At 40.0% G+C, this 72,089-nt stretch overlaps 3 protein-coding genes across 5 annotated transcripts; 1 reads left to right on the top strand and 2 right to left on the bottom strand.

Annotated features, from left to right (window-relative positions):
* The first annotated feature begins 37,817 nt into the window (after window positions 1–37,817).
* On the top strand, window positions 37,818–39,728 carry LOC111888653 (bZIP transcription factor 12). Of its 3 annotated transcripts, XM_023884784.3 has the most exons (5): window positions 37,818–38,765; window positions 38,849–38,920; window positions 39,010–39,039; window positions 39,234–39,295; window positions 39,405–39,728. In XM_023884784.3, exons 1-4 carry the CDS (start codon window positions 38,169–38,171, stop codon window positions 39,276–39,278), a joined length of 744 nt encoding a protein of 247 aa, XP_023740552.1. In that variant the 5' UTR covers window positions 37,818–38,168; the 3' UTR covers window positions 39,279–39,295; window positions 39,405–39,728. The 3 variants fall into 3 exon arrangements, with proteins under 3 accessions (XP_023740552.1, XP_023740551.1, XP_023740550.1); XM_023884783.3 differs by lacking the exon at window positions 39,234–39,295 and having other exon boundaries at window positions 39,414–39,728; XM_023884782.3 differs by lacking the exon at window positions 39,234–39,295 and having other exon boundaries at window positions 37,819–38,765.
* A 3,547-nt stretch (window positions 39,729–43,275) lies between these two features.
* Window positions 43,276–44,391, bottom strand: LOC111888648 (protein ROH1). The gene has a single exon (XM_023884776.1). The coding sequence runs from the start codon at window positions 44,389–44,391 to the stop codon at window positions 43,276–43,278; it is 1,116 nt and encodes a 371-aa protein (XP_023740544.1).
* Window positions 44,392–47,021: 2,630 nt separating this feature from the next.
* LOC111888646 (uncharacterized) lies at window positions 47,022–47,576 on the bottom strand. Its single transcript, XM_023884775.1, has one exon. It carries the CDS (start codon window positions 47,574–47,576, stop codon window positions 47,022–47,024), a length of 555 nt encoding a protein of 184 aa, XP_023740543.1.
* Window positions 47,577–72,089: the final 24,513 nt, after the last annotated feature.

Below are 72,089 nucleotides of genomic sequence, written 5' to 3' on the forward strand. Positions count from 1 at the left end.
CTTCCCATTGAATAAAAAGACTTGCTTTCACTGTGGAACACCTTGACACGTTGCCATAAATTGTCCAAATCGCGCATAAGTTCCCCACTATGCACAAGGGTGGCAGAACGCGCCAATAGGGAGATTTTTCAAAAGAAACCCCTCAAGGTCATGTTCAGATAATGGCGACTGGAACGCGTAAAAGGCCAAGAATCAAAATCCCAAGGGTAAGAAGGGAATGTCAGTCCAAAAGAAAAGTTCAAGAGATGCTCCTATGAAGCCAAGACCGGTTAGGTCAAAGTCATCTCGGCGATCGGCTTCAAGTTCTGAAACAAGTGTCGGGGCACCAATCGGATCGAAAAAGAAATGGGTTAAACCCAACTACAGATGGATTCCAAAGGTTTACTCTCCCAAATCTCATAATGCTTATAATATTTCTACATTTTCTGTTTGTGATAAGCAGGATATGTCATGGGAGAGAGTTCCTTGCCTTGATGACAAAGGTCAACCCAGTTTCAAAATGGACTGGGTTCTAAAGACCAACTGATCTCGCTTTGTGCTGGAGCAGCTATGGAGGTATATCATCAGACTTTGGTTTGTTGGTAGTGGTTGTTCTAGGCTAATGATAGGATGCATCTCTCAACGATACAACACTCACAACTTTGTTTGAGAGTATGTGTCCTTTACGAGAAAGGAAGGAAGGAGAGGATCACACATGGGGTTTGTGCTTAACGATGTGAAGAATTTTCGGATCTATTCTGAGAGTTATACATGTTGTTCTTAGACCTTCTGGATACAAAGTCAATCAGTGAATTACAGTTTGAGTTTTCTACGCGATACTCCTGAGTTTTTCTTATATTGATTCGTTTTAAGGATAATGTTTTATCTTCTTACAGTTTTTCGTTAGTAGGTATTGTTTGCGAAGTGATATCAAGAAAGTGATAACGGGCAGTCTAAAAGATGTGTAAGGGACTGAATCTAAATTATCTAGACTCTCTGGTTAATGTGCTAGTAGGCACGAAGGATTTAACAGTATGTGTAACGCCCGTAGATCCGAGCTAGTCAATTTAGAGATAATAGGGGTCAAAAATGACTTTTCAAAAAAATATTATTCAAAATAAGTAATCTTAACCAAGATTTAGATTACATCTCAAGGGTTCCGTATAAAGAACACCGAAATCCGAGTTATAACGAAGAAGTTATGGTCCGTCGAAGTTTTACAGCAAAACCGACACGACACCGGGAGACGTAAATAGTGAATTTACGATGCATGAATTTTTTGACTTAGAAATCTAAACAAAAGTTGTAGTATACTTTAAACCGAGAACATACAAAAAAAAAGAACGCCCAAACCTGACTTCGTATGAGGAAGTTATGAATTTTCTAAGATTTGGCTTAGCAGTGCACAACCCGAAACTCGAATTTTAGATCGAGCAGTTTTTGGCCTACGTGACCTAAATGAGAATTGAAGATCTTATTAATAGGAACTCAACGGTAAAAAGATAGACAAAAACAGAGTTCGTATGTAGAAGTTATGAATTTTACGCGGACATTTAAAAGTATAATCTCCTCGTACTATTAAATTTAAGACCGGTCGAGAATTAGCCGACGGAGTCAAAATGAAAGTTGTAGATCTTATTTTTACCTACGCGTGGATATAAAGAACGTAAAAAACGGAGCTCGTATGTGAAATTTACAGATTTTAGAAGTCGGAAGTGTGTTGTGCGAAAATGGGTGACGTGACACAATCTTGGCTATTGCTTTCTCCCCAAGTCTTGCTACCAGATGGTGACATGTGGCACCAAGTTCAGCCATATTTCACCCTATAAATAGAACCTCTCCCACCCTCAGTTTCTTCACACCTTTCCGATTCTTTCTTCTCTTTACTCTCTCTCTCTCTAGAACCTCTCTCTAGCCCTAACCCCCCCCCCCCCCCCGAAAAGCCTAGGGAACCTCCCTAGCACGAGGCGGAAGCCCCAGAGTTCTCGATGGCTCCAAGAAGAAGAGTTTTTCGGCTCGGGAACGCTGCTCCAAGCAAAGCCCGGTTTTCTATAAAACTCGCTTTAAGTGAGCTACGCCTATGCTATTTTTAATATAGTTTTTATTTAATTATAGTAACGTTATTAGGAACTTATAATAAGTACGTGGGCTATTATTAGTGGTTATATAAGTATTGTTTTATGCTTATATAATAGTAATAATATCTAGACTATTAATTAGTATCAGCGAATAATAGACTAAACTCTAGTGGTAATAATACTAGGTTTCGTCGAAGGAAATTATTTTTAAGAAGCGAAGCTCTATCTGAGTTCGGAATCACCACCTTTTCAAGTGAGTGCATGGTCCCTTTCATCTTACACATAGATATGAAGTATTTAATATAAATTACGTGCAATGTGTGCATATTGTCTGAATACTTGTTGTCTATGCTGGGTGAAATATTTTTATACACGTTTTAAATGATTTAAACTATATATGTATTTTATATCTACAAAATGTGTTGGGTAAAACATGGGTAGATGTAATAGTTGATGTGTGACCAAATACAATAATGAGAGGCCTCGATATAGATGTTATTGATGATCCAGTCATCTGGCAGAGTATAGATGACTACCACGGACTATTATAGACAGTATAGTGGAACATTAGCAGGCTCGCAACCTGTAGGTGTTTATTTGAACTGTATACTCACCAGCAATACTCCATCTCCCACATGGTTGCCTTATTTGACATGATTTGTTGAAGAACCCCCGAAGCATGTTATGTCACCCCGATGAAAGTCCTTAGACTAGGTCCCTTATGTTAGATGTTTTAGGGACGTAAAGTGAGGATAACGGGAACGGGTAATCGGGTTTGTTTGGTTTGATAAAGTTAATAAACTTATTTATTGTGGGTTGAAAACCCTACATACTCACCAAGTTTCCCAACCTGACCCACTTATTTTATTTATATCATAGGTGTTGATATGAAGTCACATTACACTGAGAGATTAAGGAGATATAAATCACTAGTGATAATGAATGTAAGTTCTGTTTATGATTATGATTCTGTATCGATGATGACATCCCAAATGTTTTAAAATGAATAAAAATACTTTTCTTCAGAGATGCTTTGATAACGTATTTATCATGTTTTACTGGGAACAAATTTCACAACATTTTTATTAAAAGAGGTACTCTGACTTTTATAAAGCACAAACAAAATCGGTCTTTTATGGCCGTGAAAATGGGGATGTCACAGTGTGGATTTAGATAGGATTGTTTGGACTGATCATATGACGCTCGGGTAGATTGATCAGTAAGATAAACACGGGAACCCACAGGATACACTAAATTAATATTCATCTAGAACAGTGGTTCAAACTTTCCTTGATGTAAGGAATTATGTCCTTAATTCTGGTTCTGATAGGGCAACCGGGGAGTTCTGATAAAGTAGGTCTGTAGGAAATTATTTTCTTGCTTTCTATTTGTCAGTCATATGTTGTTTCCTCTACGTGATTGAAAAATATCTGACCTGGAATGCAACATATGCAACTCTATTTCTATGCACCTCTTTATCTATGCAATTCTTTCTATCTGTTAGCCATATGTTGTCTCCTCTATGTGATTAAAATGATCCGACCTGGAACACATCATATGTAAAATTCTACCTCTCAATCCGTCTATCCTAGTTAGCCATATGTTGTCCCCTCTGCGTGATTGAAAGAGATCCGATCTGGGACACAACATATGCACCTATTTCTAAATTTGACTTCCTCCTTAATAATTGTCTATTCACCTAAAGTAAGGAGTTCTTTGGAAGTTCTTGATAATCAGCGTATATCGGGAAGTGGGGAACACGTTCTAGTGCAACTAAAATTGAACCATTTATAGGTTGTAAGTAGATCTCGCTGCTTAATTTAAGTGGACAACAAATCCCATGGTCGTCGTCAGCTAAATGGTATATTTGGAAAAGTTTGTCAATATCCTTCGTGTTTAAGTGGACCACAATACCGGCAATAGACCAGATCTATTCATGAAGACGAAGGTATTGATAAACAAGTTAAGACTGTCTCACAACTTTGATCCCAAATATTTTTGTTTTTGTTAAATTTGTTCATAGTTTTCCTCTATGCACAAATCAGGGGGGGGGGGATTAAAAAAATTGCAAAAATCAAACAAAAAAAATCAGAAAATTAAAAAAATCAAACAAAAATCAGAAAATTAAAAATCCAAAAATCGTTTTATATTTTGTTTTATTTCTTGTTTAGAAAAATCAAATATACAAAAATATTTTTGTTTCTATTTTATTTTTTCAGAAAATATAAAAAATCCAAAAATATTGTGCGCTAAGTTTTCTTTTAGTTTTGTTTTGTCTTGAAAAATGAATTCAGATGTAGATGAGACTCATCGAAGAATTCTCATTCGAATGAGCAAGAAATGAAGACTATTCTTTCAACATTCAATCCTTCAACCCCAGAAGCAAGGTGAAGCTGACTTGAAGATTATGTGACAGATTGCATTGAATCCTCCTCAATCAATTTGCTGCTATCTATGTACCCGTTGAAGTGATCCAGAAGATTCGTTCTCTTTGTTCTCTCTGAAGATTCTCAAGATGAAAGCGCTATTTTTCAAGAATTAGTACAAGAAACCTCCTCACCCAATGTGCGTTTAATGTCAAGATTTGAAGAAATTCCCAATTGCTCAAGATGAAGTCATTCATTGAAGATTCATCAAGTTCATCTTGAAGTTGTGAAAAATTTGAAGATTAATGCTGAAGCCAAGATCCTAATGAAGATTAACAAGAAAAGCTAGTTACTTTTTAGGGGGAGTTTGTTGGGTCAATTAGAAAAGAAAGCTATAAACCAAGGGGGAGATTGTTGGGTCAAAAATATGGTTTATACTTTACTTTTCTAGGAAAATGTATTTTTATGTCTAGGACCGTAAACAACATGGTATTTATGGCTATATATGTGTTTACGGTTATGTGTACGGCCGTACACGGGTTTACGACCGTAAACCCGTGAATGGCCAATTGTCTCATATATAGAGTGAGGAGTGCTTAAGAGTAGTAGGCTAGAGAGTAAGAGCATATGGTAGAGAGAGAAAGTTGAGAGAAGTGAGGAGCTTAAGTGTGTGAAATCCAAGGTGTTTTAGAGAGAGAAGAACTAGTGTGTGTATAGTATGTGTATGGAGCATCATTCTATTCAAATCATACAAGATTCAACATCTTCTTCTTCTCCTTCTTCTTCATTAGATCTGACATCATCCTTTTGATTGGGATTCCGCACCATCAAACAGATCTGATTGATACACAAGTAGATTTGGGACTTACAACCTCTCTAATGGACGTTATCCTAAAGCCCAATAATTTACTTAGTCCATAACCCTGTTCCCAGTTGGTCCATGAAGGCCCATAACCACCTAGTCCAAGCCATGGCCCAAACCGAGGCCCATAATGTGAAGTCCATTTCTATATGGGGCCACAAGGCCCATTAGACCCAACTATCCCAATATTGACCCAAAGGTACATTTAGGCCCAACTACTAGCAAATCCAGGCCCAAAACCATTAGGGTCCAAAAGTTCGAAGCCCCTAGGGCCCAAGTCTTCCTGAGAGCATATGCCCAACGTACCTCTTCTGTACGCTTAGCATACTGGGAAAAGGGTTGTACGCGCAACATACATCATTGTACGCCCGACGTACAAACAACTTATGCACAAAATCCATTGAGTGCTTAATACTTGAAGACTTTACGTCCCAAGCTCATATCTGAGCACATTAAGACGTCCTAGGGCATAAAGTTGGCAACTTTATGCCCTTGCATGCTATATGGGACTTAAAAACTTCATTCTTCACATTAGGACTTCATTTAAGCTTCAAAATCATGCATGGAGTCTAGATACTCTTCAAGCTAGCACCTTTATGCATCTAACATGCTCACAAGGCTCAAATCTAACCATTTCAGCCTCTGAAGTTGCTCAAATCTCAAGAGAAGGTCCAAAACCAACTACAAGGGACAAAATAGAAAACCCTAGCTAGATCTAATGAATAAGATATCAATATCAAAGCTTTATACCTCCAGAAGCTCTTCAATGTGAACTAGATGCAGATTCTTGAAGCCCAATGCCATTCCAAGCTTGCTTAGCACTTCCTTCTTCTTGAATGAACTCTAAAATGGCCACAATACATTCCTTAAGATCAAAAACACTCTCACAAGGTGTCTTTGGTGAAAAGGGATGAAATGAGGCTCTAGAGGCAGATTAGGGTTTAGTCCTAAAGACTTAAGGATGTTTAAATAGGTGTCAAGTCTGAATTTTAGGGTTTTGAGTCTAACCCTCATACGCTCGTACGCCCAGTGTATGAGGCCGCACATCCCGATCCAGTCCTCGCTTATAGGCTACGCGTTCCTCCAGTTGCACCTTGTATAGTTCTTTCTCTTCGGTATGCCCTGTGTACCACCTTGGTACTCCCCGTGTACTAGGGATTTTCCCAAAACCCTAATTCTTCCGAAGGCTATAACTTACTCGGTACAACTTTGATTCCAACCATTCATAAATATCCATAGAAAGCTATCGATACACTCAAAATTATTATCAATTTTTGCCTGCCATAAAATGTCCCGAACCAAAATCCACTCCCCATAAACCTCAGCTGACAAATGTAACACCCCAATTTCATAAGCAAGAGTTCAGGGGCTTAAAGTGTAAATTAAGGAAACTACTCGACGAGTAGGTGCAATTACTCATCGAGTCGGAGCGGGTTCTGGTCGCGAGTTAAGTGACCAACTCGCTGAGTCGGCGGCTAGACTTGACGAGTTGGTGTTGGGAAGAGAAAACCCTAATCTTAGGGTTTGCACCCTATTTAAAGGACCTTAAGTCCTCACCTCAGCCTCCTTGTTACCCCTAGAGAGTCAGAAAACCCTAAAATCGTGTGTGAGCCTTTAGAGTGAGCTTGGAAGCTTTGGAAGGAGATTCTAGCAAGGGAGGCTTGTAGATCAAGTGTATAGCATCAAGGGACTCGTATAGATCCATAATCTACTTCACTTTGGGCACCTTTTTGAGGTAACAAGTTGTTACCTGGATCCCTTCCTTTCTAGATCAACTTATGGATGGATTTGGGGCCATTTTAGTATGATTAAGATCCATTCCGGGTTATGGGTCTAGATCTGGGGTTGCAACTTCAGATCTAGACTTGCCTTAGTCCAAGAAATCATAAAGCATCAGCCTTTGGGTTGGTTGTGAAGCATTCTTGCCTTAAACCTTATCCCAAGCTTGTTTTGGGCCAATAACACCTTGTACTCACGTAAAGTTGGTAGATTTACTTGAGAGTCTTACCCTAGGAGGATGGATCTACAGTTTGGAGCCTCTGCATGGCTCAAAAAGTGACTGTATGGATGAAGGACTGAAGAGACTCGACGAGTCTCATGGGTTGACTCGGCGAGTCATATGATTATGGGCATGGACTCGATGAGCTGGATGAACAACTCTGCGAGTCTGTTGAAGATTGTAGTGGACTCGGCGAGTCATAGTGCAGAACCCCCCAACCTCTTCTAGTTAAGACTCAGATCAGTGAGTTGAGTGGTGACTCAGTGAGTTGGACATGATAGTAATCGGAGATTGATGGACTCGACGAGTCATGGGGTGACTCGACGATTCAGGTCGTGATATGAGAGTTTTCTGAAGCTAAGAGCTCGGCGAGTCAATGGGTTGACTCGGCGAGTAGGGTCAATCAGAAAGGTTGACTTTGGGCCAGGACTTTGACTTTGAACCGTTTGACCTTCAAGGTTAATATGGTAATGTGGATATTTATGTCAATGGATCATTGATGGCTATAGGTGTTGGAGTCTGGGGCAGTGCTTCGGGATTGTGCTTTCGTGGTTCGGTTCGGCAGTTGCAAGGTGAGTTATCGTCACTATACTCAAGGGTCTAAGGCACCAAGGCTTCCCCTTTCATTTGTATTTGAGATAGTTACACTATGATCTGATTGCTCTGTATCCTAGTTAAAAGGATGGTTGTTATGCTGGTATGATTGGTTAGATCAGTATTTGGTAGAGTGGAAGTGGTTATGCTTCGTGACCTATAGTTAGGTCTGACTGTTTGTATGCTGGTAGGAGATTACCTGTTATATGTGCACATGATTGTTTGCTAGTTGTGGGGTATTCCATCCTAAGGATGATAGGACCCTATTATGTCAGTTTAGACGGTTATATGGTTATCTTATATTGGTGCACATGTCTGATTGATAGTATGTGGGCAATCCAGCCAGATGGTTGTGGCCAGGAGTATTCCATCCCGGTAGGATGATTGGACTCATAGTAGGTGGGCATTCCAACCCGATGGTTGAGGGCCTGGGGTATTGCATCCTAATGGATGATTGGACCCATAGTAGTTAGAATAGATGTAGGAGTGTGGGCATTCCAACCCGACGGTTGTGGGTCAGGAGTATTCCATCCCGGTAGGATGAGTGAACTCATAGTATGTTGGCATTCCAACCTGATGGTTAAGGGCCTGGGGTATTCCATCCAGAAGGATGATTGGACCCATAGTAGCTATTGTAGGTATAGGGACGTGGGCATTCCAACCTGATGGTTGTGGGCCGGGAGTATTCCATCTGGTAGGATGATTGGACTCGTAGAATGTTGGCCTTCCAACCCAATGGTTGAGGGCCAGGGGCATTCCAACCCGATGGTTGAGGGTCATTGGTATTCCAACCTGATGGTTGATTGGACCTATAGTATGTTGTTTTGTTACTATACGTGTATGGTTGTATGTGTATGGGTATTTTGGGGGTAACTCACTAAGCGTTTGGACTTACAGTTTCAGTGCATTGTTTCAGGTACATCGGGAGATCGTGGCAAGGTGAAGGCGTGATCATACCACTCCTCATATTTCATAATTATTTGATTTGGTTCTGGGGATACTCTGATGTTTAAACTGTTTTGAAAACAAGTTGTAATAACTTAATGGTTTTTGAATGGATTAAAATGTTTTAAATTGGCGCAAATTTTATGGGTGTTACAACAAATTAGCGAAATACCCTTTGATCCAAAATCTCAAACTGAATACCCGAGCAATCCAAGGCACATTATCCAACTCCAACTAGGTCCGAAACCCGACCCCTCAGTTATCCGTAGCTTAATAACGCTTAATCCTTGATCACCAATTCAAAACGGGAACAATTCGAAACAGGATGTTACAGTGAAATAGGAGGCTCGTTATCAATTGGTTCAGAAATCGGAGAATCTTCAACATTTGATTTTGGTGGAACTTCAACAGAATTTGGTTCTTGAATAGGAGTCTCAACATATATATTTGTTATTGATCAGTAAAATTGGTGGTGGTAAAGGTTGAGTAGTTGGTGTTTGAGTTTTGAATGATGGTTCAAAGATGATGTTCGGAATAGAGATGGATGTAGTTGGAATCGGAACAGAAACATATAAAATAGGAATAGTAGTGGATGAAATAGGAACATTAACGGTTTTGAAAATTTAATTTTCATTCGGAGTTAGAGATTAAAAAGGTGGGATAACTTGAGAAGAAGGTGGAGTTGATACCTTTGTTGGAACAGAAGTGGGAATCGACTCCGAAACAACCTTTGAAACTTACAAAGTGGTTGTTGTGTCTTCTTCATTGTTAAAGCTATCTCCCCGAACAATACTTAGTTTTCTTTCCTCTAAATCTTCATCAACTATAGTAGGTTTCGATTTCTTTGATTTCTCTTTTCGTTGTTGTAGGGGTCGAAATGTAGTTAGTGAGAAGTCGAAATACTTTGGAGTCTGTAGGGTTCAAAATCAGAATGATTTTGACTCTATATGTATTTACAAGGCACATATCGAATTAGAACTAGAATGTTTAGTCCTTGTACGTTTTGTTGTGTTTGTAACTATCACACCCCCAAACCAGAATGGCGGAAACATTCGGGGGTGGGTGACTTCATGTAGTATCATAACAGTTGAATATTGTAAAGAAAGTAGACACAACCATCATATATATATATATAACAAAAACTTACATTGTTGCGCGAAATACATGTTTCAAAAGAATATTACAAATATGATGATTTAAAATGTTTTGATAATAGATGCCTTAGCGTTCATTCTCCAAAAGCTGATGGTTACCTGTATTACTGATTCCCTGAGAAATACAAGTAGTTTTGAAAAAGTGTCAACAATTAAGTTGGCGAGTTCATAAGCGTTTTTGTACTGAAATTTGTATGTCCTTTAGTAAAAATAACTGAACGTGTTTTCCAGAAAATCCAATATTTTCTGCCCATAGTTTGAAAAAGTTCCAAAGGCTGGAGTGCAATAATATCTTTCGTGCTCAAATGGTGAAAATGTATTTATACTCAAATAATGTATTTACTGAATGCATTCAAGAGTCTCATAAATCAAACTTATTTTAATACTTTCGTGTGAGTTTTATAACCATGCTATTGACCCAGACTGCCTGTAACAATGTTCTTTAGGCGTTGTAGTGTTATGACATTTGGCACCCCAGACCTGCCGGTCTAACTGTAGCTTAACAGTTTAGGTGCGGGATTGTCAGTCCCATATAGATCTATACACAAGTATCACACTCTCCCTCCAAGAGATCATGGTTTATAATACAGGGCTTGAAATGCGTACTTGAGAGTACGTTGAAGCTGAATGTCTCACAACACTTAGTATTAAAAGATTTATGAAAAGAAAAGTCTATGTTTCATGTAGATGAAAGTATTTCATTTTCACAATGTTTACATAAAGATGTAATGAATAACTTGTAAACTATACCCATTATAGTTTTTCCGAAAGTGTGTACCATTTTGTGATAAAAACTCGATGTAATACTAACTTTGTATGTAAATTATAACGTTGTTATCGAAGTTATTTAACATTTATAAAAATGTAAGTGGTGTATTTAGATCTGTATAAAACGATAAGTTTTTCTCGTATTGTACTTGTATTTCCCCCCTAAAACATGAAAAGACGTGAAAAGAAAGTAGGGGTATGAATTCACCTGGAAAGTCTGACTATTCGAAGAAAACGAGCTTTTTCTCGGGCGGCACTTCGACTGGAAAGTGGCGAGATTCTCGGGAATCTCGGGGATTTGGACCTTCGTCGGGGCTGAGGTATGAAACCGGGGTGTTGGGGTCGTCTCGGGATGCTAAACGAGAAGTAAAAGTGAGATAGAAGAGAGAAATGGGTGAGGAAAGTAGGAGGTCTCGCATTGTATTTATAGGTGGGGAAAACTGCCCTTGTACGCTAGGCGTACACCGAAGTACGTTGGGCGTACCCTCGTACGTGGGGCGTACGTCAGCGATGGCGTCACACTCCTCGGTTGTGACAACCTGAAATTTTATTCCGTCACTGTAACCCATTGCCGCTAATAAAATAATTTTTATTAGTATTTTTTGTTAACATTTGGGTTAGACAAATCAATAAATGTTTTATTTTATTTTATTAGTGGCGTGATGAAATAAATAAAAACACGTGAATTACCCTCCCGTTTAGTTGGAAAAAGTTTTTAATTACGACCATTTAATCGGGTAAAAATTTTAAACTCCGTTTAACGTCGGTATGGGGTGGATCCCCACCTGGCCAGCAACTCAAGCCCTATATAAGGGTTGAGTGGCCTCCATTTGAGGCTTTCCCCACTCCTAAAGCTCTCTCTCTCTCTACTTTCTCTCTCTAGAAGTTGGGTTTGTTCAAGAATCACCTCTTTCAAGCTCCAAAATCGTAAGTAATACTCCCTAGCTTGTTGTTTAGCTTTGAATTCATACAAACCCGGGATTTAATCACTCAAAAACCTTAAAAACTCGAGTTTACGGTTTGGGACTACCTCCCAAAATCATAAACACCCTTCAGGGGGTTTTTTTGAAGCCCAAAATCCCTCCCAAAACTCTTCTAATACTCGTCCTTGACTTAGAAACATACATGCATGAAGTTAGAAACCAAAAATCGGGCCTTTAGGACGGTAAACATGAGTTTACATTCCATGAATATTCATGAACCGTAAACACCAAAACCGTAAACACCATAAATGGTGTTTTGGTGTCCCTAACTCCTTCCTTAGCATGTTTATTAGGCTAGAAACTTATATGATTGAGCTTAGGACCACGAAACACGAAGGGAATGTTGTGCTAAAGGGTTTACGGCCGTAAACCCTAGTCTTTACGACTGTAAACTCCCAAGGAGTGGTCCAAGGACCTCAAACTCCAAGGGAGTGCCCCTTTTTAACCCTAAACACCCCTCAAGCCTTGGAATTTACCTTGGAACCTTTCCTAGTGGTACAAAAGACTTGAAAGCTCACAGATATACTCCTCCCATGAATTTATGGCTGTAAACTCATGGGGGAATTGGTCCCTCAACCGTAAACTCACCTAAGGTGAGTGTTTGAGGAGTAAACTCCATATTGAGGCCTTACACTATTTCCTTGCAACCCAATAGCCTTCTAGCACATAAAACAAAGTGTTTTCATGCATTAGGGTGTAATTACTTACTTATTTAGTGATTAGATAACTAATTAGACACCATTATGTGTCACTACATGTTTCATAGGACCCGTGTGAGTGTTCATATTCTCATTTGGCATCTAGCATTCTACCCGACAACTTCATCCACTCAACTCACTGCAGGTGAGTTCATACCCCTTAATTAACCTTTTCAAATGTTTTTACATGTTTTAGGGGGGATACAAGTAAATGCAACAAGTTTTAGAATCAAATCATATGTGATTCATAACTTACAACCAAAAAGGGATTTTCTATACTATTAGCTATTTGTTAATAAAACTGTTTTAAATAATTATCAAACGCATTTTCTAGGTTAAATTGTTGTTAAACTATTTTCAAACTGTGTTTAAATCTACCTTTCTTTTAAACTATATCTACGCCAATATATTTATATAAGTAAGACTTGAAGGACTTAGGACCGATAGCTCACCTTATTTCCTGTTCTTGTTTGATTGTGGTCATAGGGTATATTGTTATCCGTCCGACTGTCGTTGATTTCTTAGTTATATATCATATATATTTGTGTTAGATATGAAAGTTTTCATCTTATTCAATACCTTTGTAAATCAAAGGCATGCAATCCCACATTCTATTTAACTATAATAGGTATAGTTAAGACTACTGCTCGTTACCTCTATTACTATAATACTCACTACCATTACTACAATGTTATGCACGTTAAAGAGAACACTCTATATACTACACTAAAAGCTTACTACACTATAATGCAAGAGAATACACTAATCCGGAATATAACACGCTATCTCTCTATACGGAACTCTACTGCGCAAATACCATGTAACCAGAGCTTCCCGAAAGGAAAGCGACACTACATGTATAGATCTATACGGGACGGACGCTATTACATCCTGACTGTTAACTACAGTCCGAGCCAACTAGGCCCAGGGGTGGCACGACATCACTACACTACGTATGATCGGGAAGGTCATCGGGCTCTCTCTCTCTATTATCACTCAGTTTGGTTACATGAGTGGTTACATCCATAACCAAATTAGCTCACTAAGAATTAAAGTCCAAATTAACTTCCTGAAGTAAATAAATACATATTACTAATTGAAGTTTGCAACACTACTACAGCCAGCTGGTAACACTTTTCCTCATCTACGCTACTTGAATGAAATTTATTACCTCATTTTTATAACTAAAAGTTTTAATGAAAATACTTTTACACACTTGAAGGAAATTAACTTACAAATGTACAATTCTGGAAAATATAGGATTTTCTAGGGATTTCTACAACTCCCAAATATTAATTTCAGCTTTTATATTACATGATTGTAAACACTTTTATACAGGCAACGACACTAAAATCTTATGAACTCACCAGCTTTATGCTGAAACCCGTTTTCAAAATAACTTGTATCCTCAGGTCAAAGACAGACAAGTATTGGTGCGGCTTTTGAGAAGATGGAGCGTATACAAGACTCATCTTTTATTTTTGTTATACTTTTGGTGTCTATTAACTGTACAGAACACGTTTATATTTAAAATCATTATATTAATGCAATGGTTGTTGTCGCATGTTTTTACTATTATGCAATTGTTATGATACTGTACATGACGTCCTCCACCCCAGAACGTATTCCGTCGTTCTCGGTTTTGGGGTGTAACACCGGTCTTCGGATGGGATGGCCGTAGAGTGGTAGGGGAGACGTGTCCGATCCGAGTCCATGCATCTCCTACGCTGGGCGTACTCCTTCAGATAAGCTTTGTAATGCATGCCATAAACTTCAAAAATGCGTAGCTTTCGCATACGAGCTCCGTTTTTGTCGTTCTTTATATCCACGCATAGGTGAGAACATACTCTACAACTTTCATTTAGACTTCGTCGGCTAATTTTGACTTTAATTTTAATATTTTATTTTAAATAGGCCGGGATAGGATAATTTTGTTAAAAATCCATAACTTCTTTACCCGATGTTCGTTTTCGTCTTTCTTTTTACCATTGTATTACTATTGTAGAGACCTTCAACTCTCGTTTAGGTTGCTTCAGCTAAAAAATCGCTCGATCTTTATTCCAAGTTTTTAGCTGTCTACCGTTGTTCCGAAACTTAGAAAAATCGTAACTTCTTCATACGAAGTCAGATTTGGGCGTTCTTTTTATACATGCTCATGGTTTAACGTAATCTACGACTTTCATTTAGGTGCCTAAGGCTAAAAAGTATTTTATTGAAGTTTCACTTTTTACGCTTATGAGTGTTTTACTGATGTGTCGTGGATTTTCGATTGGTCATAATTTCTTTGTTATAACTCGGATTTGAGTGTTCTTTATATTTTTGGAAACCTTGACACGATATCTAACACTTTATGCATACCAATTTAGATTTTAGAAGACATCATTTTTATGCTGATTTCATTGATTCTAAATAGTTCATTATATTTGACTTTTTGAATGTTACATTGGTTTGAAAAATATCGGTTTGTCACATCATCCCCCTGTTAGAGGGAATTTCGTCTCGAAATTTAATCTCAGATAGATTTCTAGGGAAAATATGCGGGTACTTTTGTTTCATCTGATCCTCGCGTTCCCAGATGTATTCTGGTCCTCGCTTGGCGTTCCAACGGACCTTCACAATGGGTATGCGACTTTGTTTAGTTCTTTTAATTTCCCGATCCATGATCTCTACTGGCTCTTCTACAAATTGGAGATTCTCGTTGATTTCAATTTCGTCCAGAGGGATAACGAGGGTCTCATCGGACAAGCACTTCTTTAGGTTCGATACGTGAAAGGTAGGGTGTACGTTGTTGAGTTCCTGCGGTAATCGAAGTTTGTAAGCCACCGAGCCGATCCTGGCAAGGATCTCGAATTGTCCGATATACCTTGGGTTTAGTTTCCCATGCTTTCCAAAACGTATTAATCCCTTCCATGGCGAGACTTTTAATAGTACCCGGTCCCCAACCTGGAATTCCAAGGGTTTCCATCTTTTATCCGCATAACTCTTTTGTCTGTCTCTTGAAGCCTTCAGTCGCTCCCGGATTTGAACAATCTTCTCCGTAGTTTCCCTTGTGATTTATGGCCCAGTGAGTGTGATGTCCGTTGCCTGTCCTCTTGCTTGATGTGTGTCACCCACTTCAGCCCAGCACAGAGGTGATCTGCACTTTCGGCTGTAGAAGGCTTCGAATGGGGCAACCTTGATGCTAGTGTGATAGCTATTGTTGTACGAAAACTCGATCAATGGTAAATGGGTGTCCCACACCTTACCAAAATCTATCACACAAGCTCTCAGCATATCTTCTAAGGTTTGTATGGTTCTCTCACTCTGGTCGTCGGTTTGTGGGTGATAAGCGGTACTCATGTCTAACCTCGTTCCTAGAGACCTTTGTAGCGACTGCGAGAACCTCAAGGTGAATCTACTATCTTGGTCCAAGATAATGGATATTGGCACACCATGCAGCCGTACAATCTCCTTGATGTATGTTCTAGTTAGCTTCTCCAGTTTATCCGTTTCTTTGATTGGTAGGAAGTGTGCGGATTTGGTTAACCTGTCGACGATCACCCAGATGGTGTCGAGTCCGCTTGTTGTCTTGGGTAACTTGGTTATGAAGTCCATGGTTATCCGCTCCCACTTCCATTCGGGTATTTCCAGTTGTTGCAACAATCCCGAGGGCTTTTGGTACTCCACCTTGACTGTGGCGCAAGTCAGACATTTGCCTATATAGGTAGCAATTTCGGCTTTCTTGTTCGGCCACCAATACAGTTTCTTGAGGTCCAAATATTCTTATCTGAACTGGGATGTATGGAGTATCGTGTCTTATGGGCTTCGTCCATGATGACTTCTCTGAATCCTCCACACTTCGGCGTCCAGATCCGATTCATGAAGTAACGAACTCCGTCATCCTTGACTTCAAGATTTTTATCCATTCCTCTTAAGGCTTCCCCTGCCACATTTTCGAAATTCAAGGCTTCTATTTGAGCTTCCTAGATTTGCGTGGACATGTGTGAATGGATTGTCATAGTTAAATATTTCACTCGGCGGCCCGAGTATTCCTCCCGGCTGAGTGCATCAGCTACCACATTAGCTTTTTCGGGATGATAATGAATTTCGCATTCGTAATCGTTTAGTAGTTCTACCCACCATATTTGTCTCATGTTGAGTTCTTTTCTGGTTGAGGATATGCTGGAGACTTTTATGATCGGCGAAGATTGTACATTTCGTGTAAGTCCCCAAAATGCCTGTGTATTAATCAGATCCGTTTGATGGTGCGGAATCCCAATCAAACGGATGATGTCAGATCAAATAGAAGAGAAGGAGAAGAAGAAGATGATGAATCTTGTATGTATTGATATGAATGAAGATCCGGATACAAGATTCACACACACTAACATACACTCTCTTTTTTCTCTCTCTAGAACACCTTCAAATGCACACACTTAAGCTCCTCTAGTGTTCATCAATCTTATTCCTCACACGCCTCACCCCTGTATATATACACATGAGAAACATGGGCTGAATGGGTTTACTGTCCTAAATAGGTTTACGGTCGTAAACACCCATTGGATCGTAAACAGAGTTTACGGTCGTAAACCTATTTACGGCCGTAAACACCTCCTGACCGCAAACACAAATATGATATTACATTCAAATACAATTTCCTAGAAAAGAAAAGTATAAACCATATTTTGACCCAACAATCTCCCCCTTGGTTTATAGCTTTCTTTTCTTAATTGACCCAACAAGCTCCCCCTAAAAAGTAGCTGGCTTTTCTTGTTAATCTTCATTGGGAGCTTGGCTTCAGCATTAATCTTCAAATTCTTCACAGCTTCAAGATGAACTTGATGAATCTTCAATGAATGACTTCATCTTGAGCAGTTGGGCTTTTCTTCAGAATTTGACATTGAACGCACATTGGGTGAGGAGGCTTGATGAACTGATTCTTGAAGGATAGTGCTTTCAGCTTGAGAATATTCAGAGAGAACATCAGAGAGAACTAATCTTTTGGATCACTTCAGCAGGTTCAAGATAGCAGCAAATTGATTGAGGAGGCTTCAATGCAATCTGTCACATAATCTTCAATTGCTTGACCTTGCTACTAAGGTTGAAACACTGAATATCGAAAGAATAATCTTCATTTCTTGCTCATTCGAATGAGAATTCTTCGATGCTCACGGATGAAGCCTTGGCTCAGAAATCTTCGACACAAACTCCATGAGTTTCATCTTCACTTGCATTCACTTTTCAAGCAAAAGAAAAACTAAAAGAAAATTTAGCACACAATATTTTTGGATTTTTTTTTTTATATTTTTTATTTTTTTTTGGTTTTCAAAATTTTTAATTCTCCCCTAATATTTAAATTAGAAGAAAACTATGAACCAATTAAACAAAAATAAAATTGATATTTAACTTTAAGAGTGATTTGGGATCAAAGTTTTTAGACAGCCTTTATCCGTTTATCACTACCTCTCCCTTCATGAATAGATCTGGTCAATCGCCGGTATTGTGGTCCACTTAAACACGAGAGATTGTGACAAAATTAGGACATACTATAAGTGACAAGACAATGTGATCCTAAGTTCCTAGATAATATTCCTTAGGGACCATTTAGCTGACGACGACCAAAGATATTGTTGTCCACCTAAATTGAGCAGCAAGATCTACAGACAACCTAGTGATTGTTCAATTTTAAATGTACTAGAACGTGTTTCCCGCTTCCTGACATACCCCAATAATCAGGAACTTCCAAAGTACTCCTTACTTTAGGTGAGCAGACAATTATTATAAGAGAAGTCAGATTTAGAATGCATATGCTATACACCCAGGTCGGATCTCTTCTAATCTCGCAGAGGGTGAAACATATAACTAACCAGATTTAGAGGGATTGAGAAGTAGAATGGTGCATCTACTTTGTACCAGGTCGGATTGTAAGTCATGCAAAGGAGACAGTATATGGCTAACAGATATAAAGAATTGCATAGATAGAAGATGCATAGAAATAGAGTTGCATATGTTGTAGTCCAGGTCGGATGTATTTCAATCACGCAGAGGAGGCAACATATGACTAACAAAAAGAAAGCAACAAAATAATTTCCTACAGACCTACTTTATCGGAATTCCCCAGTCGCCCAATCAATACCGGAATTAAGGACAAAGTTCATACATCGAGGAAGAGTTAAACCACGGTTCTAGATACAGATTATTTTAGTGTGACCGGTGGATTATCATGTATATCTCCCTGATCAACCTATCTGAGCGTCATATTGTCAGGCTAAATGGATCCATCTAGGTCAAAATTTTCAAGTCTCTAGATTCCTTAAGTTCATTAATGCCTAGTCAAGTCCATTTTAATCTTTCGTGCCTACCAGCGCATCGAACACAAAACCTAGACAATTCAGATTCAGTCCCCTACACAGATTCAGATTGCCTGTTATCACATGATTATATCACTTCCCAAAACATCTCCTGCAAGCACATTCCATTAACAACATATTTTTGATTTTCTGATTTTCTAATGTTTTTGGATTTTTTTAAACTTTTCTAATTTTTGTTTTGTTTTTATTTCTCCCCCTAATTTGTGCATAGGAGAGAAACGAAAGTAAATGCGCAAATTTAAACTATCCTAAAACAAAAATTAGTCTTTGAAGCGAATCAGAGTAAGATAACCTCAGGAGAATAGAGAAGAAAACGCAAACCGTAATTCACCGATTGAATTTGCATCCAGAAGGTCTGAGAACAGCACGCATAATCACAAAACAGATCCGAAAATTCTTCATGTCATTAAGCACTAACCCCGTTTGTGATCTCTTCCTTTCTTCCTTTCCCGCAAAGGACACATTCTCCCAAACAATGTTCTGAGTGTTGTACAGTTGAGAGATGTCTCCTATCATGTGCCAGGAACAGCCACTACCAACAAACTGAAGTCTGATGATATTCCTCCATAGTTGCTCCGATACAGAGCGGGATTAGTTGGTCTTTGGAACCCAGTCCATTTTGAAACTGGGTTGATCTTTTTCATCCTTGAACGGTACTCTCTCCCATGACATATCCTGTTTATCACAAACAGAAGAAGAAGAAATATTAGAATCGTTAGAGGATTTGGGAGAGTGAGCCTTTGGAACCCATTTGTAGTTGGGTTTAACCCATTTCTTTTTCGATCTGATGGGTGGCTCGGTACATGCTTTTGATCTTGATGTCGGCCGTTGAGATGGCTTTGACCTAACCGGTCTTTGTTTCACTGGAGCGTCTCTTGGATTGGGCTTCTTGGCCGACATTCCCTTCTTGCCCTTAGGATTCGGATTCTTGGCCTTGTAGGTTTGATTTTTGGCCTTCTGCACGTTCCAATCATCATTGTCTGAACGTGACCTTGAGATGTTTCTTTTGAAGTATCTCCCTCTTGGCGCGTTCTGCCAGCCTTGTGCATAATAGGGAACATATGCGCGATTTGGACAATTTCTAGCAATGTGTCCAGGTGTTCCACAGTGAAAACATGTCTTTTTCTTCACTGTGAAGTTGTTTCTTCCTGCCCCTGGTGGCGTATCCTTGCCTTGTCTCTTGTTGTTCTCACATGCACACTTGCAACAAGAACTCTTTGCGTTGGAATTGGTGGCCTGTATTTCTCAACGGCATGTTGATCAGAAGCAACAGATTCAGAGCTCAAGGAGATGTTGGTTTGTTCGGTGGTGTTCTCCTTGTTCTCATCTTCTGCTACTTTACCTACATATGAAGTAGATGTGCAAGAAACAGGAACATCAGTATTTTCAAACAAATAGTCAAATATGTCAAAAAAATTTAACTCAACATGATCTGATGCAAAAGCATCAAAGGCATCACAAGATGTATCATCAACTTTAATATCAGAAACAGAAGGTTGTTCATTGGAAACATAAACATCAGGTTCAGCCTCAGTTTTGTTATCAGAAACAGATCCTTCAACTTTGAGCTTTGACTGATCTAAGGATTGATCTGCAGGGTAAGTAGAAATGTTAGTACTTTCAACATTAATAAATCCTCCTGAAACAAAACCGAATGGCTTGCCATAAACCATGAATGGTTCGTTGGCAATCTCTTCTTTTGACAAAGGTTGATACTGATATGTATGATTATAAGGAAGAGGTACACTATCATATCCTAAGCCCTTTTGTTGGTTTCGTTTGAACTGCATGCAGTGATCAATCATGTTGGCAACTACCTCGCTTGAACCATCAAATTTTTGAAAAGAAAAATTTGCAATATCAAATTCTCTTTTTAATGTATCAAGCTCGGTAATTAACTCATCATTTTGTCTTTTAACATAATCATAGAGCTCACATTTTTCACTGTATTCTGTCTGAATTCTTTTAAAGTCCTTAATTTTTGTTTCTAATTGGGTCTTTAGGGGTTTCTGTCCTTTTCAAAATTGATATCTTTCATATCTTAGGTCCTCAACTTCTCTTTTTAATAAATCAATTTGTTCCCGAAGAAATTTAATTGTAGTTTCACAAGATGGAGTACATGAAACATTATTGACTGGAACGTTTGAAGAACTCATTGGTTTTTTTTAAGTATGCCCTTTGACTAAAACTCAAAAGTCAACCTCAAAAGTCAAATTTAAAAGTCAAACCGAAAAACTAAATTTGAAATTTTAAAAGTCAAACGAGAAAGTCAAAGGTCAAATTTTAAAAGTCAAAGTCAAAATTTTATGTAAAAGGTTAAAAATTAAAAATCAAAAATTAAAATCTAAAACTTTGGTTGAAATTGGAATTTAAAATGAGAAGAAATTGAATTTTGGGCTAAAAGTGCCAATTTACGAAAATGGGAACCGAGAAGGACTGGTTTTGAATTAAATTTCGAAGGAGAGTATAATCTGGTAAGTCAGCTTAGTTGGTAAGGCGCTTGGTTGTGTTAGCAGGAGACCCGGGTTCGATCCCCGGCATCTACAACTTCGCTTTCTTTTTTATTGAAGCGCTGATGCAAGCCTTAGACCAAGCCGTTGTTGCAAGCCGTCCTCCAAGCCGCGATCCACCAAACTCCGGCGACCGTAAACACGTTTACGGCCGTAAACTCTTCAAATACGGTAAACTCTTCAAGGACCGTAAACACAACTTCAGATCGCGAAAAAAACAACGTTTTTCACCATTTTTGCTCCAAAACTCGATCAAAAACTCGGTTTTATGAAAAACGCGAAGAACAACCCCCCCCCCCCCCCCCACACACACACACAATTTTCAGAGATCTATCCAAAAACGCAAGAATCTTTCCAAAATAAGATCAAATCGGCTCCAGATCTGACAAAGATGAGTGATACAATCCAAGCTCTGATACCAATTGTAAGTCCCTAAAATGCCTGTGTATCAATCAGATCCGTTTGATGGTGCGGAATCCCAATTAAACAGATGATGTCAGATCAAATAGAAGAGAAGGAGAAGAAGAAGATGATGAATCTTGTATGTATTGATATGAATGAAGATCCGGATACAAGATTCACACACACTCTTTTTTCTCTCTCTCTCTAGAACACCTTCAAATGCACACACTTAAGCTCCTCTAGTATTCATCAATCTTATTCCTCTGTAACATCCCAAAATTTAATACCAAAAATTTCTTTTTAATAAAACATTACTTTAAACAAGACATCATTCCAAAACATAATCTGAGTATAAGTTTTCAAAACACATGTTTATTATCAGAGTAAACATTCCCAGGCTGACTAATCTATGGTGTGTGCCATGCGATCACCCCGAGCTCCTCCCTCCGCTACCGGAAGTACCTGAAAGCAAAACTGAAAACCGTAAGCACAAAGCTTAGTGAGTTCCCCACCTTACCACATACCATGAAAAATCACATACTGCACATATTGGGCCACACCCGCTATCCTGGGCCTCGCCCTCTACTTCGGGCCTCGCCCGCAACAACGGCCCCGCCGCTCCAGGCCCCGCCTGGCTTCGAGCCCCGCTCGGATACAGATATGTTTCACTTAGGCCTCGCCTGTCACAGGGCCTCGCCCACTAATATATAATAGCATATAAACATATCACATAACATTACATAAACTAAACATATACTAACAACTCTTACTCTAAGGCCTCGCCTATCTCTGGGCCCCGCCCGTGTCCTGTTACTGATGAGTCATGGAACCTCTTCCATACTCCTGCTGATAGTGAGATACGGGCCCAACCCACCCTCACCCCTTTCCTAACTTGGGCCTCGCCCCTGCTCTGTTGCTACTGAGATGTGGAACACCATCCACACTCTGCTATTGGTGAGATACGGGACCTCGCCCTCACTCACCACCCTACCAGGCACATACAAGTATCACACAGACAACAAGTATAAACTATCACATAAACCGCTCCTTGGGCACCCACCCTCTGTCATTGGACCTCGTCCAAATATCATACTAGCATACTGTGCCTAGGTCTAACCCCCGGTTCTTCTACTCATACTACATGGGCCGACATTGTGGCCGTAGACCCATTCATACAAAGGGAAACTCACTTGATACTGCTGAACTGCTACTGCTAACCCCTTTGACCGCTACCTGACCACCGACTCCGAACTGCTGCTCCGCTAGCTCCCCGAGCTACCAATATCAACATAACACTTAGTCTAACTGACCTTCAAAGGTCAACCAAGTCAGCTCTGGTCAAAGTCAACGTCCTGGTCAAAGTCAACCTTCCAGGTCAACCCTACTCGTCGAGTCAACCTACGGACTCGCCGAGTTCATAAGTCCAGAGTCCTTCCACTCGCGACTCTACTTGCCGAGTCATCCCCTGACTCGCCGAGTCTACTGATTCCCGATTCCTGTCCTGTCCAACTCACTGAGTCCTGGCTCGACTCGCTGACTCGAGACTTAACTTGAAGGGTTTGGGACCATGCGACCTGACTCGCCGAGTCTAAGAACAGACTCGCCGAGCACACGGCAATCTTCATCCAACTCGCCGAGTTGTTCATCCAACTCGCCGAGTTCATGTCTATCTTCATCCGACTCGACGAGCTGTTCATCCCACTCGTCGAGTTCCTCCTCATCTTCAAGCTACTCGCCGAGTCCACTCGAAGGACTCGCCGAGTCCAATAAGATCCACTTACATGCAGAGGACTTCTGAGTCATGCATGAACTCCAAACTGTAGATCTACCCTTCCCAAGCCTATTCCCCACGTAAAGTTGCAAACTTTATGTGTGGGGAGGGAGATCTATGCAAAATGCACCAATAACTAGGGTTTAAGACCAAGAGGCTCCAAAATCCACCCAATGGTTGATACTTTACGGGATTCTAAGCCAAAACAAACATGGATCTGAGGTAGCAACCTCAGATCTGGACCTCAAGCTCAAGATTGATCTTAAACATGGCTTAAAAGCCCCAAAACTCATAACCAAGGAAAATCTGGAGGAGAGGAACGACTTAATACCTTCAGATGCTCTGAAATGCTCCCCAAACTTCGGATCCAAGACCACCCCTTGATGCTTCAAAGATTCCCACTCCTTCTTCTTCCTTAAAACCACTCAAAAATGGCAAAAAGCTTGAATGAACACAATGGGGGCTTAAGGTGCGGCGTTCTGGGTGTGAGAGACTGTAAAGGAGCCCTAGGAAGAAGATTGAGACGTTTAAATAGGCTCCAAGCCCCAGATTTAGGGTTTTCCTCGCACAGACCAGACTCGCCGAGTCCACTTGGCCGACTCGCCGAGTTGGTCACTTACTCCTCGACCCGGATCCCGCTCCGACTCGCCGAGTCCTTCCTTGGACTCGCCGAGTCCCTCCTAAATTTAGGGTTTCCTTTACTTTCTTGGCTTTCAAAATCTTGGGTGTTACAACTCTCCCCCATTTAAACTGAACTTCGTCCTCGAAGTTTACCATGGCCCATCGCCTGCGAACTGCCTCCAATACCCAACACCTGCCGCCTACCTGCGCTGGTCTTCCGCCTGGTCATTCTGACTATCATCAACCTCGCGAGTAAACCTCGGGTCAAACCTGACCCTGAACAACTTAGAAACAGAATTTACTCAACTGAGTACTACACTGAACCCGCAGAGGTTCTCCACTACTTTCCTTGCGCAATATCCTTGCCTTCCCAAGGCAAAGCCTCATAACCAACTTTTCCTCTGACACTGTGAAGGTCCTATCCTTCACTAACTCCATCACCCCCCGCTATCCCCAGAACGGTTCATCACCATCAGTACTCACTGACACTCCTTTCTGCCAACACTTGGTGTCGAGCACCCCTCGACTCAACTAACTGAATTCCACCATACGCTGCATACTCGCACTGCCACCGACTGGCAATTCTGCTATTCCTCGTCTGACTCCCTGATAAACTGGGACCGCCCTGGTCCCTACCAGCCTATCAATGACTGGATTACCGGCTTCCACCGGTAGCTAGTCCCAACACCACCACTGGTCGCTCTCAGCGACTTCCAAAGAAACCTCGACCACCTATAACTGCTCAACAATTCTGCCATCCCGGCTCTACGAACCTAGGATTCCCGATCCCCTAACTTGACACTAAGGTCTCTACCAGGTCCCACCTGCGCTGCTAAAACTCACGGGCCTCGCCCACGGGTCTCACCCGCCTCTATCCTTCTAGTCTCACTAGTCTAGTCACTCTCGCTCGAGCCTCACCCACGGGTCTCACCCAACTATATCCTGGAGCGGCCTCTCCCAAGGTCTCACCCCTCTAGAGCTATACAGGCAACTCCCTACCATTCTCATCTACTACCCATTCCTGATCCCTACCTGATCACTAGGAGATAAGGGCCTCGCCCTGACTCCGCTAACGAAACTACTAAGGAATGCTACAGCTTACCCGTAGTCTTACATCACCAACCATTGCCGACTGCTAGTGAATGCTACGGCTGCCCCGTAGTCTCACAACACTTCCTACCACTGACTGCTAATACGAAGGCACCCACGTGTCATCAGCTTCTCAAGATCCTTATTCCAACTCCCGCGAGTCCTTCGGGCGATCCACAACCTGAATTCTCACCCATAACTAACCATTACCATCTCACGCACTAGCTGATGTGGAGTTTCTCAAACTCCCGACCCTGAAATCCTCAATCCATCAAACGTTGAACTACTTCTCTTCCCTCTCGGAGGTCACGTACTCATTCTGGGTCTGCGTGCTCCTCTCTGGGCACACCCGGAGGATTCTCCCCCACTTCGATCCTGCTTACCCCTTGCTGCTCATTACTCAAAGAGATCCCGATCCTTGCTACCATTCCATAACCCATCTACTGAGGAACCCAAGCCCGCCATAGCTAGGGTTTTAGCCAATCCATCACCATCAATGTACCACTACGAACTAGCGAAACGTACCAAATCCCTCCCAAGCATGCTACAGTTACTGCATCCTTCGAAACCTTCTTCAATAGAGCACATCCCCTAACTACCATACAAATATCCAAGGTATGCAGATGGCATATAACTCGATCATAATCAACCAATCAAAATAAAATAATTTTACCGCTAATGATGCAGAACCATAACAATATAATCATGCACGAAAAAGAACTGAAAATGGAATTTGCATACCTGAAACGTCCGGCGATGCTCGCGTCTCCAAGGTCGTCATCTGAAAAGCCCTGCTCCCTGCTGCAGGTGCCTCTACCCGGCCCTGACGGCCATCCGTGATCCTCAAGGTTGCAGGGGCGGCTGCCATCACCCGTCCTGCCGAAGACAAACTAGGGCACTGGGCCTTCTTGTGGCCCCGCTGGTTGCAATGAAAACATATCAAGTCTGATCCTTGCGCGGCGGTAACAGTACAATCCCTGCTGAAATGACCAGTCCGATCGCACTTGAAGCAGCCAGACTCACCATCGCTACCACTCCTGCACGCACCCCGGTGCGCCCTGCCACACTTTCCGCACCGACTGCGGTCCTGATGATCCCTCGATCTCGAATCCGATCCCTTGGGCCTTTTACCCGAACCCGCAGATACCTGAACCTCATCCGGCTTCCTCTTCCGGATCTGCTCCAAATCAATTTCCCTTTCCCTAGCCCGAGAAATCATATCTTCCAGCGTCTTACAGCTGGACCTGCTCACGAACTCCCTGATGTCATCCCTCAACATCTCATGGTACCGAGCCTTCTTCATCTCCTCATCCGCTACATACTGCGGTACAAGAAGAGCCCTCTCCCTGAACTTGGCGGTGATCTCCGCCACAGTCTCAGTAGTCTGCGTCAAATCCTGAAACTCTCGTGCCAGCTGCTGCACCTCAATAATCGGCGAAAACTCCGCCCTAAACCTGGCCGAGAAATCGCTCCAAGTCATCGCGTCCAACGCGGCATCATCCCCCAAAACATGACCAATCTCCTCCCACCAATCCCTCGCTCTGTCCTTCAGAAGACAGGAGGCGAGTCTAACTTTGTCCCCCTCGGGACACTTGCTCGTACGAAAAGCATTGGCAACATCAGCCAACCATCTGCTGCTAGCAATGGGGTCCCTAGCCCCATGATAATCTGGTGCCCCGCAGGCTCTGAACTCTCGAAATGTCAAGGTACGCGCTCCCATCAATGTCATCATCTCAGTACGGAAGGCTCCCAGCCTCTCCTCCAAGATCTCCAGTATGCCCTCCTTGACCGTGCCAAAGATCACAGGAGTCTGAGCTAGAATACTGCGCGTAACCTCAGCTGATATCAACTCCCTCATCCGCTCCTCGAGCTGCTCGGTCCCTGAACCCGAGCCTGATCCCTCTCCGGCGCCTGATCCGCCCACTGGTCTCTCTCGCAATGTCACCATGCTGAAAATATACCACAACCACTATCAGAATACCCATCACTGATGCAAGATCACACATGCCCTACCAGGTTCCCGGTCTTGTCTCTGCCCTTCCCGAATCGAGTACGGATCCTCTGCTTTCAGTAGTACCGGCCCATACTACCTTCCACATCTATCCGTACTTTCCTCAGGAATTGCTTTGACTCCACCAGGTCCCTCATCCACTAATACTGCTCCCTACACTATCTCATCCTAGGCTTACCCTAGGGAAACCTCCGACTCAACTCAACCAGTCCTCAGCTACTAAAGGTCTCCTTGTGATGCCAATTACCCATCACCTAGATACCATCACATGTGATGAGGCTCAGATAATCCTTCAAGTAAAAGACCCGTCCCTACAACGGTTGGACTCAGACAAGAGCTGCGTAATAGGGCCAAATCCAGCACTCTGAGATTATTCAACCCTGATCACATGTGACGTAACATATCTATCTAATGGCTAACTCCCATCACTCAAAATCCCACAATGCACAAAGCAAGCAACATTCGGACAAGGGGAAAGTCTAACCACAACATACTCAAGCAATCACATCCACATAGCAAGAATCTGAACCAGCATGCAACACACACTCATAAACTCAGGCATAACCTAAACAGGCTATCCTACTACTGTCTAATCAGCACTATCATGTAGCTCAAAAGCACAAATAACAGGCACATAAGGCATCATCCCTAGATCCTTAGTCCTATTCTAGCATGCTGTTCTATCAACTGATAATCATAACATAAACTTGTATGGGTATTTTGGGGTACTTACTTGAGCTCGCTTGATTGCATGCACCACACCTCTTTTCTCTTTTCAAAGTTCTTTTCTTTTTGAATTCTTTTTGCTTTTCTAAAACTGCTTTTCATTCTCAAAATTCTTTTTACAAAACTGTCTTTTCACTTTTGAAACTTTTTATCCGACCCCTCAGTTTGAGTTCAGGCACTCCCGAGAGTATGCCCGAATCCCTCAAACCAAGGCTCTGATACCAACTTGTAACATCCCAAAATTTAATACCAAAAATTTCTTTTTAATAAAACATTACTTTAAACAAGACATCATTCCAAAACATAATCTGAGTATAAGTTTTCAAAACACATGTTTATTATCAGAGTAAACATTCCCAGGCTGACTAATCTATGGTGTGTGCCATGCGATCACCCTGAGCTCCTCCCTCCGCTACCGGAAGTACCTGAAAGCAAAACTGAAAACCGTAAGCACAAAGCTTAGTGAGTTCCCCACCTTACCACATACCATGCAAAATCACATACTGCACATATTGGGCCACGCCCGCTATCCTGGGCCTCGCCCTCTACTTCGGGCCTCGCCCGCAACAACGGCCCCGCCTGGCTTCGAGCCCCGCTCGGATACAGATCTGTTTCACTTAGGCCTCGCCTGTCACAGGGCCTCGCCCACTAATATATAATAGCATATAAACATATCACATAACATTACATAAACTAAACATATACTAACAACTCTTACTCTAAGGCCTCGCCTATCTCTGGGCCCCGCCCGTGTCCTGTTACTGATGAGTCATGGAACCTCTTCCATACTCCTGCTGATAGTGAGATACGGGCCCAGCCCACCCTCACCCCTTTCCTAACTTGGGCCTCGCCCCTGCTCTGTTGCTACTGAGATGTGGAACACCATCCACACTCTGCTATTGGTGAGATACGGGACCTCGCCCTCACTCACCACCCTACCAGGCACATACAAGTATCACATAGACAACAAGTATAAACTATCACATAAACCGCTCCTTGGGCACCCGCCCTCTGTCATTGGACCTCGTCCAAATATCATACTAGCATACTGTGCCTAGGGCTAATCCCCCGGGTCTTCTACTCATACTACATGGGCCGACATTGTGGCCGTAGACCCATTCATACAAAGGGAAACTCACCTGATACTGCTGAACTGCTGCTGCTAACCCCTTTGACCGCTACCTGACCACCGACTCCGAACTGCTGCTCCGCTAGCTCCTCGAGCTACCAATATCAACATAACACTTAGTCTAACTGACCTTCAAAGGTCAACCAAGTCAGCTCTGGTCAAAGTCAACGTCCTGGTTAAAGTCAACCTTCCAGGTCAACCCTACTCGTCGAGTCACCCTACGGACTCGCCGAGTTCATAAGTCCAGAGTCCTTCCACTCGCGACTCTACTCGCCGAGTCAGCCCCTGACTCGCCGAGTCTACTGATTCCCGATTCCTGTCCTGTCCAACTCACTGAGTCCTGGCTCGACTCGCTGACTCGAGACTTAACTCGAAGGGTTTGGGACCACGCGACCTGACTCGCCGAGTATAAGAACAGACTCGCCGAGCACATGGCAATCTTCATCCAACTCGCCGATTTGTTCATCCAACTCGTCGAGTTCATGTCTATCTTCATCCAACTCGACGAGCTGTTCATCCCACTCGTCGAGTTCCTCCTCATCTTCAAGCTACTCGCCGAGTCCACTCGAAGGACTTGCCGAGTCCAATAAGATCCACTTACATGCAGAGGACTTCTGAGTCATGCATGAACTCCAAACTGTAGATCTACCCTTCCCAAACCTATTCCCCACGTAAAGTTGCAAACTTTACGTGTAGGGAGGGAGATCTATGCAAAATGCACCAATAACTAGGGTTTAAGACTAAGAGGCTCCAAAATCCACCCAATGGCTGATACTTTACGGGATTCTAAGCCAAAACAAACATGGATCTGAGGTAGCAACCTCAGATCTGGACCTCAAGCTCAAGATTGATCTTAAACATGGCTTAAAAGCCCCAAAACTCATAACCAAGGAAAATCTGGAGGAGAGGAACGACTTAATACCTTCAAATGCTCTGAAATGCTCCCCAAACTTCGGATCCAAGACCACCCCTTGATGCTTCAAAGATTCCCACTCCTTCTTCTTCCTTAAAACCACTCAAAAATGGCTAAAAGCTTGAATGAACACAATGGGGGCTTAAGGTGCGGCGTTCTGGGTGTGAGAGGCTGTAAAGGAGCCCTAGGAAGAAGATTGAGACGTTTAAATAGGCTCCAAGCCCCGGATTTAGGGTTTTCCTCGCACAGACCAGACTCGCCGAGTCCACTTGGCCGACTCGCCGAGTTGGTCACTTACTCCTCAACCCGGATCCCGCTCCGACTCGCCGAGTCCTTCCTTGGACTCGCCGAGTCCCTCCTAAATTTAGGGTTTCCTTTACTTTCTTGGCTTTCAAAATCTTGGGTGTTACATCCTCACACCCCTCACCCCTATATATATATATATATATATATATATATATATATATATATATATATATATATATATATATATATATATATATACACACACATGAGAAACATGGGTCGAATGGGTTTACGGTCGTAAACACCCATTGGATCGTAAACAGGGTTTACGGTCGTAAACACCTCCTGACCGCAAACACAAATATGATATTACATTCAAATACAATTTCCTAGAAAAGCAAAGTATAAACCATATTTTGACCTAACATTTCGTGCCATAGAGATAGTGCCTCCAGATCTTTAGAGAGAAAATTACTGCTCCTAGTTAGAGATCGTGCGTTGTGTAGTTTACCTTGTGTGTCTTCAGTTGTCTTGAGGCGTAGGCGATGACCTTCCCTCGCTGCATTAGAACATGTCCAAGTCCTTGGTTTGACGCATCAGAGTAGACCACAAAGTCTTCTGTTCCTTCTGGTAAGGTTAAAATAGGTGCACTGCATAGGGCTCGCTTTAGTGTTTGGAATGTGATGTCTTGTTTTTGTATGAACCTTCGGTAACACCGCCGGTGCATTTGTCAATCCAAAGGGCATTACTACAAACTCGTAGTGACCATAGCGAGTTCGGAATGCCGTTTTGGGAATGTCTCCTTCCACGACTCGCAGCTGGTGATACCCAGATCTTAAATCGATCTTTGAGAAGTAGCTCGCTCCTTGTAGTTAGTCGAACAGATTGTCTATGCGTAGTAAGGGATATCGGTTCTTGATCGTGAGTTTGTTCAGTTCCCGGTAATTGATGCACATGCAGAAAGATCCGTCCTTCTTCTTTACGAACAGGACCGGTGCTCCCCATGGTGAGAAGCTCGTTCTAATGAATCCTTTTCTTAGAAGTTCGTTCAGTTGGCTAGATAATTCCTGCATCTCTGCCGGTGCTAGATGGTATGGCGATTTTGCTACTGGGGTAGCTCTGGGAATCAATTCGATCCTGAACTCGACTTGACGCTCCGGTGGGACTCCTGGAAGATCTTCTGGGAAGATGTCGGGGAAATTGCAGACTTCCGGAATGTCTTTCACTTCTCATTTCTTGTCTACCATGTGGGCTAGAAAGGCATGATATTCCTTGCGAAGGTATTTTTGGGCTTTGACGCAGGAGATGATTTGTAAATTTGTACTGGGTTTGTCACCATAAATGACAAGAGTTTCGCCGCTTGGCAGATTGAGGCGAACGACCCTTTCGTGACAAAGTATATCGACATGGTGAAGGCTTAACCAGTCCATACCGATGATGACATCAAAACTTCTTATAGTAATTGGCATACGATCGATTTGGAACGAGTGTTCATTTAAATTTAACGTATAGCCTATGTACATATCATTTGCGCTTTCCGTTTTACCGTTTTCCATTTCTACTATGAATATTTTATTGAGTGCTTGGAGTTTTTGATTAAGTAAGTGTTTGAATTTATGACTCATGAAGCTTCTCTCCGCACCACAGTCAAAGAGTATGCATGCATAAATGTTGTTGAGGAGAAACGTACCCGTAACCACTGTGGGATCGGTTATTGCCTCGTTCTGCCCTATTGCCAGTACTCTTCCTACACCGCCAACATTATTTGCTTTAGGGTAGTCCCTCTTGTAGTGCCCAGTTTCCCCACACCCACAACATGTCTGGCTCACTCCTGTACCAGGGACTTAGGTGATTGGTCACGCCGGTGCCTTACAGAAACGGGCAGTGTGCCCTTTCCTGTCGCAGTTTTTACAGTGCATCTCCCGGAAATTAGCATGGTGATGGTAATTGCATTTGTTGCACTTTGGCAGGTTCCCAGCATATTGTTTTGTCGGTGCGGGGGTAGCGGGAACAACAGTGGGGGCAGTAGCGGCATGGACCGCCACTATTTGTTTCTTTGAAGGTTCCTGCGAAGTTTGACCTTTCCTCTTGTTCCAAAACTTCTTCTTGTTGTTGTTGTTGTTGGCATTGCTGTCATTGTTGTTGCTCCCTTTTGTTGGTTCCAGGATGACGGTTGTGACACTTTGGCAGACCCCATGATCAACGAGAGATTGTGCCAGTTCCTTGGCGCTGTCGAACGTTGTGGGTTTGGAAGCTAGCACACTTCCTCGAAGCTGGGGCGATAGCCCCCAGATATACCTTTCCACCTTTTGGCTTTCCAGAACCATCATTCATGGGCAAAGTATTGTCAAGTCACTGAATCTATTTGTATAGCTTGTGATGTCCGAGCCTACCATCGTAAGGCCCCAAAGCTCCTGCTCGAGCTTCTGAATCTCGCCCCTTAGGCAGTACTCTCGTAGTAGCATCCGTTTCAGGTTCTCCCAACCCATGGATTTTACCACCACCAGAGTTAGTGACATGACATGGCCATTCCACCATGTTAGGGCTCGCTCGGAGAAAGTACAGGCGGAAAATTTTACTTTTCTTTCTTCGGGGCATGAGCATATCTCGAACACAGCTTCCGTTTTCTCTATCCATTGGGATAGAGCCATCACTCCCCCAGTTCCATTAAAGGGGATGGGTTTTCTGTTGGAGAAGTCCTTATAGGTACATTCCCCGGAACGACCTTGGTTTTGACCATTTGTAGAGCTGTTTATCCCTCCTCCTAATCCGTTGTTACTTATTTGTGCCATTGCTGCGATTACGGCGGCTGTTACAGCAGCTTGAAAGGTAGCAACATCCATCGATGGAGGGGGTGGTGGAGGTGGTGCTGGTGCTTCGTTTGTATTGAAACGTCGGGGATTTCTTCTTAGTGGCATGATTCTGCCACAAGTTAAGAGACGCATACTTGATAAGTCATTTGAAATGATTATGGAAGGTTTATAAATTTTAGTTCTGAACATTTCTAGTTTTTGCATGTTAACGGAAACTTCCAAAAGAAAACAAGCATATGATTCTTTTAAGAATTAATGGGATGCTCAAGGAAGTAGTAAATGCGTGTCAATTTCATTGATATTAGTATATGATACAATGATCAGGAAAATTTGACCTTTTATAGGTCTAGGGTACATCAATGAAAATGGGAAAATTTGAAAGCATTCCGGCCTCCGAATTGTGTACTCACAATCCGTCGTGTTTACATTTATACAAGAAAAGGTGACACCAACACTTAGCCGATAATAGCGCCAGAAGTATGTGTTCTACTCCGAGCGGGTAGGACGCTGCGGACCACGGTAGGTGGCTAGGGAAGCCTTAGATCGGGCTACCTAACGTTCAACCTCGATGATGCGCCTCTCCATTGCGGCTTGTTTCTCACGGAACTCCATTACTTCGGCTCTAGCAGCAGTAATGTTTTTCTGAAGGGCAAAGGTGTTCTCTATTGTCCGATCGTGTTCTTTGTCCAGACGACGAAGACGTACCGCAGTGACAACAGTGGTGGCCCCAATGTCCAAGAGTTGGCTGACATTTGCTCTTGTTTGCTCGCCTTGGTTGGCAATGCAACGAACCATGATAGGGAGTTCTCTGTCATCCGAACCCCCGTTGCTGAGGTTATAAAAGCCTTGCGCCATGCCGTAGGGTGGGCGTTGCCCTTGTTCTCTGCTCCATTGCTTCAGATCCATAGCCCAGCGGGGCGTCGGGCCCTGAAAGTCTCGTCGGGGAATTGCTGCTTCTCGGGGAGGGTTCTAGACATCAGGTTCCGAGTCTGTGCTCCCACCATCTCCTTCCTCTTCTGATCCTTCGTCTGGGTCTTCCTCAGGATCCTCTTCGGATTCCTCTTCCGGTTCTTCCTCGGGAATTTCCTCTTCGGAATCCTCTTCTAGGTCGTCCTCAATCCAACCTCCATTTCCTTGGTTGGGATAGTAAGGGTCCCCGGGAATGTGAAATCCTGCCATTTTGTCTAGTCGAGAAGTAGAGGTAAGAAAACTTGGGAGTAAAAAGGTAATTTTTGATAAGGAAATATTTATTTGACGATTTCCTAATTTTAACTAAATATTGAGGTTTACACGATTTCTATAGCTCTTATGGTTCTATAAAATACTCCTATAGTATTTCAAATTTGTAAGTTTGATTCTAGTAATTTCTTTGGTAAGTTTTCGACTTGTTACTCACTACGACCATTCCTCGACATATGTTGGTCACATCCAGGATAAATATAGTTGATCAGGCTATAAATATAGTTGATCAGGCTATATTAATAAAAATGTATATCACTTTCATTTATTAAAAGTATCGTTTATGAAAATGTTTTGTCAGAGGGTTTTTGGTCCCTTTGCATTTATAGTTTGTATATCTTATGTGGTTCGATATACTTAGTTCACTATAAATAATGCTATGATACCAATCTGTCACACCCCCAAACCAGAATGGCGGAAACATTCGAGGGTGGGTGACTTCACGTAGTATCATAACAGTTGAATATTGTAAAGAAAGTAGACACAACCATCATATATATAACAAAAATTTACATTGTTGCGTGTAATACATGTTTCAAAAGAATATTACAAATATGATGATTTAAAATGTTTTGATAATAGATGCCTTAGCGTTCATTCTCCAAAAGCTGATGGTTACCTGTATTACTGATTCCCTGAGAAATACAAGTAGTTTTGAAAAAGTGTCAACAATTAAGTTGGCGAGTTCATAAGCGTTTTTGTACTGAAATTTGTATGTCCTTTAGTAAAAATAACTGAACGTGTTTTCCAGAAAATCCAATATTTTTTGCCCATAGTTTGAAAAAGTTCCAAAGGCTGGAGTGCAATAATATCTTTCGTGCTCAAATGGTGAAAGTGTATTTATACTCAAATAATGTATTTACTGAATGCATTCAAGAGTCTCATAAATCAAACTTATTTTAATACTTTCGTGTGAGTTTTATAACCATGCTATTGACCCAGACTGCTTGTAACAACGTTCTTCAGGCGTTGTAGTGTTATGACGTTTGTCACCCCAGACCTGCCGGTCTTACTGTAGCTAACAATTCAGGTGTGGGATTGTCAGTCCCGTATAGATCTATACATAAGTACCACGCTCTCCCACCAAGAGATTATGATTTATAATACAGGGCTTGAAATGCATACTTGAGAGTACGTTGAAGCTAAATGTCTCACAACACTTAGTATTAATAGATTTATGAAAAGAAAAGTCTATGTTTCATGTAGATGAAAGTATTTCATTTTCACAATGTTTATGTAAAGATGTAATGAATAACTTGTAAACTATACCCATTATAGTTTTTCTGAAAGTGTGTACCATTTGGTGATAAAAACTCGATGTAATACTAACTTTATAAGTAAGTTATAATGTTGTTATCGAAGTTATTTAACATTTATAAAAATGTAGGTGGTGTATTTGGATCTGTATAAAACGATAAGTTTTTCTCGTATTGCACTTGTATTTCCCCCCTAAAACATGAAAAGACGTGAAAAGAAAGTAAGGATATGAATTCACTTGGAAAGTGTGACGATTCGAAGAAAACAAGATTTTTCTCGGGCGACACTTCAACCGGAAAGTGGCGAGATTCTCGGGAATCTCGGGGCTTCGGACCTTCGTCGGGGCTGACGTATGAAACCGGGGTGTCGGGGTCGTCTCGGGATGCTAAATGGGAAGTAAAAGTGAGAGAGAAGAGAGAAATGGTTAAGGAAAGTCGGAGGTCTCGAATGGTATTTATAGGTGGGGAAAACTGCCCTCGTACGCTGGGCGTACACTGAAGTACGTGGGGCATACCTCGTACGTTGGGCGTACCTACGTACTCGGGGCATACGTCAGCGATGGCGTCACAGTCCCTGGTCTTCGGATGGGATGGCCGTAGAGTGGTAGGGGCGATGTGGCCGATCCGAGTCCATGCATCTCGTACGCTGGTCGTACTCCGAAGTACGTTGGGCGTACTCCTTCGGATAAGCTTTGTAATGCGTGCCAAAAACTTCAAAAATGCATAACTTCGCATATGAGCTTCGTTTTTGACGTTCTTTATATCCGCGCGTAGGTGAGAACATACTCTACAACTTTCATTTAGACTTCGTCGGCTAATTTTGACTTTTAATATTTTATTTTAAATAGGCCGGGACAGGATAATTTCGTTAAAAATCCATAACTTCTTTACCCGATGTCCGTTTTCGTCTGTCTTTTTACCATTGTACTACTATTGTAGAGACCTTTAATTCTTGTTTAGGTTGCATCGGTTAACAAATCGCTCGATCTTTATTCCGAGTTTTTAGCTGTCTACCACTGTTCCGAAACTTAGAAAAATCGTAACTTATTCATACAAAGTCAGATTTGGGCGTTTCTTTTTATGCATGCTCACGGTTTAACGTAATCTACGACTTTCATTTAGGTGCCTAAGGATAAAAATTATTTTATTGAAGTTTCACTTTTTACGCTTATTAGTGTTTTACTAGGTGTGTCGTGGATTTTCGATTGGTCATAACTTCTTTATTATAACTCGGATTTGAGTGTTCTTTATATTTTTGGAAACCTTGGCACGATATCTAACACTTTATGCATCCCAATTTAGATTTTAGAAGACTTCATTTTTTACGCTGATTTCATTGATTCTAAATAGTTCATTATATTTGACTTTTTGAATGTTACATTGGTTTGAAAAATATCCGGTTGTCACAGTAACACCCTATAAATCGGGTAAGTATGAGGATCGAGAGTAACTTTTGTGCTCTCAAGTTTGTAAAACACTCTCAAACTCTTGTACCTTTTACAGACAAAATATGAGTCAATCAGATTTTATTTACTCGATGTATTCTATCTGTATTTTTTGACTGATTACATATTCATTACTCGATTCTAACTCATATTAACTGGTATCAGAGCACGTTTCATTCAATCAGTTTTGTTTTCTTGTGTTTTTCATATTTTTTGAATCGCTCTTTCTGATTCAAAGTTTACCAATCAGAAAACTTGTTTTAATTGATTGTTTTGTTTTGATTTTGCATTCTGTTGGTTAAATCGAGTGATTATTGGTCAATTTCTATTTGATTCTCCTTTCAGATCTCTATTTAATTAAAAAATCTCATTTGTCCGTACAATAATGACGAACTTTAACATGAACACAATGTCGAGTTTCTCACACTTGCTTGGATCATCTACGAAGATTCCAATACTCATTCCTGAATACTATGAGCAGTGGGCCGACAGAATGAGGTTTATCTTTTCGTAGTCTACTTGACATGACAATATACATTTACTTTAGAAAAATCAAACTATGAAATTTTCACATATGGCTTAGATTTTCATACCTATACATTTGCTAAAACCCAGATTTCCCATCTATAAAAATCTGATAAAAAATTACCAACCAACATTTTCACATGTGATGAGCAGATAAAAATCCTTTGATCATTTGGATAATTTTACTAATGTTTGGCTATTTCTTGAAATTAATTGTTGGAAACTGATTTGTCTTTGTCTGGTTTTAATGAAATTGCTTTTCGAAAAAAAGGAAATTGCTTTTCGAAAAAAACGTAAATTAAATTAAAAGAAAAAATAATCCAGCAAACTATTTTTCTTTTTTTCTTTTTATAGAATCATAGAAAGAAAATTTGGACACGCATCTACCCGTGACCATCCCCTGCCGGCTTTCTTACATGTTCGATAATGACAAAAGTACCCTCACTATTTGCGTCTTTAACTCCCGCCGAACGAGGACATAACCGTCCATACAGTCGATTTTTCTCTCTCTCCGTTTCCTTCTCTCTCTAAAAATGGTTTCTGTATTTGTATAACTTCCGAACTGCCGGCGAGTCTCTCGGTCGTACTCCTTTTCACCCTCTCCACTCTTCTCTTCCAACTGATTCCTCTATTCCTACTATAAACCCCTGAAGATTTGATTTAGTTTTTTTCGATTGAATTGGTTGAATTATTTGTATGGCGTCGTCGAAGGTGATGGCATCATCATCGCCGGCGAATCAGGATCTACAACGTCATCAAGCATTCGGTCTCACCGATCACAACAGCAATTTAATTTCAATGAATATGGACGATCTCCTTAAGAACATTTACGAGGATTCGCGTCAGGCGCCGGGTAGTTTTCCCGCCGGTGCTGGTGGTGGAAAGACGATGGATGAAAGGTTAAAGGAGATCGTGGATGGAAGTGTCGGTGATCCAGAGATGACTCTAGAGGATTTTCTGACGAAGGCCGGAGCTGTTAGGGAGGAGGATGTAGTGAAATTGCCGCCGGTATCTGCCTCGGCGGTCATTTCGGAATATCCTGGAGTTGTTGATCCGATTATATGTGGCGGTGCCGGTGCCGGTGCCGGAGCTGGGGCTTCTTTTCAAGTCATGCCTCAGCAACACATGCAATTTGGGAGTGCGATTGGTACAAGTGCGGGAACAAGCGGCGGTGGGAGAGGTAAGAGGAAGGTTGTGGTGGAAGATCCGCCGGTTGACAAGGCAACGCAGCAGAAACAGAGAAGGATGATCAAGAACAGAGAATCGGCTGCAAGGTCCAGGGAGCGAAAGCAGGTTAGTTTTTTCGTTAATCTACTAAATTAATTTTTCCTTTCTAGTATTAGTGTTTTGTTTTGAAATCTATCCACAAATTCCAGGCTTACACAGTCGAATTAGAAGCTCTGGTAACTCAATTGGAAGAAGAACATGCAAAATTGTTAAAAGAAGTGGTATAATTTTATGTGAAATTCGATACACACTTTCTGATTATCCATCGACCATCTTCCTCATAGATTCTGAATGATAAATCTACTTGCAGGATGAACTGAACAAGGAGAGGCTTAAACAGGTTAGTTTCACACCTTATAAACCTGTAAACCTACCAAAACTTACTTTCACACTCATCATCGTGATTCCTTTTAAATCAATTCAAGATTCTTTCTTTTCAGAAAAAAAACAGTGATGATTTTGATAGTTAGCTAATTATCTTTATCATTCTCATGTATTTATTCAAAACCCCCTTTTGAATGCTCTTGTTGGTAGCTCAACTGTCACCCAAATGAGAAGACCCTCAATACCATATTATGAAATGCAATCTCAAAAAAGTTAGTAAATTTGACCCAAATATCAAATTTTGATGATGAATCCTTGAGACTGTGTAAAAAGACATAAATGCCCTTTTTATTTTGTATTGATTTGTTGTGGAACGAACAGCTAATGCAGAATCTGGTGCCGGTTTTGGAGAAGAGAAGGCCACCAAGAGTACTTCGAAGAACTAATTCGATGTGAAATTAGGGTTTATTTGTTAATTTTTAAAGTTTACAATTAAAATGAAAAACATAGGGTTTGTTCTTGTTCTCTTGGTTCACCCATTTGTAAAGAGTGGTGGAAAAAGACCCAAGTTATCTTTTGTGCATACTTGTTAGGGGCCAAAAAGCTGATATACCCTCCTCCCTCGACTAATTCATATGTATTTTCACTACTAATACTTAATGTTTTTCATATCCACTAAACTTACAAATCTTGTTTTTTATTTCATATCTTTTTGTACAAGTGAGTAAATCGTCTTTTAAGTTTTCAACCAAATGAACTGTAATTTTTTTTCTTGAAATACTCATGTTTAATGGTTAAGTAAAATATTTGATTATGGAATAACAAAACAACATTATGAAATATGAGCTGAAGGGCATCAAGACATTAAGTCCTCAACATAACCATCCCTGGAATTGGGTAGGCCCAATAGACAAGGCCACCCAAAGCATTCAAATAGCCTTTTTTAAGAGTTATTAAGGTGGCTTAATATAGCATGAGAAGTGTATTTTCAGAGTTTATAACCATTTACTCTATGAAAAAGGTCTACGAATTCACGAAGTTCCTTTGTTAATTGAAAACTTTGCAAATATTAGCTGGAAATTCGCATAAAAAAATCAAAATCATGAAGTTTCCACAAGGTTAATAATATTTTGTGGTTGAAAAAAATGTCCAAGGTAAAATGAATATTTCTTGAAAATGTATAGGAGCAAAGGTTCATGAGATTTTTGTTAGAAAAAGTAACCCGTAACCCACCAAGGCTAAACGGTGTTGTGGTAGTGGCTTTCCCGACGTCCCACGTGGCTCTTTTTATCGCCGGTGAACAACGACCGCTAACACCATTTTTGTCGGCGGCATATTGCCATCGGCGAGTTTCTACCGCCCAAAAATGTGACCGTTGCATCTTGGGGAACGTTGCATTTTGACCGTTGGGAAGAAGTATGATTTTTTTTGTTACCCAAAAAACACTATAAATGTACACATATCACCTCTTTAATCCACACCAAACACAACCATTTTACTCTTTGAAATGTCAAACAACGAAATTGTTTCCAACTCTTCCAACCCAATTGCATTCTTCGGTTACGATCGAGCACCACCACTACGTTACGGGACACAAATGCCACAACAAAACCAAATGTTTGTAGGTGGTGTTCCTAGCTTCTATTTTTTGTTTCAAATGCCACAACAATTCCAATATCAACACCATGACCAACACCCTCAACTGAAACACAAACTAAAATCCAATTCCAATCTCAACTGTCTTTAACACCCTCAGCAGAAAATGTTTACGATTCTAAACCTAAACAAGAAGTTCAACCAAAAAAAGGAAAGGAAGAAGATGGAGTCAAAAAGAAGAAACGGAATTAGTGAAGGCATGGGTCGACATATCGGAAGATAACGCCGCCAAATACGATCAATTTTGGTTGCGTGTTATGGAGCGATTTTGTAGGGGTATGGGCCAAAATCCGAATCAGACGAGTGACCAATGCAACTCAAAATGGTCTAATATAAACAAACTTGTTACTCATTGGAACAGAGTCTATGCAAACTTTGAAAATTAATGGGCTAGCGGGGAAAGTGAGGCAAGTTTGTTGCGAAAAAACACATGCGACATTCTAAAAACAAATTCGAAAACCTTTTAAATTCATGCATGTTTGGGATGCTAAAAATAAGTGTTCAGTTGAGAGAACTTGGAAAATATGAAGACATTTTGAGGCCTTCAGAAAGAAGCAAAATGTCTTCATATTCGAATTCACAACAAGTGTCATCGTACGGTCACATTGGTGTTGATCTTAATGATGATAATCATGACATTGAAGAAATTGAAGCTCCTCGTCGTTCCATGAGAAGGGACAAAGCAAAAGCAAGAGGAAAAGGAAAATCAAAAGCGATGTCTTCAAATTCATCGGTTGGAACCGGGCGGTCAACAAAATTAGAGGAAATGATGGCACAAATAGTACAACTGAATACAACCTTGGTGAAACATATGACAGAAACTGTCCAAATCATGAAATATTCGTTGCTAATGTCAGACGTTGGGCACCTCAACCCCGAAGATCAAAAAACGACGAAGGTGGTCAAAGCGTCCATTCGGGAAAGTAGAATCTTCAACGCAAATGAAATTTCGATGTTATATTTTTCTAAGTATTTTTAATTTTATGTTTTTTCTAAATTTTCAAGAATATAGTGTTTTAAATTCCTGTGTTGTTTTAACTTACTAGGATTTTAAATGAAATTTATATTTTATTTTAATTAATATTATTGTAGTTTTTATTTAAAAAATTCTTATTTTTAAAATTGAAAAAAAAAAAAAATCATAAACAAATACATCACCATACCATGGTCATAGGCAAAAATAGGCAACAATTGTAAAATGTTAGGTCACGCATGCGTCACTAGACCACTATTTAGTCTAAGGCTTAAAATTATTACACTTAAACCATTTTTGTTACCCTTTATGAAGCTATATATTCAAAAAAAAAATCATTTACCTGATTTTGAGATTTTCTTTTTCAACTCGTATAAAAATGTACTCTGGCTAAAAGGTATGGTGGTTGTTTTGTCAATCGTAAAAATATGAAACATTGGCGTCACGTAGAATTTTACTACATAGAGCATACATAAACTCATCATCGTTGGACATCTGCTTCTATCATGGGCCAATAATAAAAAAAAAATAACTTTCTAGGTGAGCCATCATTTTTGCCACAGTTTGCTTATGAGTGATTATGAGTGAGATGTGGTGATATTTTTACCTTTGAAATAAAAAATAAAATAAATAAAAATAAAACTTTAACTTTGCAATGACCAATCAATAGCTAGAATGGAAACAAAACCTCCAAAGATTCATAATTTTTCATAGGTGAAAGTTTACCTTTGAGGATTGTCATTGGCAAAAAAAAATAGGTTGGGGGTGGTGTTTACCGCCCTTACATGCCTACACAGGCATACCCACAACAAATAGGGTAGGACATTGTTTAGTCTTAAACTAGTGAATATTACCTTTAAAGTTTGAATTGTTAGTACTTTCATGAATTCACTAGCTAAAGTTCTTAAGAGTTCTATTAAAAAAAAATCCTCAAAATAGATGATGTTTGTGATAAATTTTGAGAATTTAACTGTTTTTGTATACCAAGTTAGTCATTTTAGTGAATAACTTTTTATTTTTAAAATCTAATGATAGAAGAAAACATATCATCTTCATGAATGAAAATAAATTGGTGCATGTAGACTAATATCAATATGATAAAAATTATATTTATTTTGTCAAACCTAAAAGAGTAGAACAAGGACTCGAACGTGTTCTCTTGTCTGTGTGTTAGATATCAATGTCATTGTCATCCTAATGATCAAAAATATCCATAAAAAAACTTGTCCAGACCTTATCATTAAAATTAAACCTAGAATGTGGAAACTAGAGGCACAAACTTTCTAGAGCTATTTACAACATAAGAGATGGATGGTGGGTCTTTTTCGACTAGCTCCACCTTTTTAGGTCCCACTATCATTAATGTTACTCTCGGTCGTTAATGGTCCATCCTTATTCTTATATCACAAAGAATGGAAATTTTAACATAAAACTTGAATCAACAAAAGCCGAATGAAAGAAATGACATGACATATACTAGTATAAACTAAATTAGGAGCATCTAAGAATCAATGGTCTCTCAAAAAGATAGCATATGTTATTCATATAAAAAGCTAGCTAATTAATTATATACACAATTAAATTACCTTCAAGAGATCCATCCAATATAGTAGATCTTAAAGATCATGACCTGGTCAAGATCTCAAGACCCTCTAAGCGAATGGACATGATTTCACGAAACACTAATCTCACTTGGCACTCCAATGGATGCAACCACTTCTCATACGCATCATTAACCAATTCGACTTCATTAACTCCCAATTCCACTTTTGCCCTTTGTTCTTGGGTCAACGAAAAGTCGTGAGCATAGTCAACCAAGTTTGCAACAAAATGAATGGATTTTTCCATCTGGTAATTCTCCTTTAACAATCCAACATTGTTCTTGCTATCACGTTTCTTGAATTCATCCATGATTCTAACATAAATCAACGAAAATGGTGTACTCCATAAGAAATGTCTAGGTATGGATATATTAGTGTGGAGACATTTATCTTGAGGAGTGGCAGCCATTAATACCCACGAAACAAACAAATTAACAAAATTCATGGTGAAAACAACATTTGCAAGGCCACATGTGTTGGTGATTTCATGTGCTTTTGCCATTGACTGGAGTTGCTTACTTGTTGACCATGAACTATGAACACTCCAAGAAAGAGATTTTGAGAGCCATTTATCGCGATTGAGGTCTTTTGATTTTAAAGATTTGAGTTTGCTTGAAGAAAACCATCTAGAATCTTTACTATCATCATACATGATATTGTATAAATCTATCAATGCTTTCCTTGATCTCCTAAACTGCCCTTGACTTATCAGAATCTTGTGTTCTGAATTTAAAGCACGTGAAACAATCTCTAAGTACTTATGCCAATACTTCATCTTCTCAATCCCATAACAAATAGCGTTACATATATCAAGAGACTTGATACTCTTATTCAAGAACTCCTTAAGGGATTCATCTAAAGGAGGTTTCGTGAAATCTACCTTGTGCTTTGTTAGAATGGTTTTAAACTCTTGATGACAAGCAATGAAAGCGTCTAACAGTTTGGATAGCCAATTAAGGGAGAGGAATTCGTCATCGTGTGATTCTGAAAGAGTTTTGAATTGGTTGAAGACTTGATGTTGAAACGATTTGAGTTCATTGTCCAGATGAACATCAATCTCGCTGAAACTTTCCATGGAATAAACTTGATTGTATTCGCTTCCAAACCCAAAAATTGATCGAAGTGACTTGGGTGACATAGTTGCCATGCAAAACCCTAATCACGAATTATAAAAAAGTTCATGAAAAAATGAGTTCTTCACACGATCACTCGCGATGCACATGGAATTCAAGCACATTCACAGAACAATCTCCAAATTTTACACGAGTTAACGATCAAAATGGAAGAATTTTCAAAGACTCCGATTAGAAACAATCTACATTTCTAATTCATTCAAATCAAAAAATTTATCAGATCTAGAACAGAAATCAGAAAGATACGTGTAATAAAAAATAATAAAAAATGGAACTGGATGGAGGAAAAAATACCGCTTGATATGATCACGGAATTACAAAGAGAAGGATTTGAAGGGGCTGCAAAGTTGACGAAAGCAGGGGATTTATGGAACCTTAGCAAAGGAGCTAAAACCAAAATTATGGATTATGTTTGTTATTTAAAAACCAAATTACATACAATACCCCTCAATTATTAAGTAACAACATTTTTAATCCTTTTACTATATGTCGTGCACCAAGAAGGTGAAAACCCTAAAAATAAAAGCTCGTTCAACTTGTTTTTGAGTTTTTTTTATAAATTTTTTTTAAGGATTACGAGGGAAACCAATGAAAAACTTTGTTTTTGAGTTTTTTTAATTAAAGAAATGAAAAGAAATAAGAGTGTTTTTGTTTCATTGATCGACTTTTCAACACACAACCTTCATCAACCAAATTCAAATATGTTAACATTAACCCTTCTTAAAACATTACAAGCAAATGATTAGCAAAAAATAAACAATTATTTCAACTATTATATGTAATAATGATTACAAACTAGTATAGATTTAAACACACAAGCAAAACACAAAAAAAAAAAAATTATAGAAAAAGTAGTAAACCAAAGCAGACAACACAAAATAACAAACACAATCTAATCAATCTTCTTCTATGGTTAATTGGATAAATGTGGTGCAATATTGTTAAAGTTGTGAGGTCTCAAGTTGGTGACAACATAAAAGAGATAAGATGCATAAAGAGCTTAGCTTAAAGTGAGATGTTTCAAAACCAAAAACTAAAGACAAAAACATAAAATCCAATCTCACATGTAAGAGTATGTATAATACGTTTGATCTTAAAACAACTAATAATCGTTATTCAAAACATTTCAAAAGTCATTGTGAAAATGAAAAATTTGAGTTTCATATTCATGCGGTGGTTGAAAATATGTCTTTTTGTTAATATATATATATATATATATATATATATATATATATATATATATATATATATATATATATATATATATATATATTGGAACTGGCAAATAAATTAACATAAAAGAAACCACCTAAGTCTAATAAGTAGCTAGACAAAGGGGGAGCAAAACAAAGAGTTTACAAACAGGAAAACAGGCAAAAACACCAATCAGCCCAAACATAAGAACACTTATCTCTATTGTACTTCAACCAAGTGAATACATCAAAATTTATACTATCTACCACCGTATCAGGATGAATCCTAACTACCTTAAATATTCTATCGCATCTCATCTTCCAAATCCACCAAAGAGAGTTTTAGCATATACTAATAAGGTTCCTCATTTTCTTAGGGCAGCAACACGATTGAGCAGCAAAACTAACAACATCACTAACCTTGTTTAACGTAAGGTTAGAGGATCCACACCATGACAGAATCCTGCTCCATATCTCCATTGCAAATGGGCACTTTAACAGTATATGCTCCACCATTTCCACTTCAGTTAAACAATTCACACATAGATTAGACCCATTGAGCAGTCCCTAGCTTCGAGCTCCGCCATAACAGGTATGCGCCCAAGGTTAGCCCTCCAGACGAAACAATTAACCTTGATCGAGACTTCATGAATCCAGTCGATAATACCATTCAATAGTGTGCTCTCTGGTTCATCAATCCTTCTCATAAGAAAGTCCACATGAAAGGTGTCATCGCTGGAAATTGAAAACTTCCAACGATCGCCCATGTCTAATGGTTGGAATGAACTAAGGAGTGAAATGAGCGATTTCAGTTCCTGCATCTGAGAATCAACCGAAGGAACAACAATCCAATCCCAAGAGTACCCTGACGAAGACACTTTGGCCTCGTTTGTTTTTCTACAAAAATACTTTTTGAGCACTTTTCCCTTCTGGCGGGTAGACGTTTCGCAAGTGCACGTCTTCTTCCGCAAACTTGGAAAAAGACAAAAGACATTTAACCACTTCCAAAACAAACAACACCTTTATCTACAACCTTGCAATGTTTTCGCCTCTCCAAATAGTACAACTTCGGGAAGGCAGTTTTTAGGGGAACCGGACCCATCCATTTGTCAAACCAGAATAAAGTGTCGTCACCTTTACCCACAGTTTTTGCAAAAATATCATCGATATTAGTTCCAAAATTTTGAAGGTGCTTTTTTACCTCAAAAATATTATTCCAAACTCTGCTAAGAGTTTTTTTGGAGAGACAATTTGTCGGCTTATTGTTGAGGTTGTAACATCCTGATATTACCCTTGCCCATAGCGATCTCCTATTCATTCTAAGCCTCCACCACCATTTAAAGATTAGGGATACATTTAGGGCCCTTAAAGACCTCACCTCCAACCCACTTGCTTCTTTTGGCTCGATCAATTTTTCCCAAGATACCCAATGAACCTTCCTCTTATTGTGACTTCCACCCTATAAAAACCTCCGCCTGATTTTTTTCAAGCATATCAGTGATTCCAATTGGAGCAACAAATAAAGAGAAGTAGTAAGTTGGTAGATTTCCCATCATAGCCTTTAATAATGTTAATCTTCCACCAAATGATAAGGTTTTTGTTTTCCATAATGACAACTTACATTCGAACTTCTCAATTACCAGTTTCCAATGTTTCAACAATTTCATGTTTGCCCCCACCGGGACCCCAAGGTAGGTAAACGACAATTCATCAGGTTTACATCCAAGAGGTGCAGCCCATCGAGAAACTTCTAATGGGTTAGCTCTAACACCAAAAACCGGTGACTTACTAAAATTTACCTTAAGCCCGGACACCACATGGAAGGATCGGAGAATTCTAGCTAGGTTTTTAATGTTTTCTTTGGTCCATTTAGCAACAAAAAGAGCATCATCCGCGTAGAACAAGTATGACACCGTCAAGTCACAATTTGGTACCTTAACACTGGAAAATAAACCTTTTTCACATGTCGTATTCATAGCCACATTTAGACCTTCCATTGCGACTATGAAGAGGAAGGTTGAGAGAGGGTCACCTTGTCTAACCCCCCGACCCAAGGAGAACTCATCCGTAGCCAAACCATTGACAAGGACGGAGGCCCTAGCTGATATTAATCATCCTCTTATCCATCCTCTCCATTTCTCCCCGTACCCCATTTGTTCAAGAGTGGAATCTAGGTACTCCTAATTTATCGAATCAAAAGATTTTCGAAGTCAACCTTGAATAATAAAATCTTCTTCTTGACCTTCTTTGTCCAAGAGCATAACTTGTTTATAACAAGTGGCCCATCACGTATATTCCGACCTTCTATAAATGCTGACTAAACTTCCCCGATGTTATGACCGATGACTCCTTCTAGACGAGTGGCTAGTAGTTTGGATATTATCTTGTATACACATCCAATGAGGTTAATCAGTCTGAAATCACTAAGTTTAAGAGGTTCTTTGACCTTTGGGAAAAGGGTAATGAATGAAGAATTACATCCGTATTCGAGTTTCCCATATTTCTCAAAGTATTTTACACAAGAAATGATGTTTGATTTCACGGTATACCAATATCTCTTTATGAAACTGAAGGTGAAGTCGTATGGCCCAGGAGCCTTCTCACCTTCACACACTCAAGCAACACTTTTAATCTCCTCAATAGAAAAAGGAACCTCTAAGCTGGTGCTAGCAACCGAGTCCAAAGCACTGAATTTTTTAATGATAAGTTTAGGTATGCTAGGCCATTTTTCATGAAACTTCGTCGTAAAGAACTCGAACACTTCCTTCTTAATTGCTTTAGCATCCGTGTTCCAAGAACCACTTATCACCAAATCGTGAATGTTATTCTTCTGCTGTTTATTGTTGACAAAACCATGGAAAAACTTTGAGTTTTCGTCCCCATCTACAACTCAATTCACTCTCGATTTCTGCTTTAGATCAAGGGATGCCATTTTTTCGAAGCTATTTTTTTAAAACTAGTTCTACGGTCTTCAAGTTCATACTCGCTAAGAATTCGAGTCTCTGCTTCAGTGTCCAACTCATGGACCTTGGATTTTTCCCTCATCAACTCATCTGACTCCTTTGGGGATTCTTTAGCCCTCCATTTCCTAATCTCATTTTTTAGGAACCTTAACTTTGCAGCAAGATAACCGTACGGGGACCCATACCCCCTAAAATTCTCCGGTACGTAAGATTGTGGAATTACCAGGTAGTGATCAAATAGTTACCGGGAAAGTGCTACCACAGATACCGACGGGAAAAGATTAATCAGGTGTTGACTTACAAGGAATCTATCGAGCTTTCTTAATTTCACTTCGGATTGGCAGAAGTAAGTACAACGATGACCTCCCATCCTGAGATCACATAGACCAACTTCCTCAATAAATTAGTTGAATCTATATGCTGATGAGGGGCAGAAGTGGGAGTTGTAACACTCTTCAGCTCTCCTGGCAGTGTTAAAATCGCCAAACATGATCCCCATACCCTCCTTATGCCTTTTGATGCTCAACAGTTCATCCCATAATCTTCTTTTTTCAATGGAGGACTGTGGATCGGATACATTTGCGAACACCGTATCACCTTCAATGCCAATCTAGCTCCCAATGGTAATCAAGTAATGTCTGGACTTAGCCATCTCCTTAACCTTGTATAGACTATTGTCCCACATACTTAACAACCCCACCTGAACGTCCAAAAGCTTGCACAGAAGTATATTCAAAATTACATGTATCCCAACATCCTTCAACATTCATACTCTCAGGACCCACCAACTGAGTTTCTTGTAGCCCTAAAAGAAATATGGTTCATGACTTTGAGACACCTCACCCAATCCACCTTGTGATCGACCCCAATTCCCCGGATATTTAGACTTAGGCAATTCATTGTGGGACAATATTATCACCAGTTTCTCCCATAACTTCCTGTAGGATAGGATCCCCATCCTCGATTTCAAACCCTAATTCTTTTCCAATTTCGACTGTCTTGACAAACTCATTAGTGGAAGATTTGGTCTTGCTTACCTCATGCCTTTAATTATCTCCATATACACTTCTACTGAGATCAATTGATGAGGATGTGACAGTGCTATCTTCAATCAAAGGTCTAGGGGGATCTTGATTGAGATCCGGATTCACACTGAGATTTATAGAAATGGTCGGGAAAGAGCTAATCACCAGCATATCATATTCAACCCGCTTACATATTTTAACTGATCCACGAATATCAGCTGAGTGAGGTAGGTTGTTAGAGGAATTAATACGTGAAGGGAATGGTCCAAAGCACCCATTAAGAATGAGATCTTCTATTAGCCCAATTATTTTTGTGGGTTGTGGAGAGATATGTAGGCCCGAAGGCCCAACAGTGTTGCCATCACAGTGAGGTACAATCAGGATATTACCATTGGCATTTAAGACCTCCATCTCCCCGTGCATCGATTCAACTTTCAATGTATTGGCATCCATCGCCTCCTCCACTTCCCCTTAGGGGGTGTTTGGCTTAGCTTTTCAAAGCAAAAAGTCCTTTTTGGAAAAGAAAAAAAAAGCAAAAGATGTTTGGCAAACTACTTTTAGAAGCTACTTTTGAAGTTTTTACATAAGGAAAAGGAACTTTTTGGAAAAGTCAGGAAATCCTGACTTTTTGGAACTTTTCCAAAAAGGACTTTTGGGGTTTGAAAAGCTAAGCCAAACACCCCCTTAGTGTTTGAGCTTTCCCGCGTCAACATAAGAATCCAATGTCGGAACACCGTCCACCACCACGGCTCTGCCCTCACATGTCAGAGGCGAATTAAACGACTTAGTTATGTTCTTCAGATCTTTTCTAACATCCCCGACCTCTACTGTGTCATTTTTCTCTTCATGCACAATTTCTCCTTCCTCAATCTCTGGATCTTCATCAACCATCCATGTGTCCGAAATTCCTTCATCATTGTCGCTATCCTCATTGAACTCATCCTTCCTGACATCATTGGACTCATAGTAATCCTCTGATGGGTCAAATCGGAAGGGGAACCAGTCCTCATCAAACACTATAATCCCCACTTTCAGTGATTTATTTCCATCGACAACCACAATCTATTCATTGATACAATTGCGTCTATCAGTGAGGATTCCAATATTTACACAAGAGAGGTCGATTCTATGTAGCAAGTCATCAAAGGGTAATGATTCTTCCAAATTTATCAGAGATGATAGTAAAGTTACGATCGCTCCACAAGTTCAGCAGTAACCCGATAATTATGATCCAAGCCCTTTCAAAGCACAAATCCACCTGTTCCCCTCATTTTACCCACTTCAAACTCTCCTTCCACTGTTTTTCATTCTCCATGAATTTCCTGGCATCTTTAGAATTGTCGAAGTCTAGAAGCACATTGAATCACCCGATGTACTTTATTGGAAGTCTGTTTTCTTCTTTGTCGAAAAGTAACTTTAGAAGATGCCCAAGGTGGGCGAGGGATATTGCCTCCCCAACAAGGGTAGATTTTGATAGCAATCTATGGATGCCTTGGTCACGATGTAACAGAATCAGCTGGAGAGGCAGTGGAGGACAGCCCTTCACCGATGTGACGAATGAAAAACATCATTGTCTTTTGAACTTCAGGCTGGATTCATCACCTATGCAAAGGACCTCTCTCTCTCTCTCTCTCTATATATATATATATATATATATATATATATATATATAGAGAGAGAGAGAGAGAGATAGAGAGAGAGAGTTAGGTTCAAATGTTTTCACTATCTATTGTGTGCATGTATGATTAATTCTAGACCAATCATTTTAGTTATTTTAAGAAAGTATTTAATGCATATTAAATGTTGAAGATGTAATTAATATCCATTATATCTTCAACATGTAATATGCATTAATTACTTTCTTAAAATAACTAAAATGATTGGTCCAGAATCAATCGTACATGCACACAACAGATAGTGAAAACAAAATAACCTAACCCTATATATATATATATATATATATATATATATATATATATATATATATATAGAGAGAGAGAGAGAGAGAGAGAGAGTTAGGTTCAAATGTTTTTACTATTTATTGTGTGCTTGTAGTATTGATTCTGGACCAATCATTTTAATTATTTTAAGAAAGTAATTAATGCATATTAAATGTTGAAGTTCTAATTAATGCTCATTATATTTGTAACATCTAATATGCATTAATTAGTTTCTTAAAATAACTAAAATGATTGGTCCAAAATCAATCCTACATGTACACAATAGATAGTTAGAACAATATAACCTAACCATATATATATATATATATATATATATATATATATATATATATATATATATATATATATATATATGGTTAAGTTATTTTGTTTTCACTATCTATTGTGTACATGTATGACTGATTCTGAACCAATCATTTTAGTATTTTAAGAAAGTAATTAATGCATATTACATGTTGAAGATATAATGAATATTAATTACATCTTCAGCATTTAATATGCATTAATTATTTTTTAAAATAACTAAAATGATTGGTCCAAAATCAATCGTACATGCACACAATAGATAGTGAAAACAAAATAACTTAACCCTATATATATATATATATATATATATATATATATATATATATATATATATATATACAGAGAGAGAGAGAGAGAGAGAGTTAGGTTCAAATGTTTTTACTATTTATTGTGTGCTTGTAGTATTGATTTTGGACCAATCATTTTAATTATTTTAAGAAAGTAATTAATGCATATTAAATGCTGAAGTTCTAATTAATGCTCATTATATTTGTAACATCTAATATGCATTAATTTGTTTCTTAAAATAACTAAAATGATTGGTCCAAAATCAATCCTACATGTACACAATAGATAGTTAGAACAATATAACCTAACCATATATATATATATATATATATATATATATATATATATATATATATATATATATATATATATATATATGTATATATATATATAGGGTTAAGTTATTTTGTTTTCACTATCTATTGTGTACATGTATGACTGATTCTGAACCAATCATTTTAGTATTTTAAGAAAGTAATTAATGCATATTACATGTTGAAGATATAATGAATATTAATTACATCTTTAGCATTTAATATGCATTAATTATTTCTTAAAATAACTAAAATGATTGGTCCAGAATCAATCATACATGCACACAATAGATAGTGAAAACATTTGAACCTAATTTTCTCTCTCTCTCTCTCTCTCTCTCTCTCTCTCTCTCTCTCTATATATATATATATATATATATATATATATATATATATATATATATATATATATATATATATTGTTTCGGATATTATATATGTTTCACAAAAGAATACTTTATTTTCAAATCCGTCATTGCTAACCTTGTTTCTTATTTGTCTAGCGAGCAAGAGGAGGTGGAAAAAGAACAACTTAAAAGATCTTTAAATGAAAAAAAAATGAGGAAATTGAAGAATTATAGAAGTTTAATAAATCATTAATATTGTAATAAAATGCCAAAAAAAAAAGTTTTTAATGAATAATTCACCTCTAGTAATCAAACACGATTGACCTATTTTAAATTACAAGATATTTGTGCTTACAATTAGGGAGGATCTTCAACAACTATGATTTTAACTTTTTTCCACCAATTGGATAATCTATAATATTAACACCGAACACTAGGACCTGATATATAGCCAAAAGAGTATTTAAAGAAGTCTCTGTATTTTGAGTGTTTTCGAATCATAGTGCACCTATGCAAAACGTTTTTTGGCACTATGATTATAAATATCAAAATTTACCTTTTAGATATATCTTTTGTTCTTTAGCAAGTTCAAATATTAAAGAGATTTGTGTTTTCAAATATTAAAGAGATTTGTGTTTTCAAATCACAACACACCCGCGTTGGTTTATAAATGTAACACTTCAAAGCGTTTGTTCTATAATGTAAGCTTTGTTAAGTATTAATGATATTTCAATTAGAATATTACATTTTAAATAAAAATATATTGAAAACCAATACCAAGAAAATCTCTATTTTAATAAAAGAATATTTTTATTCTTCTTTTAACATGTGTTACCATATTAGACTTCATAATTAATACATATTTTATTCTTTTTTTTGTCATGTGTCACCTATTATGTCTCATAATTAATGCATGTCGCTTGTTGATGGTGTGTCTAGGGCAGCACAACAGAGTCGCGTTCAAGCCCTAAAGTTGGGCACACCAGCCAGGTCCAACCCAACAGACTCAGCGCCCCCGGGAGCAGAACGCCCGGGCAGAAGGCTCGCGCCCGCCAAGTGACGCTCCGTGCTCCAAGACAAAAAGTACGGTCAGGAGACAAACAGTGGGATCAGAGCATTACCGTCAGAGCCAATGAGGGCCCTCTAGCGGTTGAGGGCGCATGATCCTCCAATCAGCGCCTCTGATCCTGTCTCCCCAAAAAAGCGATCCTGTCTGGTACGAACCAGGCAGGGGCGCTAGGTATAAAATGATGCATTCTCAGACTAGCGAGGTAAGATCTCTGGCCCTTTTAGAGAACGCATACACAAACCCTAAATCATCCACTAACTTGACCGTCAGAGCGTTCTTTCGGGAGCTCCTCCCGGAAAACGGCTGGCGGCCTCTGTTCTCTGTGATTTTGCAGTAGTAACCAGGTAACCAAGAAGAACCCAACCGAAGTACGAGCAAAGTCCTATGGAGAACGAGGTTCCATCATTTGGCGCCATCCGTTTGTGAGACGAAGAACACAAACGAAAAGCACGAAAACGAGCATCAATGGCGTCCGACGGTAGCGAGGGACAACCAGCTAGTCCCATACATCCCATGACGACGTTGGACGAAACGCCACCACCTGCAACAGCCAGCAGGGTCATTTTGGGTGAAGGAAATTCTACAACAGCCGCCGGAAACGTTTCGCAACTGTTGTTTCCTCAGCAAGAAGCAACTCCGATAGAGCTACTCCCGTCTACACAGCTTCAGATGTCGCCGTTCTTCACACCATCGCTGCAACAGACATGAGCAGTCTACTCGACAACACCCCCATCGAGTTACATTTCCAACCTTCCGCTGCCATTTGCAACAACTTCACCGCTTCAGGCGACGAGTGGGCAGAGTTCCACAACCCTATTGCCACCATTGGCGCAAACCATGATGAGCCACCCACCACCCATTTACCCGATGACCTGTACATGGTCCGGACCGACTATATCTGCCAACAACAACCTGCAACAACCGGTAATAATCAACCCCGCTACACCCATTCCCCCTTTTTCCACTAGTTATCCTTTACAGTTACCATTCCAACCATACCCCTTTTACGGACCAAGTCCGGGCTACTTTACACCACCACCGCATGGTATGAACTCCCAGTATCAGCAAGGGATGTCGACCATCCCAGGCCATGATGGTTTTTCTCGAAGCATAACGTCTCCATTCGTCAAAGAGCTATTTGATTATGAGATACCAAATACCGCAAAACTCCCGACACTCAAAACGTACAATGGAACCACCGACCCGGACAGTCACATCGACACATACGAATGGACAATGACGTCGCTAAAACTTAACGAGAAATTCTGGTGCACATACTTCCCAACGACGCTCAAGGGCAACGCCGGCATGTGGTTCAAAACATTACAGCCAGGCAGTATTTCAAACGTCGCTTAGCTCAAGTATCTTTTCCTCACCAACTTCATGCAGTTACGCAAATACAAGGGGGACTCTCATTCCATTATTGGCTGTAAGCAAAGAGAGGGGGAGACTGTGCGAGAATACTTTACAAGATTCACAAACACCACACTGGATGTACCAGGGCATGATGAATGCCTTATAGTCGGAGCCTTCACGTGGGGACTCCTACCAGGCCCTCTGTCGCAAAAACTCATGGGAAAGAAGCCCTTAACACGAGCCGAGTTGAAGGAAAGAGTAGAGCGATATCTACGACAGGAGGATGGTGAAGCAGCTAAGTAAGCTTGCTTGAATGCCATGACGACCAAGCATCACCAGCCGAGTCATACGGACTTCCGAGGGGTGGAAGACATTATGGTCAGGCAAGAAGACCTCCAGTGCGTTTTCGACCATTTGTTAAAGACGACAAACGGGGTCGTCGCCCGGAAGTGTACGCAGTATCTAGGAAACAGCAACCGGCTAAGTCGCCCAAGAACCGGTACTGTGAATACCACAAAAGTAAGACACATGATACGGTTAACTGTTCGGTGTTGAAAAAGGAGATGGAGGAGAAACAACTCAAAGGAGATCTGGTGGAGGTGGCGCGAAGTCTGTGCGTCAAGTTTGATGCTGAGAATGCCAAGGGCCCGCCCCGTGAGGGGGTTCAGCCTAGGGAGATATTCATGATACGCAACAAAAGAAGTAGGGAGGAACAACGGGGAAAGCAAACGACCGTTAAACCTTTAGCACGCGCGCTTATGTTCTCCATTCAGGACCCTAGGCCGAATGGTTGGAGAGGCGACAACCCGTTGATAATACAAGCATCTATCAGAGACGTGACTATCCACCGGGTCTATATCGACACCGGAAGTTCAGCAGACATCATCTATGAGCACTGTTTCCGACTCCTCCCTGATCGCTGGAAAGACAACTTGCGACCTACGACTGGTAGGCTGGTGGGATTCACCGGCCATAGCGTGTGGCCGTTGGGCACAATCCACCTCCCCCTGACAATCACTAGCCATGATAAGCAGCGAAAGAAAACCACCCTGATAGACTTCGTGGTCATCCGACACTCAACAGAGCACACCATCATTCTAGGAAGAACAACCCTCTTGAAGTTAGGGGTAGTACCATCAACCATGCATGAAATCATGAAATTTGACACACCGAAAGGCGAGGCCATGATACTAGCCACTCCACCCTAGGAATTGCATTGCTATACAATCATGAAGCCAGCGGAAATAACCAAAGGGTCCAAAAGACCTAGAGGCAGTCCCATAAAGGGGATTGAGGTAATCAATGAAAGACACCCTGATCAGCCGATCAGCGTTGGATGTGACCTCCCAGATTATACGAGAAGAGCACTGGTCGACTTGCTCAAGCGCTACAAACATGTGTTCGCATGGACCCCTACACACATGGTGGGAGTAGAAAGAAAGGTCATTGAACACAAACTGATGATCAGACCAGGAGCAAAAGAAGTTAAGCAGAAGAAGAGGGTCCAAGGAGGAGACCGTAATAGGGCAATTAATGCAGAAGTGGCTAAGCTGACGAAGGCTGGGATATTAAGGGAGGCAATATTCCCAACATGGAGTGTGAACCCAATTATGGTCCGCAAAGGCTGGTGTACTTTGTTAGTAGAGCTCTGCAAGGACCAGAACTTGTCACACCCCCAAACCAAGGATGGCGGAAACGTCCGGGGGTGGAGGACTTCATGTATAGTATCACAACAACGTGTATAATAGTGCTCAAAGTAAATACAACCATCATAAATATAATTGAAAAAGTTACACCAATGTATATGTTTACATATTTCAAATCAATTACATTATGATGACAAAATGAACTGTTTGACGATTTATCGTCCCATCCTCAAAACGCTGTTGATTTCCTGTTTCACTGAATTCCTGAGAATACAAGTAGTTTTGAAAAAGTGTCAACACAAAGGTTGGTGAGTTCATAAGCTTTTGATAGTAAGAGTTTGAAAATCGATCTTTGTAAAGAGATGTATGTTACCAAGAAAATCCAATATTTTCCTTATAAAAGTTATGTGGTCCTAAATACCAGGACCGAAAATGAACAAGTATTTGCCATACTTAAAGATATAAAAAGTGGTTTCAAATTGGCGTAAAACCCTTTCTGATTTGAGAAAACTCCCGTAATGAATGGTGTGTGGTCTTAAATACCAAGACTGAAAATATACAACAATATCTGTATTTATTGATATAAAAGCGATTTTAAATCGATATAAAAACCCTTTTTGATATGAAGGCGTACAATTATTTTTCCATACTTAAAGTAATTTCAGTGAGCTAAATCGACATAACTCGCTAATTTAAAATTAGAACCCGTAAATCTTATGATTTGTTAATACCACATGTGAGCTATCATAACCATACTTGACTTAGACGGCCTCGTAATGCGACGTTCTTCAGGCGTCGCCGTTAAATGACACTTGTCACCACAGACCTGCCGGTCTAGCTGTTGCAAGCAGCTCAGGTGTGGGTTTGTCAAACCCAATATAGATCTATACACAACTATCACGTTCTCCCTACAAGAGACTCTAGTTACAATTTACAGGACTTTTTGAATTGGTTACTATAGAAGTAACCCGAAGAGAGTGACTCACAAATTTATTCATTAACAGATTTACGTGAACTAAACTGAAAACCTTTGATAACTAGTTTTGAAAAGTAAATTATAAATAAACTATACCTATTATAGTTTATCGAAAACGTTTGTAATGTATAAGAACTCTTTCATGAAAATGCATTAATGCTATGAATCCATTAACTATGCTTATTATAGCTTAGTATACATGTTCAAATGAATGAATAATCTTATCATGAATGACTAAGTTTCAGTTTATGATGATAACTAACAAGGAAACACATTCAATATTTAGAACTTATTGTTATACACTTTGCTCAGCATAATACAAAGTGTTATGAAAGTTATAAGCTGTTAACTAATTTTTAACCTTTCTACACTGTTTTAGAAAAGTCATAAAAAAATCATACGAAGTCGAAAACTAAATCCGTAAATTCTGACAGTTCCGAAAATGTGTCTAGTTTACTCATAATTTTTATCATGATTTTTAATGACCTCCAACTTGGGTGAAAAAGTCCATAATCACAGACTGGTCCGGATTGGTGTTTGAAATGATAGGCAGTTTTGTAAAAATCACCATAAATTGTAGAACAATCGTATGGAGATGTGAAAATAGTCATTTTAAAAGCTAAGAACTGGAACTACTTACACCAAAAACAGGTTTGAAAACAAAAATGTTTGAGTTGCCCAAAACAATCCGTGAATGGAGTCCAACTTTTCTAATGAAAGCTGTTAGAAAAGTTTAGTTATGTTCTTGGTGTTTTAACTTGTATTCCCCCCTTAAAAACTTGAGAAAACATGAAATTATAGGGGTATGAACTCACCTTGAGTGGGTTCAGTAGATGAGTGTTGAAGAAGAGAAGTGTTCAACTCAAGAACACTTGAAGAATCACTTGAAGATTTGAAGATCTAACAAGAATGTGATGATGTTTGTGTAAGGAATCAATGATTTGAGGCAAAGGGAAGTGTAATAATCATAGAGAATGATGAACTTACCAAAATGAAGGAGAAAAGCTGGAAAATGCCTTGGGAATCTCGAATTTGTGGGAGGAAGTTGGAGAGAAAAGGTGTTTGATCTTCTTGGTGAAAATGAGGAAAATGTGTGAAGTGAAGAGTGAAAGAGGGTTCTCCAGCTCTTTTTGGACGTGAGTTTGCTGGGAGAATGAGTGGGGTAAGGCCTTGAGGTGACTAGGAGTAGAGAGGAGTACAAGGATTGGTCAAAGGAATGGGCATGGGGTGGTGGTTTGTGCAAAATATTATGGCAAGATTCACACTCCACCTCAAGATCTCTCTTAAAAGATTTTATTCATATATAAATATTCCCATAAAAATATGCCCAAATTATGAATATTTAGGGTCTTATATTTTAAAATATGATTTCTGAAGAAAATCCCACGTTAAAATGATTAAAAGCGGACTTAAAACGGAGAAATGATCGAAAACCGGGTGAAAAACGAAGAAATCCAAAGTTCAGGACCGGAGGCGCTAAGACTCGGTCATCAGCAGTCCACATCCGAAGGGTGGTCTTGGTCGCGGAGGCGGATATGAAGGAAAAGGGCTGCGGTCCGAAGTCTTGATGCGGTCAGGAGGCGAGGCGAGGCTCGCTGCGGCTGGACGGCTGCGGTCTCCTTGGCTGCGGCTGGCTGGCTGCGGCTGCTGGCTAGGTGACCGCGGATCCTCAAGAAGACTCCGGTTGCTCAAAGGGGCCTCGGATCCAAGAGGACTTGACCATCAAAGAGAGGCTTCGGTCCTAAGAGTTATTTTCCTTGGTGTTTCCCTCATTTGAGTGATTTCTCATCAAACCAAGTATCGGGATGCCCCAATTGCTTATAAAAATTTCAAGAGAAGTTTTGGGAGAGATTTTACAATCTTGGAGAGATTTCTCATACAAAGAGAGATTTAGGAGAGATTTCACATATGGAGAGAGATTTAGGAGAGATTCCACATTCTTGGAGAGATTTCTCATACAAAGAGAGATTTAGGAGAGATTTCACATATGGAGAGAGATTTGGGAGAGATTCCACATTCTTGGAGAGATTTCTCATACAAAGAGAGATTTGGGAGAGATTTCACATATGGAGAGAGATTTGGGAGAGATTCCACATTCTTGGAGAGATTTCTCATACACAGAGAGATTTGGGAGAGATTTCACATATGGAGAGAGATTTCGGAGAGATTCTCGATAAAGAGAGATAGAGTGAAAACGATTGAGAGAGGTTTCATGTGTGGCATTTTTGAGTGTCCGGCTTCGCAATGCGAGGTCCGTAAACCCCGTTAAGCCTTGTTTAAGGATCTTACACACTCCCGATGAGTATGCAACATTGTTTTATCGGTTTGGATCGTCACTTACCACAGTTTTAGGTTAAGGAGATCTAGATGCATGTACTTTTCGATTTATGATATCTCATTAGAATAGCGAGTTGTGAAGTAATTACCTAACGTAAACCCTAGAACCCACGGGCTAACTGAGTCGACCTGTTTGACTTGTTGACTTTAGTTAACTTTGACTTGACCGGAAATTGACGGTTGTCACATCATCCCCCCGTTAGAGGGAATTTCGTCCCGAAATTTGAATTTAGGCAAGGAGTAGGCATGAATAATCGAGCCAAGAAGTGGGGATACCTCCTAATCGACTGATTCTCGTGCTCCCAAGTGACTCCAGGTCCTTGGTTAGTATTCCAGCGAACTTTCACTAATGGGAAGCGGCGTTGCTTCGTCCGCTTGACCTCTCGGTCCATGGTCACTACGGTTCTTCCATGAAGGTGAGGCTCTTGTGGAAATCGATCTTGTCGAGGGGGATTACAAGAGTCTCGTCGGATAGATACTTCTGCAAATTCGAGACGTGGCGGGTAGAATGTACTTTACCAAGCTCGCGGGGGTAGATTGAAGTTGCGAGTTACATGGCTGATTATGACAAGAATCTCGAAGGGCATAATTATCTGGGGTTTTAGCTTTCCATGCTTTCCGAAGCGTACTAAGCCTTCCCAGAGTGAGGCTTCCAGAGGAATTTGGTCTCTGACTCTGGAGTTCTAAAGGTTTCTCCCTCTTGCTTCTCTTCCCAGTCAAGGGTTGCTCCCTTCAGGGTCAAAGTCGTAAGGGGGTTTCGTAATTTGCGAGAAGTTTTAAAGGAACTAAGATGGTAGGTCAACGAGACCCAGAATTTCGGCGTGTTCCCGTCGACGCCTTTGGTGCTGACAATTTCTCAATGGTTTTGATTAATTGAAAGGGTCCTCAAGAATTTCCACATCAATAATAGTGTGTCTTAGGAATTTGACTCTTTAATTCCAAAACTCGTATCTAGAGAACTTCAGGTAAGGTTTCTCTGATCGTATTGTTTCCACGGTTTGTTGTAGCTGCTCTTTTTTGTTTTCTTCTTACTATTAGGGTAGATAAGCAAGTCATTTTCAAGGATAATGACGAACTGATCCCAGTAAGAATGGCGTACTCTATTCATTAAGTGCATGAAGACTGCGAGTGGGTTGGTCCTATCCGAGGGGTATCACTACGAACTTGCAGCGTCCGCATCGAATTTGGAGGATTGTCCTTAGACATCCTTCTCCAATACTCGCGACTGGTGATATTCAGATCTCAGGTCCAATTCCTGAAGGGTACCTCGTTCCTTGCGGTTAGTCGGCCTATTCGTCTATGTGAGGCAGATAGTAAAGGTTTTTACTGGAGATATTGTCGGGGCCTCTGAGATCGATGGACCCACGAGCAATTTGTCTTTCTATTTGAAGAATAAGACCGGAGCTCTCCAAGGTGAGAAGCTTGGTTCTTCAATTTCATTGTTGAGTAGTTCGACAGGTTTGACCTGACAGCTCTTGTATCTCGGTAGGAAGCATGTGGGTTTGGTTTTCACGACTAGACCTTTTCGGATGGTAGGACATTCACTCGCCCTCCTGGGCAACCTTGGCCCAAAGCTCATGGCAGGACTCGTACCTGGTCCATCTATCATTAACTTGCGCATATAGGTCGTATGTGCTTAAGATTGGCAAGACAATTGGATGGGTGACTCTGCCCCAAATCCACAACCAGACATGGAACAGGAAATAGGGTGGAAGCACACATCTAATGTCCGTAGAATCTTAATTATACATTATCCTCGCGTATACACGTATTAGTGGTAGACTAACCGTATCTGTCCCAAGCTTATGTGCTTGAACCTAGGCTGCTACATGAGTGACATTCCCAAAGGTCTCCTGTAAATACTTGTGATAAGGTTTCGGGAAGTATAACACTCCTCTGGTGCGTGTTTTGGAGTTTCACAGCGAGAGATGACCCGGAGGTCCGTGCTGGATGTTTATGAGAGACGAAGGTTTCGATATTCGAGGGGGGGGGGGGTAGGTGAAAGGGTCCTTTTGTAGTCGTTAAATCGGGAAGATGAGGACTATACTAATCGAAACTGAATGGTGACAACCGAATCTTTTTAGTTAACATGTGTTAAGCTGTATTCATAAGAAGATATCACTAGTGTGATAGAGTATCTCGTGTTTCTTCTCAGGGTGTTCCGTTTTGTTTGATATAATTATTATTGTAGATGATTCATACCACAGTGTCTAGCACTTGTAGTGGGTGTGTTTCGATAGCCAGTAATGATACTTGACATCATGATCCCTGACAGGTCTCCCTACGTTCGAGCGGTATATGAACGTTATATGTAAGTTGATGTTGGTGAAATCGTAGAGTGGGTGGCCCCACTCAATTCCTACTACTAGACATGGAATAGGAGTCAGGATGGAATTATTTGTTTCAAGACATCAGTATTTTGATTATAATTAACCCCGATGTATCTACAAAGTCGTCACATCTTACAGGTAATGATCCTAAGGTCATATATGAATGTCTTTGGTTTGATTTGAACGAGCGAGTATTTTAACTACTTTTAGAAAGACGGTGACTTTAGCAAACATACCAAATTCATTACAAACATATGGTACTTAAACGTTTTTGTCGTTGGAAACATTACAAAAGTCCTAATATGGTTCCTTGTTACCTTTGCTGGTTCGTTTGTCACACTCCTCCGGCTCCCCCGTCATTCCTCTCAGTTGGACAGTTTCTCTTGAAGTGTCCTGTTTCGCCACATAGGAAGCACACTGGAATTACTTTGGTATTGGGGGTTGAAGCGATGTACTGAGTCGGGGCCCTATAGAAACGGACGGTATGCCCTTTCCTGTTTCAGTTTTTGCAGTGCATCTCCCGGCAAGCCCCATTGTGATGGAAGCTACATTGGTTACACTTTGGGAGTGATCCCTTATATGGTCTGGCCGGCGTTTGGGTGGCAGAACCCGTGGCTAGTATCGCGACGTTCGTCGTGACTTCTGCTGTAATGGCAGGTGCAGCTACGAATTGCTTTCTTCCAGCGAGTTTTTTGAGGTAGGTTACACTTCTTTTCATCCCAGAACTTTCGCTTCTTGTTCGTAGGTTTGTGGCCTGAGGTATTTTCGTTGGCAGACACCCGTTGGTGTTCCTGATTGTTACCACAATCTATATTGTCAGTACCGCTTCCATTTCTGCTGGCGTTGTTAGCATTGAATTGCGCCATGACGGTTGTCACGGCTGCCGTGACTGCAGCCTGAAAAGTAGCAGGGTCTATCTGCAGAGTTGGCGCCTTGCTAGTTGGTTGGTTGCCTCTTGGTGAAGGCATAGCTGTGTTTCACGATGAAAAACGACTTCGTTAGTGGAAATGATTATCTTAAGTGCATCCTTACGATTTATATTTACGCATATAAATTTTTGCACATTACTGTATTATTCCTAGTGTTTCCGCTAACGTTCCTGAGATGGAGTTATGGAAGTGGTTAGAAGTAGGTTTCATACGGGCGTTAAGCTTTACTCATCTTAGGATCATGTTTGTCCAAACACACTTAGCTGAGGAGTTTTGATGGGATCCGGTGTATTAGTGCTGGGAAGATCGCACCTTATAGGTCTACGAAGAAGGCATCCCCTCAATCATAAGGGTTAAATGGAGAGACGGTAATGAGTCTTTAGAATGGCTATACGTTGCGAGTTTTCTAACTAAGTTTATCGATCTTAGTTCAATTTATAACGTATTTCGGTTGTTAAGGGTGTTCTGAAAACAGTTCATAACGAGAGTCTTTATATGGTAAACCCATGAATTTTTAGTAGTTAAGTATCCAAGTGAAACCTTGTAACTTGACCCAAGCTAGGTCCTTATTAAGACCAATTGATGTATGCTTAGTTATATAATTAAGGCTAAATAGACCTTCAAGTCTGTTAGGTATGTCCTAAGCCCATCTTGTAAATATGACTCTAGTAATTATGGTTTCGGCGAAAATTTTTGACCTAGATGTAGGTTTACCTCACATCCGTGCATGGAAAAGTTTTGATAGCAATTAGATCTCTCGTTTAGTATGACCGCTTAAATCACAGTGTCGTGCTTACGCCTAGAATAGAGTAGCACCAATGCATACTCATGAACCTATTTTTCAAGGTCTTGCGAGCGGTATGAACTCACTCACGACGATCCATCCCTTATGATGCCTGAGGCAAGGTCAATGCATCTTGTAGCTTTGCCAATCGACGCTTGGCTGCAATCATCCTCTCTTTGAATGTCGTGTGTCTACCCTATTACTCTCTTTCCTCTTCACGAGCGGCGATAAGGTCCTAAAAAGAGAGTTGGTCTCAGGAATAGTAGTCTAATTCTGAGTCTCGGGTACGTGAGACGGTAGGGTCTGTAGTAACGCGCAGTTTCTGAACTCGGGTTGTAGTCTTCCTGTTTTAATCCCCGATGTTCGCGATCTGCCGGGTCTTCGTCGGGAGGGCTCTGTCAGTCGGTCCCCCGTGGTTGAGGTCATAGCACCCTCGTTGGTCTCCACATGGTGGTTGTTGTCATTGGTGTAGACATTCAACCCTCAATCACGATTGCCCAACGGGGCACAGGTTCGATGTAGTCGAAACGGTTTGCGGAAACCCTTGCTATGCATGGAGGATTGATTACCTCCGGTTCCGCTTCTGATTCTGCTCATAATCATTCACCATTTCTTGGGTTCGGATTGGGAAAGTAGGGGTCGTCCGGTAAGTAGGATCTTGCTATGTTGTACGTGCGAGAATAGGAGTGGAAGAGATAATTACTAGGCGTCTAACTCTATAATTAATTACTTATAGGGGTGATCCTTATTAGTTACTTCTATAATGACATAGTGCATACTAATTACATATAACAAGTTATGATAGACCTTCGAATAAGTGATCCTACCCTAGGTCCACATCCAAACAAGGAAAAGGAAGTAAGGCAATGACCACAAATTCTAAGTCTATGATTTCTAAGTTATATATAACCTTAGAGTATCCACTTAGGGACTATAGACCTATTATTAAGGATCTATTTAGTTTTCATATAAGTTATGATATTACAAAATACTCCTATAGTATTTTCAATTTTATGTTTGGTTCTAATATTCTCATTGTGGTAGTGTTGGTAAGTTTTTAGACTTGTTGCCATATCACAACCATTCTTAGGCATGTGCTAATCACTCCTCGGACCAACATAGTTGATCAGGCTATGCCACTCCCAAGACTGATCATACATCCCCGAGCTTACCTGTGATATCCAACAATCATTACTTTTGTTTTGTTCTAGAATGATGCCGACCTTAGTATGTATGCATGCATGTATACTTTTAATAGGAAATTATTTATTTCTAAAAGTATAATTGTTTTGAAAATTTTAAATCAGAGACTTTAGTCCCAATGCATTTATAATTTGTATATCTTATGTGGTTCGATATACTTAGTTCACTATAAACAATGCTCTGATACCAATCTGTCACACCCCCAAACCAAGGATGACGGAAACATCCGGGGGTGGAGGACTTCATGTATAGTATCACAACAACGTGTATAATAGTGCTCAAAGTAAATACAACCATCATAAATATAATTGAAAAAGTTACACCAATGTATATGTTTACATATTTCAAATCAGTTACATTATGATGACAAAATGAACTATTTGACGATTTATCGTCCCATCCTCAAAACGCTGTTGATTTCCTGTTTCACTGAATTCCTAAGAATACAAGTAGTTTTGAAAAAGTGTCAACACAAAGGTTGGTGAGTTCATAAGCTTTTGATAGTAAGAGTTTGAAAATCGATCTTTGTAAAGATATGTATGTTACCAAGAAAATCCAATATTTTCCTTATAAAAGTTATGTGGTCCTAAATACCAGGACCGAAAATGAACAAGTATTTGCCATACTTAAAGATATAAAAGTGGTTTCAAATTGGCGTAAAACCCTTTCTGATTTGAGAAAACTCCCGTAATGAATGGTGTGTAGTCTTAAATACCAAGATGATGTGTGTGAAACAAACTAGTTTTAATCCTACTAACTTAAACACAAAGACAAACACACGAAACGTAGTGTACCTATCGATTAGTAGTTTAGTTCAGCTAAGTAGGGTATCGAACACAGGGAACGGTAAACAATTAAAATAAATGCTAATATTATCTAATTAAAACAATTAATAAAAGTAGGGGGTTTCTCTAGTTTTGCAAGACTAGAAACTTAAACAATCAATTAATACTTAAACAAAGAGAATTAACAACTAAGAAGAACAAGAAAAGACAACTAGATTCAATGATAAAAGAGACTTCTGTTCAGATTCGATTCACTTATTCTTATGGTTGATTTTGTGGCAAGTGAAATGGATCAATATGTCAATGGTTACCGATTCCTAATGTGATTGGGTTCATGTTCACTATTACCAATCCTTTAGTAGACAAGTTAATTCAAACAGTGGCCAGTTGATTAAACTAACCAGTTTCCTAGTGTTCAGTTCATATCAAGTAAGACTTGTAATAATAGCTAATCAAATTTGTTCAATTCAATCAACTCATATGTGGTTGTTCATCACACGTGCTCACACACTGATTTATATATTTTCTAGTTAACCTTAGTTTCATGTTCACTATTCCTAGGCATACAATCTTGTATTCACAAAACTATATGAATCAAGTAATAAAGAAGATGTTCATGCAACTCAATAACTTACTTAATAACAGAAAACATTTATCATCAATACATGAGGATCTTTAACAAGCTTAACAAGATGAATAACCAAATTAATATTAATCCAACCACTCAATCAAACCATGTTCATAAGATTATCTCATCCAAACATAAGTAAAAAGCTTTTAGCTCATATCTACAGCAAGTAATAATCTAAAATCAAAATCTAATGATTCAAACATGGTTCAAAACAAAGATTAAGAAAAGAAGAATGATTATTTTCCTTTGATTCTCTTCTAAATTGTTTCTTAGGTTGCAATCTCGAAAATAGCAGCTCCAAGAACCCTTCTGGTCTTCAAAAGTCGCAGCTAGCCTCCAGCAAAAGTTAGGGTTCGAATGAGAAGAGTTTCTATATATAAATTCTGAAAACAGCGTCAACTCGACGAGTTTTTAAGAATAACTCGTCGAGTTTTTTCGATAATCCGCATATACAGCGTGTACGGCAAGGCATCTTCGAATCTGGAACATTCTGACAAAACTCGTCGAGTTTAGGCCCAACTCGTCGAGTTTTTCCGGGATCAACATTTTCTCAAAAGACAAAAGTCATCTGAAATTGTGTCTAGTTTTCATAACATTTTGAATCTCATCAATCGCAGTTACGGTTCATGAGATATGGCCAAAACACTGACGAGGGTCAAGCTGTCCAGCAACATCGTTCTTTCTTCAGTCTTCAATCTCCAAGCTTCCAATCACTCAATCCTCTTCCTTTTTCACCCGAGCATGTCTTTTATTGCTGAAATTGAAATATTAAGCTAATTAAGTACCTTTTGTCCATAAAATGATATAAAATCAACAATAATTAATAAGATAATGAATGATTTCTATGACTAAATAAGCCCATATCACAAGACTGAAAATATACAACAATATTTGTATTTATTGATATAAAAGTGATTTTAAATCGACATAAAACCCTTTTTGATATGAAGCCGTACAAGTATTTTTCCATACTTAAAGTAATTTCAGTGAGCTAAATCGACATAACTCGCTAATTTAAAATTAGAACCCGTAAATCTTATGATTTGTTAATACCACATGTGAGCTATCATAACCATACTTGACTTAGACGGCCTCGTAATGCGACGTTCTTCAGGCGTCGCCGTTAAATGACATTTGTCACCACAGACTTGCCGGTCTAGCTGTTGCAAGCAGCTCAGGTGTGGGTTTGTCAAACCCAATATAGATCTATACACAACTATCACGTTCTCCCTACAAGAGACTCTAGTTACAATTTACAGGACTTTTTGAATTGGTTACTATAGAAGTAACCCGAAGAGAGTGACTCACAAATTTATTCATTAACAGATTTACGTGAACTAAACTGAAAACCTTTGATAACTAGTTTTGAAAAGTAAATTATAAATAAACTATACCTATTATAGTTTATCTAAAACGTTTGTAATGTATAAGAACTCTTTCATGAAAATGCATTAATGCTATGAATCCATTAACTATGCTTATTATAGCTTAGTATACATGTTCAAATGAATGAATAATCTTATCATGAATGACTAAGTTTCAGTTTATGATGATAACTAACAAGGAAACACATTCAATATTTAGAACTTATTGTTATACACTTTGCTCAGCATAATACAAAGTGTTATGAAAGTTATAAGCTGTTAACTAATTTTTAACCTTTCTACACTGTTTTAGAAAAGTCATAAAAAAATCATACGAAGTCGAAAACTAAATCCGTAAATTCTGACAGTTCCGAAAATGTGTCTAGTTTACTCATAATTTTTATCATGATTTTTAATGACCTCCAACTTGGGTGAAAAAGTCCATAATCACAGACTGGTCCGGATTGGTGTTTGAAATGATAGGCAGTTTTGTAAAAATCACCATAAATTATAGAACAATCGTATGGAGATGTGAAAGTAGTCATTTTAAAAGCTAAGAACTGGAACTACTTACACCAAAAACAGGTTTGAAAACAAAAATGTTTGAGTTGCCCAAAACAATCCGTGAATGGAGTCCAACTTTTCTAATGAAAGCTGTTAGAAAAGTTTAGTTATGTTCTTGGTGTTTTAACTTGTATTCCCCCCTTAAAAACTTGAGAAAACATGAAATTATAGGGGTATGAACTCACCTTGAGTGGGTTCAGTAGATGAGTGTTGAAGAAGAGAAGTGTTCAACTCAAGAACACTTGAAGAATCACTTGAAGATTTGAAGATCTAACAAGAATGTGATGATGTTTGTGTAAGGAATCAATGATTTGAGGCAAAGGGAAGTGTAATAATCATAGAGAATGATGAACTTACCAAAATGAAGGAGAAAAGCTGGAAAATGCCTTGGGAATCTCGAATTTGTGGGAGGAAGTTGGAGAGAAAAGGTGTTTGATCTTCTTGGTGAAAATGAGGAAAATGTGTGAAGTGAAGAGTGAAAGAGGGTTCTCCAGCTCTTTTTGGACGTGAGTTTGCTGGGAGAATGAGTGGGGTAAGGCCTTGAGGTGACTAGGAGTAGAGAGGAGTACAAGGATTGGTCAAAGGAATGGGCATGGGGTGGTGGTTTGTGCAAAATATTATGGCAAGATTCACACTCCACCTCAAGATCTCTCTTAAAAGATTTTATTCATATATAAATATTCCCATAAAAATATGCCCAAATTATGAATATTTAGGGTCTTATATTTTAAAATATGATTTCTGAAGAAAATCCCACGTTAAAATGATTAAAAGCGGACTTAAAACGGAGAAATGATCGAAAACCGGGTGAAAAACGAAGAAATCCAAAGTTCAGGACCGGAGGCGCTAAGACTCGGTCATCAGCAGTCCACATCCGAAGGGTGGTCTTGGTCGCGGAGGCGGATATGAAGGAAAAGGGCTGCGGTCCGAAGTCTTGATGCGGTCAGGAGGCGAGGCGAGGCTCGCTGCGGCTGGACGGCTGCGGTCTCCTTGGCTGCGGCTGGCTGGCTGCGGCTGCTGGCTAGGTGACCGCGGATCCTCAAGAAGACTCCGGTTGCTCAAAGGGGCCTCGGATCCAAGAGGACTTGACCATCAAAGAGAGGCTTCGGTCCTAAGAGTTATTTTCCTTGGTGTTTCCCTCATTTGAGTGATTTCTCATCAAACCAAGTATCGGGATGCCCCAATTGCTTATAAAAATTTCAAGAGAAGTTTTGGGAGAGATTTTACAATCTTGGAGAGATTTCTCATACAAAGAGAGATTTAGGAGAGATTTCACATATGGAGAGAGATTTAGGAGAGATTCCACATTCTTGGAGAGATTTCTCATACAAAGAGAGATTTAGGAGAGATTTCACATATGGAGAGAGATTTGGGAGAGATTCCACATTCTTGGAGAGATTTCTCATACAAAGAGAGATTTGGGAGAGATTTCACATATGGAGAGAGATTTGGGAGAGATTCCACATTCTTGGAGAGATTTCTCATACACAGAGAGATTTGGGAGAGATTTCACATATGGAGAGAGATTTCGGAGAGATTCTCGATAAAGAGAGATAGAGTGAAAACGATTGAGAGAGGTTTCATGTGTGGCATTTTTGAGTGTCCGGCTTCGCAATGCGAGGTCCGTAAACCCCGTTAAGCCTTGTTTAAGGATCTTACACACTCCCGATGAGTATGCAACATTGTTTTATCGGTTTGGATCGTCACTTACCACAGTTTTAGGTTAAGGAGATCTAGATGCATGTACTTTTCGATTTATGATATCTCATTAGAATAGCGAGTTGTGAAGTAATTACCTAACGTAAACCCTAGAACCCACGGGCTAACTGAGTCGACCTGTTTGACTTGTTGACTTTAGTTAACTTTGACTTGACCGGAAATTGACGGTTGTCACATCATCCCCCCGTTAGAGGGAATTTCGTCCCGAAATTTGAATTTAGGCAAGGAGTAGGCATGAATAATCGAGCCAAGAAGTGGGGATACCTCCTAATCGACTGATTCTCGTGCTCCCAAGTGACTCCAGGTCCTTGGTTAGTATTCCAGCGAACTTTCACTAATGGGAAGCGGCGTTGCTTCGTCCGCTTGACCTCTCGGTCCATGGTCACTACGGTTCTTCCATGAAGGTGAGGCTCTTGTGGAAATCGATCTTGTCGAGGGGGATTACAAGAGTCTCGTCGGATAGATACTTCTGCAAATTCGAGACGTGGCGGGTAGAATGTACTTTACCAAGCTCGCGGGGGTAGATTGAAGTTGCGAGTTACATGGCTGATTATGACAAGAATCTCGAAGGGCATAATTATCTGGGGTTTTAGCTTTCCATGCTTTCCGAAGCGTACTAAGCCTTCCCAGAGTGAGGCTTCCAGAGGAATTTGGTCTCTGACTCTGGAGTTCTAAAGGTTTCTCCCTCTTGCTTCTCTTCCCAGTCAAGGGTTGCTCCCTTCAGGGTCAAAGTCGTAAGGGGGTTTCGTAATTTGCGAGAAGTTTTAAAGGAACTAAGATGGTAGGTCAACGAGACCCAGAATTTCGGCGTGTTCCCGTCGACGCCTTTGGTGCTGACAATTTCTCAATGGTTTTGATTAATTGAAAGGGTCCTCAAGAATTTCCACATCAATAATAGTGTGTCTTAGGAATTTGACTCTTTAATTCCAAAACTCGTATCTAGAGAACTTCAGGTAAGGTTTCTCTGATCGTATTGTTTCCACGGTTTGTTGTAGCTGCTCTTTTTTGTTTTCTTCTTACTATTAGGGTAGATAAGCAAGTCATTTTCAAGGATAATGACGAACTGATCCCAGTAAGAATGGCGTACTCTATTCATTAAGTGCATGAAGACTGCGAGTGGGTTGGTCCTATCCGAGGGGTATCACTACGAACTTGCAGCGTCCGCATCGAATTTGGAGGATTGTCCTTAGACATCCTTCTCCAATACTCGCGACTGGTGATATTCAGATCTCAGGTCCAATTCCTGAAGGGTACCTCGTTCCTTGCGGTTAGTCGGCCTATTCGTCTATGTGAGGCAGATAGTAAAGGTTTTTACTGGAGATATTGTCGGGGCCTCTGAGATCGATGGACCCACGAGCAATTTGTCTTTCTATTTGAAGAATAAGACCGGAGCTCTCCAAGGTGAGAAGCTTGGTTCTTCAATTTCATTGTTGAGTAGTTCGACAGGTTTGACCTGACAGCTCTTGTATCTCGGTAGGAAGCATGTGGGTTTGGTTTTCACGACTAGACCTTTTCGGATGGTAGGACATTCACTCGCCCTCCTGGGCAACCTTGGCCCAAAGCTCATGGCAGGACTCGTACCTGGTCCATCTATCATTAACTTGCGCATATAG

This window comes from Lactuca sativa, chromosome 7 (assembly GCF_002870075.4).
Source record: "Lactuca sativa cultivar Salinas chromosome 7, Lsat_Salinas_v11, whole genome shotgun sequence".
NCBI lineage: Eukaryota > Viridiplantae > Streptophyta > Magnoliopsida > Asterales > Asteraceae > Lactuca > Lactuca sativa.

Coding starts and splice junctions, on each gene's coding strand:
- LOC111888653 (XM_023884782.3), top strand. CDS start 38,169: ATGGCGTCGTCGAAGGTGATGGCATCATCATCGCCGGCGAATCAGGAT. Junction 38,921..39,009: donor CAAAATTGTTAAAAGAAGTG/GTATAATTTTAT, acceptor ATCTACTTGCAG/GATGAACTGAACAAGGAGAG. Junction 39,040..39,404: donor ACAAGGAGAGGCTTAAACAG/GTTAGTTTCACA, acceptor TGGAACGAACAG/CTAATGCAGAATCTGGTGCC.
- LOC111888648 (XM_023884776.1), bottom strand. CDS start 44,391: ATGTCACCCAAGTCACTTCGATCAATTTTTGGGTTTGGAAGCGAATAC.
- LOC111888646 (XM_023884775.1), bottom strand. CDS start 47,576: ATGGAAGGTCTAAATGTGGCTATGAATACGACATGTGAAAAAGGTTTA.